At 35.8% G+C, this 72,089-nt stretch overlaps 3 protein-coding genes across 4 annotated transcripts; 2 read left to right on the top strand and 1 right to left on the bottom strand.

Annotated features, from left to right (window-relative positions):
• The first annotated feature begins 18,620 nt into the window (after positions 1–18,620).
• LOC129277980 (protein Dr1-like) lies at positions 18,621–27,317 on the top strand. Its single transcript, XM_054914172.2, has 4 exons — positions 18,621–18,874; positions 21,366–21,603; positions 21,922–22,085; positions 24,573–27,317. Exons 2-4 carry the CDS (start codon positions 21,375–21,377, stop codon positions 24,837–24,839), a joined length of 660 nt encoding a protein of 219 aa, XP_054770147.1. The 5' UTR covers positions 18,621–18,874; positions 21,366–21,374; the 3' UTR covers positions 24,840–27,317.
• A 2,778-nt stretch (positions 27,318–30,095) lies between these two features.
• Positions 30,096–41,477, bottom strand: LOC129277979 (heme-binding protein 2-like). Of its 2 annotated transcripts, XM_064110679.1 has the most exons (6): positions 41,162–41,477; positions 37,569–37,682; positions 36,085–36,235; positions 33,990–34,170; positions 32,511–32,891; positions 30,096–32,220 (listed from the first exon to the last, which is right to left on the bottom strand). In XM_064110679.1, exons 2-5 carry the CDS (start codon positions 37,644–37,646, stop codon positions 32,516–32,518), a joined length of 786 nt encoding a protein of 261 aa, XP_063966749.1. In that variant the 5' UTR covers positions 37,647–37,682; positions 41,162–41,477; the 3' UTR covers positions 30,096–32,220; positions 32,511–32,515. The 2 variants fall into 2 exon arrangements, with proteins under 2 accessions (XP_063966749.1, XP_054770146.2); XM_054914171.2 differs by having other exon boundaries at positions 30,096–32,891.
• Positions 41,478–49,417: 7,940 nt separating this feature from the next.
• On the top strand, positions 49,418–66,100 carry LOC129277499 (uncharacterized). Its single transcript, XM_064110263.1, has 7 exons — positions 49,418–49,607; positions 55,072–55,243; positions 58,584–58,702; positions 60,266–60,367; positions 61,514–61,724; positions 62,715–62,827; positions 63,577–66,100. Exons 1-7 carry the CDS (start codon positions 49,541–49,543, stop codon positions 63,744–63,746), a joined length of 954 nt encoding a protein of 317 aa, XP_063966333.1. The 5' UTR covers positions 49,418–49,540; the 3' UTR covers positions 63,747–66,100.
• The last annotated feature ends 5,989 nt before the right edge of the window (positions 66,101–72,089 follow it).

Genomic DNA, 72,089 nt, shown 5'->3' with positions numbered 1-72,089 from the left:
AATCAGTAATCTGAGAATCTATAATATATGATCATAAAAATTTCCCGCCGATTTTGCGATTATTTTGGTGGAAAAACTGTTTATCATGTGAGATTGTTTGCACCATTGAGAATCTGCTCCGATCCTACATGCATAGAGCCTCCTGCCACACACAGGCAGGAAGCCAGCTCGTTTGCAATGTAGGCCTATTGGGTTAGGATAAAAATCACCCGCAAAACTTTGCAAAAGTTTAGTTATCGATTTATTGTTGTCTCTGCTTCGTCATCTGTTAAGTTATTTGATGAAAATTCGTCACTTTTAAATGTATCAACTACATTTTGTTCAATATTCTAAAAATACGGGACAGATAGGTGTCCCGGGAAGGGTTTGTCGGGACGCCGGGACAAAGGAGCAAAATACGGGACGTCTGGTCACCCTGGAAATATTTGACAAGAGGTAGTGGTCTTTTTGTGCAATTTTTGATATGTGGAATATTTCATATATACTGACCAGGATATGCATATAATTATTTGGTATGTGAAAATGAGCGAAATTTAGTGCCACCACTTTTTCAAATGGAATTACCATTGCTATGCTTTTCTGATCTGTGCTCTAATTAGTAAACTTGTTAGAGTTGAATTTGTTTATCCATCACCCCTTCCTTTATGTAAAGGTGTATTGATGTATAAGCACATGTCGTGCAACATCCATGCTCTTCCAAATTAAATTTCATAAGAATTCAAATTATATTGTGCCCATTTTTATATACACTGTACTTAGTAGATATTTCATGGCTGAGCACACGAAGGTCCAACTTTGAAGGCTCATTAAAAGTAACAACCTTCTTGTCCTTAAACTTCTATCCAATTTTTCACCCTGAATGTGTGATTGAACAGTATGAGAGGGAGGGAAGGGAATATTTACTCAAAATTTATATAGAGAAAGTTGAAATGAGAAAGGCAAAATGGTAAAGATGCAGCCGGAGAGAAAACAAGAAACAGACGATCAACGAGAAGAGATGGAAAGTAGAGGAAGATCAAAGAGAGAGAGAGAGAGGGAGAGAAAGAGGGAAATGACGAGGAATGAGAAAAAGGTGAGGAGAGAAAGGCGAGACGAGAGGGAGATAAGAGGGCTTGATATAAGGGAGATGGGGGAAATAAAAGAGAGATATAAGGGGGATATATAGAAAGGGAAGGTAAGAGAGGGAGAGATGAGAAAGAAGAGGAAAATCAGAGAGAAAGAAGCCAAAGAGAAAGGAAAAATAATAAAGAGGGAGATCGCGATGATATAAAGGGGAGAAATAAGAGAGAGAGGGGCATGAAAGTAGAAATGGAAGAAATAGAAGGGGATGGAGAAAAGGGAGGATAAGAGAGATGGACAGAAGAGGAAAATCAGAGAAAATGAGATGAGATGAATAGTTGAATGAGAAGGGAGGTTTAAAAAAAAAGCTAGAGAAAAGGGACATGATTTCTAATCGTTAAAATATTTTTTTTTAATGCAACCAGCTTGTAGGCCTTTATTGTTCAGACAAATTGTAGGCCTACTCATAAAGCAAATTTGTTGTTGGGACTTTCTTTGTCATAGTGTGCGCGTGAAAAAGGTCGAGTTTTTATGATTTCATGTCTGTATGTTTACTCCCCTTTAAATATTTTTTAATACAAAAATGTGACTAAATTAACATTTTCAGTTATGAAAGTATTCAATAACATATAGTTCATGATGTAACAAAGCAAACTAAAACTTTAAACAGCACAAGGAACACTTTCTTTGCGTTCCTTTCTCCCATCTGCCTTCACGCAGCATTTGTCGACTAGCCAGTATTGACCTAGCAAAATGGCGGCGCGCTCAGTCGAGCGTGAAGTCCGATGCTCTTCGTTGCCGCACGGCTTTGTGTACGTTGGGAATAGGGACACGTATTCCACGTATCTCTAGTTCAGTGGGTTCGCGATACTGAGTTTTCCACCACGCTGAAATCAATGCCAATCAGCGTAATATGTACAGAGTATAATACTTTTTATTACATTTGGTCAGTTTTGATTCCATTTGAATTATAAATAAAAATAAAAAATATATTTCACGTGAGAATAATTTTTATTCATGTTTTTATTTGGTTATAAAAAAATCAAACAAATAATGAATATCTTAAAATTTTGCATTTAGCGACCGGCCTGACATCACGATCGTATTCACTAGACACTAAATATATTCAGCATTCATTTCGTTCAATTTTTCGTCGACCACAAAATTGATAAAAATCAGTTTCGGAACTTAAAAAAATCTTAACTGACAGATGAATACCGTGCAATGGAAAGCGTCAGGCAGAATTAGTGACTTTAGCAGAAAAGGCTGTAAAACTGTTAGTGAAAGAGAGGGTTGTGATCACGAACTTTCCGAGCGAAAGCTACGTTGTGTTGTTGTGCATGACGGCACTGTTGATCTAAATGGCAAAACAGTGCGTTGGACTTCGAACAGGAAGTTGTAATACCGAAAAAGCTATCCCATAATGCAATGCACGTTACAGGGATTTTCCCGGATCTCGGCGAAATCGCTATTTGGGGTAGCGAGAATTACCCCAACATGGCCTAAGTTTATTGACCTTAACTGACCTTTGACTTGGTTTTGTGACCTGAAACTCACAGGGGATGTTCAGTGATGCTTGATTACTCTTATATCCCAAGTTTTATGAACTAGATCCATAAACTTTCAGAGTTAGGATGGTAATTCAACAAACACCCCCAACACGGCCAAAGTTCATTGACCTTTAATGACCTTTGACCATGGTCATGTGACCTGAAACTCGTACAGGATGTTCAGTGGTACTTGATTAACCTAATGTCCAAGTTTCATGAACTAGATCCATAGATTTTCAAAGTTATGATAGTAATTCAACAAATACCCCCAACTTGACCAAAGTTCATTGACCCTAAATGACCTTTGACCTTGGTCACGTGACCTGAAACTCGAGCAGGATGTTCACTAATACTTGATTAACCTTATGCCCAAGTTTCATGAACTAGGTCCATATACTTCCTAAGTTATGAAGTCATTTAAAAAACTTAACCCTCGGTTAAGATTTTGAAAATAATTTTCCCAACATGGTCTAAGTTCATTGACCCTAAATGACCTTTGACCTTGGTCATGTGACCTGAAACTCAGGCAGGATGTTCAGTAATACTTGACTAACCTTCTGTCCAAGTTTCATGAACTAGGTCCATATACTTTCTAAGTTATGATGTCATTTCAAAAACTTAACCTTAGGTTAAGATTTGATGTTGACGCCGCCGCCGCCGCCGTCGGAAAAGCGGCGCCTATAGTCTCGCTCTGCTATGCAGGCGAGACAAAACCTGTTAATATAAAGACTAAATACCAGTTGTGGTAATGATCTCTAAATAAGTTCTAACAGAATCCAATTAAATGACAACCCAAGTGTTTGTATGTATGAAAAATATATGCCAAATGGCTGTGGAAGAAAATGTGTAATTGCTGAGAAATGAGCAAAATAAGCACAGAATTCCATCAAATGTAAGGTATTTTTCTAAGTAATATTAATACACTGTCCCACATATTTCTGTGTTTAATAGTGATCATCAGAATCATCGATTTGAGCTAAGATTTCAAGATTTCACAAAGATAAGTTTACATTAATGTTCCAGATCTAGATATATGATCAATAATATTGTGACAATCAACATTGATTTAGAAGGCTTTTTCATGAAATAACTGTTTGCTGCAACTACATTCTTTTAACTTTAACCAAGTTGACTTGTATGATGTAGCCTACTCAGCTCTTTTCTCTTGGTACACTGTATGTGTCCTGAAAATGAGTAATGGTTTTATATACCCATTTTAATCTTAATAGACCTACTAGTGTCTGTGTATGAAAATATTGCATTATTTTGTTTTGCAATTTTTATGATAAATTTGAATTCTACAGGATTTCAACATTCTTTGTTAATGTCATGTACGGTAGTTGACCAAATATTTGATGGTTGGTTGGTCAGGTTTTTAGTAAATCTGTCAATTTTGGTTGTCTTTTCTCTTTTTAAAAGCGGCTTTTGTTTTCTTAAGTTACGTAAAACAATTTTCTTGTTTTTTCATTACTTACTCATCCATTAACAAATAAAAAGTTTATAAAATATGTCCTTTGCTTTGACCCTTTTATATTTTTCTTGAATTTGAGCAAAAAATAGAAGAGCAAGATTGTGTCAGATTGCCAATCCATGTCCTTTTAAATGCACTAAGAAAGACTTCAATATGTCCCTTCCACTAATTAAAAAAAAATCATACGACAAAACCCCTACATTTGTTTATCTTGTTCTCCTTTTTTCCCCACTGACTTCCGGTTGGCCTGAGATTCGAACCTCTGGTTGTAGATAATGGGGCATCTCCGATCCGTCATCTTACTCACTGAGCTAGTAGGAATTGCTGTAAGCCCTTGGTTTCACAGTGACTATAAGCCGATATTACTACTAGTCTAGACTCCAAGAGTATAGGGAATTTATTTTCCTGACTAAATAATCTGATGCCATTGGGAATTGCACACACTCAATAATTTGATGTAATAAAGCCATTTTTTGGTTTGGTATGTATCCAGCTTTTCCTTCCTTAAATAGGCATGAGAATAGGCACTAGACGTGCTCTCGCGGATGTGAACATCAGTTCGCTTGTCAATGCGTTGATGCTGATATCGCAGCGTATCGCTAAAGTTAAAGTCTATGGCAGGGCGAAAAAGAATACTCCATTTCCCCCTCTGTCTGTGACTATACTAGTGTCAGGGATTCTTGAGGTCGGACATCCGGGGATTTTCACTCGCGAAAGTAACTACCGCGTAGCAACCGATCCCGAAGGTGCAAACAAAGCCGGTAGACTCGCCGTACAAGCCGGGCGCACATAGGTATTCTGTAAACACCTAATTTTCATTACCCTTTCTACACGTTTTTTATTACTTTTCGAATAATTTTTCAAAATTTTTGACCAAAGAGAGCACTACAACATCAGGAGTACAGCACTGAATGCAGTTAGAGAAGAAAAGGATTTAGGGATCACCATTGACGACGATCTAAAATTCCACAAGCAAGTGTCAAATGCTGTCAATAAAGCAAACAAGGTACTGATCAGCATCAGACGTATTTTCCAGTGTCCTGATTCGACCACTATCCCCAAACTATTTAAAGGGTTAGTGCGGCCACTCCTGGAATATGGAAATGTCATCTGGTCACCACAGTACATTGCTGATGCTAAGGCTGTCGAGAGAGTTCAGAAGAGAGCAACAAAAGTAATGATTGGAACTCTCTCCCAGCTGGGGTATAGGGACAATGATTTTCCGTGATCGCGTAAAACGGACGGAATTCACGGAAAGGGCCTTTTGAAATGGAAAGTGGAATTTCAAATGGAAAATCACAGAAAACATATTTTTCCTCAAAAAACAAAGAACAGCAACAGAAATTACTCAAAAATCTCAACAAAATAAGAATATCAAATGGCCACAAAACCCCAGAAAACACCATCTTACTTCGCTACAATCATGACAATTCACACATCGTGACTGCACTCGACTTCATCACACTTGATCGTACCGTACACTGAGGCTGCCTTGGCCGGGCGGAGTTGAGCTTATTGAAAACATTCACATGCACACATCGTTTGACTTCAACAACGAGGTCATGTGTTGCTGCCCTCTACGTTCGAAAGATGTAACAGCACTAGGCCTGACTTAAACGGATATTTCAATATTCGGATACCCGACACTGAAAACCGGACGGCGGACGGGTATTCGAAATTTTACCCTGAAATGTAAAAAATAATATCCATTTGCACTTATTTGAGTTATATTTAAGATTTTCAGTTATATTTGAGTTTTGAACCTATCCGATGATGGCGAGAGTCAGCGTGCGCTAATTAAAATATTTCTGAAAACCACGAAATTACGAGAAGTTGAATATTTTGGGTTGAATCTGTTTTACAATCGGAATTGACTAATGTGAGTTAGCGTGAGGCTACTCAGGCTACGGCTACAAATGTAGATCGTATGACTGTGTATTAAAGCTATTAATAAATGACTAATATTTGAGTTATACAAGTCGGGCCTAGTTACGATCCCATTTAATGGTTGCGAGAGTATGTGTGTTTATTTTTTAGTTCCGATCGAATGAAATAAGATGCAATGAATTTGACCGAGGCGAGTGTAAGTGCGAGTCTACTATTACTAAAAGTCTAAAACCAGACAGGCCTACATCATTCAGCTCACGCACGTGCTGTCCTGTCTGGACGTGTCTGGAGTGAATCTTCTGATATATATTTGGTCACATTACACTCGCTAAACCTTCAAATGGGATCGTACTTGGGATATTTTCATTTTCATGTCGGGTTTCTCCCCATTCCCCAAATTATAGCCAAGCTTCTCATTTCTCAACTTCTGAAACATAATCACACGTTACAAAGATTTAATCACAGTAACAGTAACTAATCACTTACATTCATCACCAGTAAGCTTTACTGCAAAACACATCGATTCACAACCGACCACGTACTTGGCGGGCAAACAACATGACACACTCAATCAACATTTATTCGACGTTTTCAACTTTTCATAGTTTCAAAAATAATCATCTTCATTTGTAACTGTGAAAAAAAGTAGAATTCATTTTGCATTTGATGAATAAATTACAAGAAACAACATGACACACGCAATCAACATTCATTCGACGTTTTCAACTTTTCATAGTTTAAAAATAATCATCTTCATTGGTAACCAAAGTTGCTGTGAGAAAAAGTAGAATTAATTTTGCATTAGATGAATAAATTACAAGAAACAACATGACACACCCGACTAACCCGATCAGCATTTATTTGACGCTTAAATGGTTTCAAATTATCTTCATTCTTCACTCGCATTGAAAGTCGAGGTAAGAAAATATACGATGAGTTACGCATTTGAAATCATCAAAACATAAGACGGGGAAGAAAAACGATCTTAAGCGACACCATAGTAAAATCGCCATCGTTGTCAGAACGGAACTTTACTCCATTCACGGACGGTCATGCTCCAAAACTGATATAAGGTCATGTTTCAAAACTGATATAAAAACGATGGTTTTCGGCGGGAATATATTACCGAAGAAGATTAATTGATATTGGTGATTATATTGGCGACTAAAACTTATAAATTTTGTTGGTGAGTCTTACTAAATTTAATGAGTTTTTGTGACAGGGAAGTGGTGAATCAGTGTCCACGGATACCTGAACCCGAAAAATGAAAACCGTTATCCGTCCACGCGGACGGAAACCGTTCGGATATCCGTTTGGTGGCAGCACTAAACAGCACGATAAAGAGGTCTTGAAATCCAAAATGCGGATAGGCGAAAATCGTTGACTGCTGAAACAATGTCCAAAAAAAAAAAAATTATCGATAGAATTTCATTTAACTGTAAAATAATGCTAATAATGTGAAAGGTGAGGATGTATTCATGTTAAATGTGTTTTTCAAAAATATTTTGTGTACCCGCATAGATCTGATTAGAACGGATTCTACTGCGTTGTTGGTACAGTGGCAGATACAAATTTTGACCAGCGCGAGCGTTGTAATATTGCTCTTCAATGAGCGAACAGAATAGTCACTTTTTCTTGTACACAAAGTCTATGGAAAAACAAAATTTCCGTTTTCAGACATGCTGAAACGGAATTAAAGATTTTCTGAAACGGAAAAGGCAATTTTTTTAAACGGAAAATCACTGTCCCTAGAGGTAGTTGAAGCTCCCACAGTAGACACCTTCAAAATCAGGCTAGACCGACACTGGAAAGATAAGCATTATGATTCCCACTACTCTTAATTAGATATGAGAAGTCAATTTTCACCAACTTGCCCCACACTGCCTCCTTAAACTTATTGAAGCATAAAGGAAGCTGACAAGAAGATAGACCGGGAAGCTCGACTGCTGATTCAGCATTCTTCCAGTATTTGCGGTAAGGTAAGGTAAAAGGTAAAAGAAATATAGTTTTTATTAATCAAATATGGCATACGATTATTCTGATGGCCTACCTGGTGATTCATTGCGGAGATATAACCAGAAATTAGCAGTGATCGGACTGGATTCATTGAATTGCCCTTACAAGCACCCAGCTGACTCTTGGCAGAACAACCCATCCGACTGGCCAGACGTTGAGTACCCAGACGTGTATAATTATCTTACCAGGTAAATAAATTAACATTAAAAAATATGATGATGATGATAATGATGATGCGCCCGGCTAATCGCGGTCAACCAGGCTTAGCGTCTTGCTGGCTCTGTGACTCGGCTGGGGCAGCATGTAAAAGGATAAAGCTGGCCATCTTGCCTTGTTCTTGCTTATCTTGGAACACCCGTACTCACAACATAATTTCACCATTGTCCACTGGTTCACTGCAACCATCCTGCCTGTGGGGGAATCTACAGGTAGGACTATGGTATGCCAATGCTGTACATAGCACACACTTTAAAAATATCACTTTTGTTACCAAAATTACTAATTTCCATACAGTTGCAATTTATTTTTCATTAGTAACTTGGGAATAATTTTTGTATTCACCAGAGCGCTCAAAAACTTGAATTTTTGGCATATTTTTGTGTACGCCCTCTATTGGTGGAAAGTAATATGGCAAGAAAATTTTCGTTTTTCAATCTCTATTTTTAATTAAGAAAATATAATTTGAAGAATTAAATTTACATGAGAGCCAAGTTATATGATGAATATCTGTAATGAAAACTGACAGTGTAAGAAAATCAAGCATTTGTCCCATAGAAAAAAAGCCAAAGCCAAACATTGCCACCCTTATTTTGCCACACATGGTCATGGCATGCATGGAGATGTAACTGAGAACCTTGTTCATTGAATGAGTGCCATTGTCCAGCAATTAAAATAAAAATGAAGTACAAAACGTGATGAAAATATAATGGAGAAACAGTTCAAATCAACAAGTTCCAAAAAAACGTCAAGGAAACTGCACAGCCAACACGTACACTCGCACCCTTTGTTTGCACCTTTGCCAAAATGGCAGATCGCGTTGTTTTGTTAGGGAAATCATGTGACTGTGTCTGTGACGTCACGACCTCGCGAATATGCTCCGCTGAGACTTTGTCAGGGGCCTGTTGCATGACGAGATGAGCGATACGTAGGAACGTCCTAGGACCATTCTTCCGAGATAGGAAGATTGGCGACAAATCAGCGCTTTCCGTTTCACGAAGGCAATTTTGTCTTTAAAGTCCGCGACATCGTTTGATATCGATAGTATCGGAAAAATATTTAGTCTTCATCGTCACCTGAACCTTTTATTTCGGAATGACGACTTTTCATAAAATCAAATATTTCAATAAAAGGGGATCAAATAATGTTTTATTTATTACTGATTGTAGAATTGATGTATGGAGCGTACTTTATGAGGTAAAAAGAGAAAAAACTTTCAAGATTCACAAACATTACTGGATAAAATCAAAATTTTCATTATTTCCCTTATTTAGAACACGGTGTCCTTTTAGAGCCACCTTTCATTGATATTTCAAAGAAAGAGACCCTTGTCCGACATAAAAATTGATTTTACTAAACTAAGTAATTTCGACATTTTATTAGTTCAATATACTGATTTTTTATGAAATACATATATAGAATGATGATTTTGCAAATTATGCGTTAATATGTTATCTGTTGAGGTAAAAATAGGGTTTGAATGGAGTAAACAAAATCAACAGTGTCTGATTGTATGAGACTAAAAAGGAAAATATGAGAGGCTGCCTGTGAAAAATCTAATTTATTTATTTTATTTGTCAGATATAACGCAAGAAATACAAATGTGAGTGTTTAGAGTATAAACATACATCAGTAACCGAAGACAAGGAAAATATGAAAATTGCTGCAAACATGTCCAAGTGGAGAAAGTAGTGCTTTGCAATAACAATTAAAACATAGAAAAAGGTGTGTTATCCGCAATGGAAAAAATACTATTTACAGAAATAATGCTAAATATTACAATGATCATAAACGTTGGTCATCTTTAAAGTTGATCACTTAATTTATGAAAGCTTCAACATTTCAAAGTTGAGGAGTAGAGACTACATTATTGCTTTAACATTACATAGGGGCCGAAAGGGGCCTACCCTACGATTTAAAATGCACCTCTTCGTATGGACTTTCCATAATCTTTTCTTTATAATGAACTAGCTTATCTTCATTTGTAATAATTGTGATGGATTCGTAAGCTATAGGCCTAATCTGTATCTTAAATTCAATTAGCTATTTTGTTACTGCAGATTTGTTTTGCTTTGTTTCACTGTTTCACATCTCAAGTTAGCCCAAATCCGACAATTAATTTTGTGAAATAATGAAAATGAAATATAAATGAAAGATTTACCATGTTTAACATTTTAGTTTTGTATCTTTTTTTTTTGCTGAACGTTATAAACACGTTTTTTACCTTACATAATTTATTTTAAAGAAATTTGTTTTCATGTTGTTTAATTATCTATAATGCAGGGGCGTCGATCCATTTTTCAGATTGGGGGGGCATAATCATGAATCAACGTTCCAAAGGCGCTCGATCACACAAAACAAACAAACCCACACACACACACACAGGTATATATATATATTATATGTGACTCATGAGAAAGAGACACATATCTCACCAACAAATTAATGCGAGCGCAAAGCGCGAGCTGAATTTTTTTAGTATTCTGTCCTGAAAACAGGAAAAAGGTACTTGTTTAGGACTGATTGTAGTAACTCATGAGGAGAATACGTATCTCACTACACAGATAATGCGAGTGCTGAGAGTGAGCTTAAATTTCTTTATATTCTGAAATGAAAGCTTGATATTTTAAGCATTTATGGTACCAATGATTAAGACAGGTATCTAAAAGAACAATAGATGCGAGCGCGAAGCACGAGCTGAAAATTTTGATATTTCGATCTTTAAAAAATGACAGTTTAATGGACGTTTTTAATAAAAGAACAAGATATATATCCAACAAAAGATTATTGCAAATCGAAGCATGAGTTCTTTTAAAGTTTAGAACTGAAAACGGGACATTCTATTCACCTATTTAATCATGAAAAGTATGGGTTTTAGCTCAAGATATCATGCGAACCGCGAGCTGAAAATTTTGATATTTCGATCTTAAAAAAATGACAGTTTAATGGACGTTTTTAATAAAAGAACAAGATATATATCCAACAAAAGATTATTGCAAATCGAAGCAGGAGTTCTTTTGAGGTTTAGAACTGAAAACGGGACATTCTATTCACCTATTTAATCATGAAAAGTATGGGTTTTTGCTCAAGATAGCATGCGAGCGCGAAGCGCGAGCTGAAAATTTTTACATTCCAATTGGAAAAACTGACATTTTGAGCACGCGATTTTAAATGAAGAACGAGTTGTGTATCTCAATCTCGCTTGCTGATTTCTGTGTAACATTACAATCTTATTTTAGTTTTGCACAAAGCATGAGGGGTCAGAGAGATAGTGCCGCCCATTTTTCGATATTTCAAAAAAAAAATGGAAATGGTGTGGGGATAGGACGGAGAATAAAAGAAAACATATTAAAAAAATATTTGGGCCTACATTACCCCCGGACATAATGCCCGGAGACAGGGTTGTGATAAAAAACGTTTTTTATTAAAGGACAAGTCCACCCCAACAAAAACTTGATTTGAATAAAAAGAGAAAAATTCAACAAGCATAACACTGAAAATTTCATCATAATCGGATGTAAAATAAGAAAGTTATGACATTTTAAAGTTTCGCTTCATTTCACAAAACAGTTATATGCACATCTCGGTGGGTATGCAAATGAGGGAACTGATGACATCACTCACTCACTATTTCTTTTGTATTTTATTATATGATATATGAAATATTTTGATTTTCTCGTCATTGTCATGTGAAATGAAGTTTCATTCCTCCCTGAACACGTGGAATTCCATTATTTTAACATTTTGTGCTTCAGGCAAGGAGTTTCTAATCATCAAATTCGTAAAAATTGAAATATTGTATAGTTCAAACAATAAACAAGGCTCCACATTAACTTTTTTTGGTGGTGGCCCGTTCGGGCCACCAAAACCATCAAATAATTTTTTTGGGTGGCCCGATATTAAAGTTTGGTGGCCCGAAAAATATAAAGAAAAACATTAAAAATGAATAAAACAAACTTCCGAAATATTAATTCTGCAGCCACTACCAGTACCACTATGTTACTTTTACTTTATACATCTTGTATGTAAACCTTGTTCGCTGTTATTTTACTTTGCTAATTGATAAATGTTTCTATCATGGTAAACATGAAATGATTGAAAGAGAATAAATGAATTGTATTGTTCGCAGGTTGTGTGGACTTTTTTTTAAATCTTTGTATAGAGATAATGGTAAAGTAAATAAATAGTGCATAGCAAATTCAGATAGATACATGTACAAAACAATGGTTTTTCCTTCCTTCCTCTTTGAATCCTAAAACCTAGATTATGCATGCCCCAAATCCAGTTTATTTCTGTTTTCTCTTTTGCAGCATATTATAGAAGGAGAAAATCACAGAAAAATATGCTGCAAAATTAGAACAATGCATAAAAGGGGGAAACAAACGAAAATAATTTTCAAAAAGTATATTACAAAAAGAAAAAAAAATAATAAAAGAAATTAGTGAAATAAAATAAAAGAAAGAAAATGAAGAAAGAAAAAAACAAAGAACAGGGAAAAAAAGAAAAATAGAAAAGAAAAAAATTAGAGAGAAAAAAGAAAAGAAAATGAAAGAAAAATTAATAAAACAAACTTAATAAAAAAATGGGGAAAAGGGGAAAATTAAGAAGCCATTACATATATTTTTAAACAGCTGTGGCAACAGTCTATTCTGACTGGAATATAATTATTTAAAGCCAAGCAAATAATTTTCACTTACTTTTTGGGAATGGCACATTTTTATTTTTATATCCTTTAGTTTGTATTATTTCATTTTCAGTAGAAACATATTTTTTAATCAGGCATATTCAATGGGAAGGGGTATAAATGGTTTAACCACTGTCAAAAAAAAATGAAAGGAAAAAAAATATGAAAACGGCAAAAATTATATCTGGTGATTTTGGATAAAAAGTGTGAGAAAAGTCCTTCCCTATATTTGCCAAAATGTTGGGAAAAAAATCACATTTCATATCAATGAAATGCCTTCCCAAAGTATTTACTTTCTCAAGAGTGGTTTAAGAAGTCATTTATAAACAAGAAAGAAAGAAACTGTCTGTTTGTTTTTGGCTAGAAAATACACAGCTTCGAAAGAAACCAAGTATCAACATACATACAAATGCACACGTGGGACTGTGATGTACTTGCCTATGTGTTTTTATGTGTATTAATTCATGTGGAAATCGGTCTTTTTGAGTCAAAAGAGAGGTCATAATTCCTCTTCTTAATACTTGCAAATAATCAGGGTCCACCAGATTTTCGTAATATAGACTGTAGAATTGCATTTCATTGGTGTAAAATGTGACTTTGACTGAGATTTTCAAAGTTCTGTGGAAGATTTCTCAGCAAATTGCTCAAAAATGTGATTCCGTGTTGAAAGTCTATATGCAAATTATGCAAGGCTCCACATTAACTTTTTTTGGTGGTGGCCCGTTCGGGCCACCAAAACCATCAAATATTTTTTTTTGGTGGCCCGATATTAAAGTTTGGTGGCCCGAAAAATATAAAGAAAAACATTAAAAATGAATAAAACAAACTTCTGAAATATTAATTCTGCAGCCACTACCACTAAGTTCCTTTCACTTTATACATCTTGCATGTAAACCTTGTTTGCTGTTATTTTACTTTGCTAATTGATAATTGTTTCTATCGTTGTAAAAATGAAATGATTGAAAGTGAATAAATGAATTGTATTGTTCGCAGGTTGTGTGGACTTTTTTTAAAATCTCTGTATAGAGATAATGGTAAAGTAAATAAATAGTGCATAGCAAACCCAGATAGATGTACAAAACAATGGTTTTTCCTTCCTTCCTCTTTGAATCCTAAAACCTAGATTATGCATGCCCCAAATCCAGTTTATTTCTGTTTTCTCTTATGCAGCATATTATAGAAGGAGAAAATCACAGAAAAATATGCTGCAAAATTAGAACAATGCATAAAAGGGAGAAACAAACGAAAATAATTTTCAAAAAGTATATAACAAAAAGAAAACAAAAATAATAAAAGAAATTAGTGAAATAACACAAAAGAAAGAAAATGAAGAAAGAAAAAAACAAAGAACAGGGAAAAAAAGAAAAAAAGAAAAGAAAAAAATTTGAGAGAAAAAAGAAAAGAGAATGAAAGAAAAATTAATAAAACAAAGTTAATATAAAAATGGAGAAAAGGGGAAAATTAAGAAGCCATTACATATATTTTTAACAGCTGTGGCAAGTCTATTCTGACTGGAATATAATAAAAAGCCAAGCATATAATTTTCACTTACCTTTTGGGAATGGCACATTTCTATTTTTATATCCTTTAGATTGTATTATTTTATTTTCAGTAGAAACATATTTTTTAATCAGGCATATTCAATGGGAAGGGGTATAAATGGTTTAACCACTGTCAAAAAAAAATGAAAGAAAAAAAAAGAAAACGGCAAAAACTATATCTGGAAAAAAAGTGTGAGAAAAGTCCTTCCCTACATTTGCCAAAATGTTGGGGAAAAAATCTCATTTCATATCAATGAAATGCCTTCCCAAAGTATTTACTTTCTCAAGAGTGGTTTAAGAAGTCATTTATAAACAAGAAAGAAAGAAACTGTCTGTTTGTTTAAGGCTAGAAAATACACAGCTTCGAAAGAAACCAAGTATCAACATACATACAAATGCACACGTGGGACTGTGATGTACTTGCCTATGTGTTTTTATGTGTATTAATTCATGTGGAAATCGGTCTTTTTGAGTCAAAAGAGAGGTCATAATTCCTCTTCTTAATACTTGCAAATAATCAGGGTACACCAGATTTTCGTAATATAGACTGTAGAATTGCATTTCATTGGTGTAAAAGGTGACTTTGACTTAGATTTTCAAAGTTCTGTGGAAGATTTCTCAGCAGCAACATTTTTTATCGCAGCTCCCTGAGTCTGAATAGGCTGAGCTAGATCTAGAGCATGCACAGTACAGCTGTATGCAGTGGATTCATGCAAAGCTCACGCCAGCCGGCCGGCGCGGCTGGCTGGATAATAGCTACTGTATGCTATAGCTGTAGGCCTAATATGCAAACTGTGTGTGTGTGTATTTGTGTGTAGATCAACAAAAAAGGCGCATGACGAACTGGCTTGCAATTTGAGCTGTAGAAAGTTGATAAATGCGTGCAAAATTGGGAGAAAAATTGCGCTACTTTGAAAATTATTGGTTGCCCGATTCGGGCCACCAAAACTTAACATTTTATCAATAATGGTTGCCCGAGGTGAATTTTTGGTGGCCCCGGGCCACCGGGCCACCACTAATGTCGAGCCTTGAATTATGTTTTTCAACTAAAAATCATAAATGTATGATTATTTTTACTTTTGGTTTAAATGGATTTATTTCATGCTATTTATGATTGCAAAAGGGTCCCCGACTAAGTTCATTTGAAAAAACAATAAAAACAAAAGTTTCAAAAACAAAGAAATACATAAGAGTTAAAAAAAAATTTAAAAAATTGATACTGCCACCAGAAATTAGCATTCTACTAGCTACGTAAATTGAGTTAAAGGCAAATACATACACAAAAAAACTAATTTAGGCAAAATTTCATACCCTTATTTGCATAAATAAAAAAATATAAATTATCAATTTTTGGGAAAATTTTATTATGCAGTCTTGAAGTTTACATCCGGCTCTACGCGCGTGCAAATTTTTGCGGTTATTGTGCAATCAGTATATTCCGGTCTGAAATAGCCCAGTTAAGATAGGGTTAAGGTCCCCTTGGATTGTTAGGGTTAAGGTTTGCTAGCTGACTATCTTATTCTGTTTAAATTACTTTTCTTCATCTATACAAAGCGCAAAGTTTCACCTGCTTTCGTGTGTACTTCAAGAGTACAATGTCAGTTTTACAGTCTACATTGTATTTGTTTACAGTATATAGGCTTGTGCAACACTTCCATTTCATTGAAGTACTACGATTACATGTAGTATACATGTATTTGAGCTTATTTCAAATAGTGTTTCTTTCCCTGTCCAAAAAGTGAGCACAACACTCAGATATAGACTCTATTAATATGGAATGATGTGCACAATTGAACAGGGAGGAAAGAAACATGATAAAGTAATGGAGAAAGGGAGAATAAAGGGGGAAAGAGAAAGAGAGTTGGGAGAAAGAGTTTTTATTAGTTATAACTTAAAAGAAAATAGTACACCACTTCAGAAATAAAAGTATTTAAAAAATTAATCTAAAATCACATCCATGCAAATTTACAACACACAAGCCTATGCGGTGTTTTAAAACACGTTTTTTTGTAAAAAAAACGGGTGTTTTAAAACGCGTTTTAAAACATGTTTTAAAACACACCGTTTAAAACGTGCCAACCCTGCCCGGAGAAGTTAAAATGACATCTGTTTTTTGGTCGTCTTGCCGTGCAAAAAGACGACCTGAAATTGATGACAACTAGCCCCCATATTATAACAAATAACTTGGCGCCATCCAAGATAAAATGCATCAGTGTGCAACCCCAAAAATGTTTAGAGGTGATATGTCAGTGTGGCTTGCCGTAAACGCATTTTCTCTCAATGCCGACGGTGGCGGGCAGTGTGCAAAGAAGATCATGCCTACGTAGGACATGTCTGGAGGTGTCTTTCCAAGGACCATTCTTCGTATCGCCCAAATCGGCTTTGTGAAAAAGTTGGGCGATATCTCGTTCTTATCTTACGTAGAATCAGTAGAGGCGCTGGTCAGAAAATTGGGATCGTTCCAGTTTACAGGGACTGTCTCAGTTTATAAGGATTTCTTCACACAAGAAATCTAGGAAAGTTCATTCACCTGTCAAGTGCCGACACCAATCAAGTGTGCTAGTCAATGTAAACATTATCAGGTTTCAAAACATGATTATTGGAAGACGGTAAGTCATGAAAAATAGACGGTGAACTGGGGGGAATTGAGGTCACTGAATCTATTTTTAGCACTCACAATTCCCGTAATTGCTGTCTTTGTCCCGTAGGGGGAAGTGAAAAAAAAACGTCCCCATAAACAAGGACAGTCTCAATTTATCAAGACATGATTTGTCTTGGTTTATGAGGATATCCTTGTTTTCTGGGACAATCCCAATTTTTGGACCAGCGCCTCTACTGAGAATGGTTCTACGAAAGACCCTTCCATGCAACAGGCCCCTGACTCCACGGTATTCCCTCCATCAATGGACCGATGACGGCCACTGGGCCCGTAATGGTGGAGCAAACAACGACGACATGATGCAAGACTCAGCGCAGCCTGCACTTTGCAGGCGTAGGCCGTAGCCGCCTACTACGCCGCACCGCCGGAGCCGTGTACCGGTTAGCCTCTTGTCGAGGCCCTGGCGGCTGCTTCCCCAGCGAAGCGAGGGCTTTCCTAATTCGCGAAGCGAATTAGGCCTGGCGCGAGCCAGGGCCTCTTGACATCTGAACTGAATTATATATTCATGAGGAACGTCTTCCTAATGAATATACATGAGTCATGATATTACCGGTCACCGAGTAAACCAATGAAATGTCAGAGCTGTTTCGTCTTGGGTTCGGAATACTATATAGTAGTCCACTATTCTGCAGGGGATTCATTTAATTGCGGGACAATAAAGGGGATATAACCAGCAAAATGCTACAAGTAGTGGTACTACTATTACTACTACTATTACTACTGGCCGTAACAGACCCATCACCGCCCCGAAACTTCCCGGGAGATACTGCTCAGCCGCTGGTCAGACTCGAGTCAACTCCCAGCAACTCCCCCCAGCTTCCCTCACTGCACTGCACAGCGGAGATCGATAATCGACGCCCCGGATCGACCGGTGGAATCGCATGAAATATTACATTTTTTCCATATCCTGTGGGTAGATTTACAAAGACATCTCGTCCTTTCAGTGCAGAGTTAATTTCATCGACTTGCAAATCCTTAAATCGGTCAATATTCAGCGTTTTAGAGGCGTATTCAGTGCTCTTTGATATTTCGTCGTCACTCTTCGCCAAGAATCCAAGGGTCGCCATTCAAGAGGAGCTCATGAATATTTAATATGACGTCATAGCAGCTCGCGCTCCTCATTGGATGATTTTCACCGACCAGTTTTTGGTCGGTGAATTGGTAAAAACAATAAAAAACAAAAGAAAGTCGGTGAAATTCGGTACAGATGTCCAGAGGCCCTGTCTCGCGGCGCTCTGCTTCGCTCTCTCCCGTGCTTTGCCATGTTCGCTCGGAAAGAAGCCGACAGGGCCTCGACAAGAGGCTATGTACCGGTAGGATAGGCCCCATGGCCTATTCTGCTGCATGCGCATGCCCGGCCCGTCGCGGTACGAATCATGTCTCATTAAACTGTCTCAAATTTGCTCATAAACTCTTGCACTCACTAAAAACACAAACTAACGGTCAGGAAAAGAGATGGAAATTAAAAAGCTATCTCGATCACTCACCAAAACTAAAGCAGCCCTTTGAGGAATTAACCTCTTCTTGCCTTGAACGGCTCGGACCGTCGCTCTTCCAAGTGCAGCCATAACACATATGACGTAATATAGGTCTCGGGGACAACGGGTGCCGCAGCCGGACCGACTGGTCTGGCTGGCCGCGCCGCGCCTAGCCTGGGCATAGAGACCGACGCATCATCGATTGGTCCGCCGGCCTTGACTTTATCTCGCTCTCGTTCGATTGTTTCTGCAGCTTTAACTCGGGTTTCAGGACAGGCACGTTTTCATAGCAAGGTGTCGTCAGCTTAGCAAGGTCAAGTTGGTTCGATTCAAATTGCATGCCTTAAAAACTATTTTGTTTTATTTATTTCTTCATTTTTTTTTGCCGAGTGGGTTGAGCCAGCTCAGCCTCAGAGTCAGACTCAGAGGCTCAGGCCTCAGCCTCTGCAGCCGGACCACCATGGCATTTCTATTGCTGGCGTGTGCAATTTCTTGTGCACACATTTCCAATGGGGATATCACAATTCTGTGACTGCGCACCTATAATTTTATAAATGATTTTATTATTATTTTTATTTCACAAAAAAAATCAGTCGATAGTGTTCCTTATATTCTCATGAGTTAGCATGGTTAGTGTGCCAAAAATCCTCATAAAATCAAAAATTTGAGAGAAATAATAGGCCTAACGTTAGGGCTAGGCGATACAAAGTCAAAGTCAAAGATAGATCTTAATTAGTTACTCTAGACTTAGTCTAACATTACAAGTTAGACTTAAGTTTAAAGACTTTATATTGAACTAAATTTGAAGTAAAAAGTATTCTTTCTTGACTCTACTCTAGTCTTGTTATAAACAGTGGATGTGTAAACTCCTGTAAATGTACAGGGGCCGCGGAACCGGGGGAGCTGGGGGGGCTTCAGCCCCCCCACTTTTTTCCAAAGCCGTGTACAAAAACGAAAAAATGACCATATGATTGTGATTTTTAGCATGATCAGCCCCCCCCCACTTTTGGCTCAGCCCCCCCACTTTGAAAACCGATCCGCGGCCCCTGATGTATACTATTACTATAGTGATGCATATGATAAACAATATATGTTTGGTTACTTTGGTTTGAAATGAATTAATTCAATTCAGTTCAATTTTTTTTCCTTCATTTTATACGCCTGTCCTAGACGGGACGTATGGTATCACGCTCGGTGTCCGTTGGTCCTTCCGTCTGTCAGTTAACTTTTCCTTGTAAACACGATAACTTCAGTTTTACTTAACCTAGGCTCATATAATTTGGTGTGTATGAGTAGCATGGATCCCAGGAAGCCTAATGATTTTGAGGTCAAAAGGTCAAGGTCACACTGACATGTTTTCATCTTGCCCTTCTGTCGTCCTTGTATATGTGATAACTTTACTTTAACTTTAGTTTAACTTAACCTAGGATCATATAATTTGGTGTGTATAACATGGATCCCTGGAAGCCTATTGATTTTGAGGTCAAAAGGTCAAGGTCACACTCACATGTTTTCATCTTATCCTTCTGAAGTCCTTGAAACATGATAACTTTAGTTTAACTTAACCTAGCCTAGGCTCATATAAATTGGTGTGTATGAACTAGCATGGATCCCAGGAATCCTATTTATTTTGAGGTCAAAAAGTCAAAGGTCAAGATCACAGTGACATGTTTTCATCTTACCCTTCTGAAGTCCTTGTTAATGCGCTAACTTAAGTTGAACTTAACCTAGGCTCATAAAATTTGTTGTGTATGAACTAGCATAGATCCCAGTAATTACCAGTACTTCTATTGATTTTGAGGTCAGAAGGTCAAAGGTGAAGTCGCTACCTTCCACTTTTCTTGCTTGACCATAACTCCATTTTCCGCGTTACAGGCGGGCGTATTATGTGCTCGCCTTAGCGACACTCTTGTTGTCTTTGATAGATAGATAAATGGTTTATTGATAAAAATCATGACATCATCGTGGCTAAGGCCGAATTGCAATGTATTACAAGGTAATAATGACACAAAAATATATTCAAACAGTAACACAGATAATTACAAAATAAATAATATGGCCTTTGTTCCCTGAGATAATCCAGTGCATGTGTCCTATTGAAAAGAACATTTTACTGTTGATACCCTGTTTTAATGGCCTTGGATGCCCTCTGAAGTGAGCACTGCCTTCCTTCCCTTTGCATTGCCCCAATGAATTCTTAATTTGAGCCCTGTAGTCAGTCAAGAAGCCTTTGGGCGATTCCATGCTAGAAAAATCAGCTATTTTCGCAACATTTTTCAACCTATTGTCCAAACAAACAAAGAACTTAAATTTGTTTTGTGGTAATAATAGAGTACTACTGGGTAGACATATGAAAAATGACAACCAACAAATATATGCTGTCCATGGGTGAATTAGAGATGAAACTGTTGCGTGTCGTACGGGACATTTCTGAGTCCCGTACGGGTCGACACACAACTTGTTTGCCCTTAATTCAGCCATAATCAAATATTTTTTGTCGGTAATCAGGTTTTCACATGACTATCCGCTATAACTTTATTATTGACCAAAAATAATTTTTTTATTGCTCAAGCAATCAGCTAAGAGACTAGAAATTGTTGACAAAATGTCCCGTACGACACGTATGGAATCGCCCCATTACATATACTTGTAGAAAAAAAGTTATGGTATTCCTTCCTTATATATCAAGGAGTGTTTGAAATAATTCCAATTATTTGGGTAATAGTAATTGCAATGTAAAGCGCTTAGAAATACCATATATTACAGTATATAAATGTAACTCTATTGATTACCGTATTTTGCAGGTAGTAACGATGGCAGATTCACAATCTTCTCAACTTCCAGAGGATGAGCTAACTGTCCCTCGTGCCCCTCTTAACAAGATGATCAAGGAATTACTACCCAATGTCAGAGTTGCTAATGATGCGAGAGAACTCATTTTAAATTGCTGTACTGAGTTTATTCAGTTGGTTTCATCAGAAGCAAATGATATTTGCAATAAGCAGGCCAAGAAGACGATATCGCCAGAACATGCGCTTCAAGGTAAATGGTTTCAGAGTAGGGGATGGGTCATAAAGCTGTTCATAAGTTAGGAGTAATTTACAACAACTGGTTACCTGGGATGAGAAACTAAAGGAATACCTATGAGAATCTAATGTCGTTACAAGCCGTTCGTAAACTCACTCGTAACTTATGAAAAGCTTTATCCACCAGAGGCACTAACAGGTTACATTGTTAATGCATTTGACCAGAATGAAAATGTGTAGAATTTGACTGGCATCGTGCAATGCATGCATTCATTGTCAAAATTTATGCTCACAATTTTAGGTTTTCTCTTGTTTGTTTTTAAATGATTTGCAGCATTGGACAGCCTAGGGTTTGGAGATTACCTGCAAGAGTGCAAGTCAGTTCTAGAGGAATGTAAGACGGTGGCAGCAAAGAAGAGGAAAGCAAGCACTCGTCTTGAGAATCTTGGTATACCTGAAGAAGAACTCCTTAGACAACAGCAGGAGCTCTTTGAAAAGGTACTTTCAACAGCTTTGCACTTCAAAGGCTACTATAAACTCAACAAAAGGGAAGAACATACATAAAGTTTGCCATTTGGAGCCTAATTAGGGGGGGAGGTAATAGTGTAACATAAAGAGTTACACTTAATAATAATATCCACAATTTATAGTGAATTTTTTTTTATGGTCTGCCATAGATTAATACAGATATGCTTTAGTAATTGAACAATTGTATCTTTTCTTTAATAGAGCCCATTAATATGTAATGGAGAAGCATTTGAATATTTGATATTAGTATTCAAGATTCAAGATTGTTTTATTGGTCCATGAATGCTAGGCATACAGAGAAATTTAGTTTCCAATGGCTTTAAACTCATAACATACACACAAAAATGCAAAATAAAATATATCATAGCAATCTAACTCTACATAAAAAAACAATACAACTTTAGTGAAAACATTTCTACAATAGGTTGATAACCCTTAGAATTCATGATTCGAAATTCATAAATTATAAGAAATAGGTGATGAGATGTCTGCATGCTGCTAACCCCACCCCCCCCCCCCCATCCTAGTATGCGGTATATAATCATCATAAATTGACACTTACAAAACACCCATTCATAAGAGAGTGATAGATATGTAGGAAAATATGAAAGGAAGCTGGAGGGAAAGGTAAAGTGTAGAAGAAGAAGAGAAAGAAAGGGAAAAGAAAGAACAAGAAAGGAGAGAAAAGGGGAAAAAGAAGAAGAACTGAGTAGGAGGAGAAGAAGAAGAAGATATCTCATCATGTTACTTTTGAGTTATACACATGTATAGAATCAGGAATAAAGGAGTACCGGTAGCGGGAAAGGCGTGTGCGGGGGGGGGGGGGGGGGGGGGGGGACACAGCCGTATTCCTGAACCATTAAACCGGAACCAATTATTGAGGAGGTGGGTCTTGTCTGCCATTATGGTATGTACTTTGGCAAGTATGCGTTCTTCGTAAATTGCTTGGACAGGGGACAAATCCATGCCTATCGTCCTTTGTGCAATTTGTCGAATCTGGTCTATTCTTTGTTTTTGCTCGTTTGACATATTTCCGAAAGTACATACCAGGTTGCAAGTTATTACACTTTTGATGATTGATTGATAGAACAGTTTCAGTATAGTTTTATCGATGTGAAAACTTCTAAGTTTTCGCAAGAAAAGCATCCTTTGATTTGTTTTCTTTTGTACTGATAGACAATTTTGCTTCCATGAGAGCTTGTCATCAATGATTGTTCCGAGGTATTTGTACTCATGTACCTGCTCAATGACATCTCCGTGAACACGGAGTGGTTCATGAATTTTATCACCCTTCCGAAAATCAATGATAATTTCTTTGGTTTTACTGGTATTCAATATCAGGTAATGATCGTCACACCAACTGACAAAATCATTTATCTGTGAGATATATTCATTAGGATCATTGAACAGGTAGCCTGTTATCACGGTATCGTTGGCATACTTGATTACACTGCGGGATGTCTTCGTACCTATGTAATTACTCGTGTACAACGAGAAAAGAACGGGAGATAATACGCAACCTTGGGGGGCTCCAATTTGCGTCACCAACTCTCTTGACTGACAATTCCCAGCTTTAACTGATTGAATTCTCGAGCAAAGGAAATTTTGGATACATTAAATAAGTCTGGGGTTTACATTCATATCTATCAACATTTGTACAAGGCAATGAGGTGCGATCGTATTGAATGCACTCGACAAGTCAAGAAATAGTGATCGCGTGTACGACTTTGCACGATCGAGATGCTCATATATCTTATGGAGGAAAACAAGGGTAGCATCTTCTACACTTCTCTTTGACCGATAGGCAAATTGACATGGGTCTATTTGACACTGTGATTCTTTTAACAATTGGACAAGAAAGAGCCTCTCGAAACATTTCATATTATTTGATGTTAGTGCTACCGGCCGGAAATCGTTTGGTTCACGGGCTTTGTTTATCTTAGGGATTGGTATAATTGTGGAGGTTTTCCACAATTTCGGGATAACCCCTGTATCCAAACACAGTTGAAAAATATGACATAGAATTGGAGATAACTGTTGGTTACATAATCAGCTCCTACATGTGCACACTGACCTTGGTGCCGTTTCATAAAGCTGTTTGTAAGTTAAGAGCGACTTTAAGAACGACTGATGATCCTTTCTTATGTGCCAAACCATCGCCTGTGAATATACTGTTTACCACAAGAAAGGATCACCAGTCGTTCTTAAAGTCGCTCTTAACTTACGGACAGCTTTATGAAACACCCACCAGGATGTGAATTAAATTGTATTTGAAATAAAGAGGGATATTTAAAATTATCTAACTTAACCTTTTACATCAGATTTTGATGACATTTTCTGCATGTCTGTGTGATTTTTCTGTATGTGTTCAAATCAACTTGTTCTTGAGATGGACTTGGCCTTGAAAGTTGTTGATTTGTGTTAACTTCATACATGTATGTGATTGAATTCTTACAGGCAAGACAAGAGCAAGCAGCAATAGAACACCAAGAGTGGTTGCAGTTGCAGGCAGCACAGGCAGCTCAGGCTCAGCAACAAGGTCTCCAACCAGGGATGCAACCAGGAATGCAACCTGTTGCTGCAACAGGGGGAAACTTGCAATCTTATCAAGTTGCTGAGGGCATACCCCAGCATGGAGCTGTGCCTTCTCTGAATCTTCCCAGCAGTGGGGCAGGGCAACTACCCACAGAGTCCGCCAGCAACCAACAGATCCCGCCCTCATGACGTTCCTAATCTAGGAGGGGGCACTCAATTCTGATTTAATCAGAGGATTTTTAATGCAGAGACATTAAGTGTTGCATCTGTGGAGAAGAAATCTGGCACCTTCTCAACTGATAAGGTTCCTTCCCCATTCATCACGGTCACCTGGGGTAGGTTTCGTAAACACGGATATATTCAGAACAAGTTGTTATGATAACAAGTTTGCAATAACAGTTTAAAGCTACTGAAATTGTTTAATCTGATTAGCTAATATTTTGTAAAATTGATGTAGATATTGTGCATTTGTTGTTATAACAAATCTTTATGAAATGGGACCCTGAAGTAGATTGCTCAGATGAAGGTAATATTGTTCTTACTTCAGAGATTTGAATTGTATTGGTTACTTCTCTAAGTTCCAAGTACTCACCTAAAATCATATGGGGATAGAGTTGTGGATCCAACCTCCTTATTCTTAGAGTATAACCTTGAAGTCTTCAAACCTGAATTAAAGATCCATCTTTTCCAGCGACTTTGTGTATAATGTGTGTCATAATGTGGGAGTTGGCACCTTTGAATTTTTTTCACATGTAATCGGTGCCAGACAAATGCTGTTCATCATCATCATGGTCAGAAGTACAAGTACTCTGCAGGCAAGACCTTTGGTTTTTGAAGGTCGCACAGTGTGTAATGCAGAGTCTAAAGTAGTGAGACTAGATTCACCATGTACATTGGCTGCCTCTCAGACAGAGAGTTTGGCATCTAGTCTTCACTCTAGACATGGTATAATTGGTTAAAGTATCAAATTTGAGTCTGTTCTTGCAGACTAGGTCAGAAGATTGAGAGCAATGATATTAGAAATACATTTCAAATAGAAATATTAAACAAATCTCAAGGATTAATAAACACTTTGTTTTTTATTTAAAAAGACATTAATCCAATGCCCGACTTCTAAGGCTTGATGTGTCATGTCATGATAAAGCCATGGGCCCTAGTAGAGTCCATGATAAAGCTCAGCATTAAAGCACAGCAACATTTTATGTAGACCAAAAGCTTCGGTCTCTGTTATGTTGGTTGTTCCGCTGAACTCCGTTGGCTCCACTTACCAAATACAGAGACCGAAGTTCTAACTCGATCTGTACAGGGACTCAATGGCCATATGTTTATGTATTAAATTCGGATAAAACAGGGGAGTGAAGTTGCACGACGGCCGAAGAACGTCACTGTTTTTTCCCCTTTTAAGTTAATTTTTCCCTGTTTTGGTGCGTTTTATGCCAAAACGGAATAATCTTTATTTTGGTCCAGTTCTTTTTATATATTTTTATGAAATAAAGACAAAAATCGATGAGCCCCGTCAGGGGGATTTTGCATTGTTTAACCCTAATGGTGGCTGCACGATAGCGAGCCATCTGTGTACGAGGAGAAATAAAAATTAAAAAAATGTTTTAAAAATCCTCGAAACAGACGGCTGCCAGCTGTCTACATTTTATGTACAAAGTGAATGGGGCATGGGGCAAGATCATGAAAATGCAACAAAATTTTCTACATGTACTATTTTATAGTGAAGCATCAATTTACTCTAAAATAGAAAAAGAAACAGGAACTTCAATAAGAGGCTTGCAAAGCTACAGATAGCTTGACATTTTATGGAAGTATGCCTAAGTGCTAGAATGTAAGCCAATATTTTTTTAATGACTTTTTGATAGAGTATGGTTGTATTTGGTTTACTTAAAGTTAAATATTGATAAATAATATCCAACAGTAACAAAAAATATGACCATCTTATTCAACTAAGGCAATTTTAAATACAACTCTTTTGTCAATTTAAGAATTCATATCATAATTTGGCTTGCTGTATTTCACCCACTATGGATGCAAATTTCCTAATAAATCATTTTAATATGAACAGCTTTCTGGATACTGACTTGAATTTTCTGGCATCCTCTTTGATCCATACTAAAAGATAGCATTATTTGGGGGATATGATTTAAACATTAAAGATGTGTATTTTGATTTTGTTTTTTGTTTTCAAGAACATGAATGTAGTCTTTCGGAGGAGACTCTAAGCCGTCGGTCCCGTGTAAAGGAGAGCCACACCATTTGCACGTTAAAAAACCTACTCCTCTTTTCGTAAAGAGTAGGGAAGTTATCCCGGGGAAGTAGTTAACGTATTAATTTATTACTGATAATTACTAATTTATAATCCTGTTCCTTTGTAAAGTTGCATTAGGGTAATTTGTACTGTATTATAGTAACCTTTCCAGATTAACTGTCCGACACTTATATGACACGCATGTGTTGATAGTGTCGTTAATTTTTTATCAATCAATCAATCAATCAAGAACATGAATGATTACCCGAGGGCATGAGTTGTTCACAGTTTGATGTTATGGAGATATTAGTAGTATCCCCAGAAAATTGATATCAATATCACTTTTGTTACTAACAGGGTACGTTTGATGAAATGTGTTATAATAACAGTAAAAAGCTACTGAAATCCTTAAATCTGATTGGCTGATAATAAATTTGTTGTAGAAGTTGTGCATTTTTTTTCCAAGTTTTTGTGAAATGAGAACCTGGTTTGTAGGTAGATTGGGATGCTGTTTCCTAAGGCTGCTTCCTCATGTGATTTGTGGCAAATACTATTAATTGCAATAACAGTTGATGATAACGGTATACATATTACTCATCATGTTTGAACATCAGCTGTAAAATAGTGATTGAGATGCCCAAATTGCTTGTCATGTTGGTTTCAGCTGTTGTAAAGTCTTGCTTAAATTAAAGTGTGTTTTGAGTTATGGTAGAACACACCAAAGTCAATGTCACTACTCCAATTCATTAATTGAATATATGAATGTGTGCGCTCTAGAATTATTATGATGTGAAAAATACAAAATAAAAACGTGTTTTATTGAATGAATGTACAGATTTCACATCAGAATATTTTTATCAAAATAAAATATCTGCAAATTTCTTGCTGAAGGAAATGACGTCATGGCTTGGATTCAAACTCCCAACCTTCTGTTTCAAAGGTGAGAGTCAGACCAATCAGGCCAAAATGCTCCACTTCGTAAATTGAACTAATCTTGACGTCCACAGTAAAGAGAAACTATGTAGTCTTTTTTAAGGCTTTATGATTAAGGACTCGGAGGAAAATGAGAACTTTAACTCTGCAAAATCAACCATTATTGACATTTTTTGTACAAGGTAAATTAAGGATTACATGAAATACACGAATGGCTACCATATTGATACGACTCATTTATGTTCTTCCTAGGATGTAGCAACCAGTGTGACTATGACTGAATGGGAGAGAGAGGAGAGAGGGGGAGTGGAGATTAGAGGGAGAGAGAGAGAGAGAGATAGAAGGATAGAGAGGAAGAAGAGGGAGGACAAAGATAAAGAGAAAGGAGAAATGGTGAAAGAAAAGAGGGGAACAGAACAAAAGGGATAACAATGGAAAGTCAAATAGACGAAGGAGAGAGGGAGTGAGGTACTGCACTTGTACAAAATTAACTGTAATAATTTTTGTTTCACAATCCAGTTCAACTGCTTATTGAGACGTCACTCCTGGCATTGTCAATTACTATGGTAAAGTGGTAATGCCGAGAGATTAGTCAATAGCAGTACTTAGTGTTTCTCTCTTCTTACTTTATTAAGTAAATACAAACCTCAACTGTAACACTTTTGTAGGATCTCACTACTATTTCGACTGATTAATCCTTGCCTGTATTCTTCCCTTTCTTGGGATTTATTATTCAGTAAAAATATTTCTGTAATTTTTCATTCTCAGTTGAGGCACATGCTATCTCAGCAAAAGACTGGACTTGCCACCATCCCACAGATACCTTCTAGGACCATGCATCTTTGAACATAATTATTCTAATGAAAAAAAGTAGTGCACAATAGCAGGTGGTTTACTTCCAACTAAATTTACATAATAGGTGTTGGCCTACTAACTATTTGCTTTATAGACAGGGTTCCCAACTGTTCAAGAAAACAAAACTCCCTGATGAAGTTAAAAATTCCCTGATAACTATTCAAACCCATTCCCAGTTTCGCATGTTTTCTAAGTTGTTGCAGTGAATTACATGTATTTTCAGTATAAAAACAATGACGTAAAACTGATTGGTACCACCATAACCAGTCATTCAGTGGATGTTTTGATATGCAACAAAATATAGCAGAGTCTGACTACCGTGCTTTTGTCATTTGGGCTGATCAAAATTCCCTGATTTTCCCAGATTTGAGGATTTTTTTCCTGATTTGAGGGATTTTTAAAATCAAATTCCCTGATTTTTCCGACTGGACAAAAGAAAGATAATTTTCCCTGATGGGCTGGGAACCCTGATAGATGTTACTCTGAAAAAAAAAGGTACTTTTATCCATTTGAGTTGAATTTTCTCTATATGATCAAAGCAGGAGGTTCTTAAATAAGAATGGTACGACTCAGGAAACAATTTTTGTTTTCCATTTGTATTATGTTTAGGAAATAAGATATCAGTGAAGTACGGTACTAGAAACCTAGAAACACCATCAAGGTTATATTTAAATGTTATGAGGGGTACTCCTGGCTGAAAACAATTATATCTAAATAAATAGAATGAAATTCACCAAGCAAAATGCTGAAAATTTCATCAAAATCTGATAACAAAGTTGAGTTTCAAAGTTTAGCAATATTTTGTGAAAACAGTTAAATGCACATTGGCATGAATAGTAGATAGGCTTATGACATCACATCCCCACTTTCCTTTTTTACATGAAATCATAATCATTTCATACATGTGTGCAGGATATATCTCCCTTATAATAAAGTAAGTTGCAGCAATGAATATGTAATTGTATTAGTTCAGTTGTTAATCAATTTTGTTGGTTCATGGATGACAAAATTTGAATAAACAGTTTCATGTAATAACATACAAAAGAACAAGTGGGGATATGACATCAGTTTGCTTATTGAATATTCATGAAGACATGCCTATAGAACTGTTTCAATGGAATAATGCAAAGCTTAAAACTAACATAGCTTTGTTAATCCTTGTCTGATTTTAATGATATTTTTATTGTTTTGTTTAACAGTCTCATCTATCTTTATCTGTTCAAATCGTATTATTTTCAGCCAGAAGTACCCCTTTAATAACATGCACTTTTCAGAAATTTGACTTAAACTGTTACTTGTTTCATATCATTCTCTGAGCTAAAATGAAAGTTAGGTTTTCTTTCTGATAAACCAATACATATATGTACACAAGTCTTGTGAAAGAAAAAAATAAAAATTGAATATTTCTTGAAAAATTATAACATCTTTTAATCAAAGCAATTAGTACACAAACATGATATCAGTCATAAATATAATCATATAAATGATTCAAAATATACATATTATTATTAACACTTGAATTTAGAAAAAAAAAATCATCAAATGTAAAATTTCACATCTTTCTTTCTGAACCTAACACATTTTGATTGAAAATATATGAAAGATAATGTTAATAATGTATCATCATTAGTATAACCAACAAGCTTTTACAGGTGTAGTAATTGTGTTTGAGTCCCCAGTTTTCTACAATTGAGAATAAAAAATCAAATTCAAAATGAAATATAATATACATAACATCATAGATCACAGAAATTACATATTCAATAATGTAAAACTGGGGTCTCTAAATCCATTGACCCATGATGGAAATTCTTCACTTAATTAAGGGGAAGTTCACTGTGAAGAAAAATTTGTTGGAAAAATAGCAGAAAAAAATAATTAAAAATATTGAAGGTTTGAAGAAAATCCATTAAAGATTAAGTTATTAGAATCTTAAATTTTGGATTTATGATGTCATATACGAGCAGCTGCCCCATTTTATGTAATAAGCAATCCATAAATTTCAATTTGTTAATGGTTTGTGATGACTTATAAAATTTTTTTTAGGAACGGGTGTGAAATGATTTGTCTATTGATATACTGAATGTATAACAAACCATTTTCGATTTTCTGAGAAAATGACATTTCATTGATTTTTTACAATATGATATGAAGGAAATCTGCTCTCATATGACGTCACAAATCAAATACCAGTAATTAGAACTAATCACTTTTATTCTTCAACAGATTTTCCTCAAATATCTGGCAATATTTTTTTGTTACTTTTTCTATTTTTACAATAAACTTTTGTCTGGGTGAACTTCCCCTTTAAAGAATATTAACATTACATTTTCTTGGTATTATCTCCTGTGATCGCTGTCAATTAGGCGATGAGTTGAAAAGTAGCAGTTTGTGATTAGACATGTATATAGCACAAACTGTATACATGGCACATAGCTTGTGCACTTTAACAATAATCATAAATTTTACCACCTATACCTTTTTTACATTTGGTAATTAGCTTAAATATCCATATTCGGTTCTACAAGGGATCTTCTGTTCAATTAAACCTATTTTCAAGGTATACCTATCTTTAAAATCTTGGATATTTACATGATCTCTAAAATGTCTAATATATATATATACTTTTAAATACTTCTTGGCGATAGTTGGCAGTATATGAGACCCTGTGTATCCGAACATTTAAAGTAAAGACATTCATGAATTCCACCATAAGCAAACCAGGGATTTTGTTCTTTCTCAGTTGCTGACATCTTGTTTCAATATACAATTAATATACAATTAATACTGCATTGTCAGTTATCCTTTAAGTAGAATGCCAAAGCATAAGAATTTTTTCATATCATACTGTGCAAAGCATGCCTCCCAAAGAGCCATAGTCATTACAACGTGAATGTCATGATTGTAAACATAAGCATGTAAAAAAATAAAAGTAGTTTTTCACAGCTGATGTATGTGCCAAGTGAAAACGGTAACAAAATTGCAAAAATCTGAAGAAAAAATGTATATACATGTACTTTCGACAACCTGATTAAAGTGTTTAATATTCATGTTATCTGGAAAAAAAAGATTATTCGAAAAATTCTTTAGGTTGAGAAAAACACGACAAAATTCTCAATTCTTGTTTTGGGTACTCCGAGGCTCTTGATACACATGCGCCAGGTTTGTAGCTTGCTCTACTGCCAGCTTTGGAGCCTCCTTCACACCTGCAATTTAAAGCAGCCACAAGATCATTATACCTCCTGATACGTGTAGTCCAGGAAATGCAATTGTGTGTCAACACTTAAGCTTCATGTTGCCAATTTACCTGACACAGGAGACCTGACTTTTCATTTAAATTTTCATTGCTTTTGCACAGTTCATTTTATACCTATAATTATTGTTCATTATTTCCAGTTCAGTGGTCAAGCTGGCTTGAGTCCACTTAGGGGTGATACACATACGAATTGCAGGACTGAAGCTGGCATGATGCTGGCTTCAAACCACTTCCAGAGGTGGACTCTGTCTGAGCTGGCGTCAGTTCGGCTTCTGAAAAAAAAGGGGGGTGTTACACATAAGTCAAGCCAACTCTGACACCAGACTGTCCACTTTCGACGTATGTTTAGAACCACCCCAAGACTGAAGGATAATTACTTGGTACAAGTTCAGTTTTAAAGTCATGTACTAGCATGATGTCCATCCTGTAAGGACCATGCTACTCGCATATTAAACTACGGTAAATCTCTGAAGGATGAGTTGTGTCAGTCTTTTATTCAAGTATAACTTCATAAATTAGGATGATTAATGGGTCTCCTTCAAAAACAGTCAGATCTACTTGCTTTCATTAGTCCATGCCTATTTCATTGGAATTCTCATTAAAGGTCTGATCTTCAGAGGCAGTTCCTGCTGCCTCAGCTCCACCTACTGCTCCAGCTGGATTCTCTAGGTAAGATTGTTCCTCCCCTCCACTTGGCTCAAGCTTTTCAGATGGGTCTCCATCTGATGAAGCATTAGGGACGACTTGATGTGATAGCTGACCGTCCTCGCAGTCTTTGACCAGCCAGACCTCATTCCTACGATTTAACAGCTTGAAAGGACTGTCATATCCAGCAAAGTAGTACACATCATCCTTGACCTGATGGCCATCTTCTTCCAGGATTGAAACAAACCTTTTCATCTCCTCAAGGTACTTATCGTCATCGGCAAACCCACTAAACTTCCTTTAATGAGAATATCAGAGAACAGCATATTTGTGAGGTGTCATGTGACAACCAGGGGGCATTTCATGAAAGTTGTCAGCACTGACGAGTTGTCTAATTTAATAAGCAAAATCCTTGATTTTGATTGGCTGAGAGGTACTAGCCTCTGACTGTCACTATAACTGTCAGAGAAAGTCAATTCGTCAGTGCTGACAACTTTCATGGAACAATCCTTTGATAATTGGTGAGAGACAATAAATACATAATAATTGACATAAACAGAGACAATGATTCCTCCAACTTGCAATCAAGATGTCAACCTAGATAAATCAGATTCTACACATCCTGCTATTACCCATAAGAACAATTTAACTGGTATTGCATTGCAATTCGCTACATATTTGCATTTGACTACAACACAAAAGTTGATGTGTGAAGCAGGTTTTTTTTTTTACACAGGAATGAAGAGGACTTTGATACAAATTTTCTTAAATAGAACTCTTAATAGTAAACTTATTTCTTGAAATAAACAGAAAAATGTTCCGTCCACTGTTGTGGAAAGCATGTACACAAACATGTAGCTTCATAGCTTTAAATTCAACTTGTCCAATTTTGCATGTCCAAAAAGAAGCAATTTGACCCAGAAACTACCCAGAACTACTGATGTAAAACTCTGAAATGTGCAAATTCTTCATAATAATAATAATAATAGGCATTTATATAGCCCAAATGACAGGAGGCAAAAAAGTTGGTTTGCATTAAATGCCTACTTTTAAGGTATACTTTCCAAAAACTAATGTAATTTCATTCATCCTCCAGTTTGATGGTATTCTTCAAACAATTAAATGAAAATGTATCAAGTAAATATGCTTCTTAGCAAGAAAATGGAATCAAGTGAATACTGTATGATCAGAACAAACGCTATTATCATTGTACAGGGGCCCTGTGCAGTAAAGGTTGAGTTTGAAAGAACTCAAAAAGGCAAGCACAAGTCCCTAATATGCAAATTTCATTGATTGAAGGTCAAAGTTGAATTGATTTTTGGTGTTGCATTTGATTGCTACTCTTTCTGTACTCCAGGAAATGAATAAAGTAACTAAATTATAAAGCAAATCTTACTTGACAAAGACAGTCATTTGTGGTAGGTTGGTGATAGATACATCAGGAGCTTTTGGTTTAGGTGTATTCTCTGTAAACTCTCTTGGAACAAAGAATGACATTGTGTATTTAGTCTCACACGCTGGTCCTTGTCCTGGAATGTACTGTCTTGCTACTGGGGCTGTCATCTCTATCTTCTGACCTGTGAAATGATGTCAAACAAAAACTGAATTCACTCAACATACAATGTAAAGGAAAGACGATGTTTAGCATTTGTAATGTTGATGTTGGACATGCAGACTGGGAAAAATATCTCTAAAGGCGACCGCACACCTTATGATTGGTCTGCGACTCAATTTTGGAATAAAACGCAGTAGAATTTGATGCTAATATCGAGACTTGGAATATCTTACTGTGTAATGTTCGAAATCGTCGTACGAATACCTATGATCAAATCTGTGACTATGATATCATCCTTAGAATAAAAGCAAATTTAATATCTAGTTGTAATGACGTCATAGCAGTCGTAAGATTGGCTATGATTTTAAACTAATTTGGCCTTTACTCGAAAATAAAGGCTTGCAATCTTTCAAAATAGTTATATTAGTATTCTTTCAATTAATTTTAACCTCAAATAAAATGATATGTTCCATTAAAAAAAGAGCAAAATGTGATTTGTTCCAAAATCGGATCGCGAACAGTCGTAAGGTGTGCGGTGGCGTAAGTTATTGAAATTTCAATTTATTTGATTCATGACTGATACCATTCCCATCTGGTTTCAACTCTTAAAAGACAAAACTATTCTGACAAAGTAAACAAACTAAATTAATACAAAAGAAAACAAAATGTATTTCATTCCTACACAAATTCACATTTTTTTTGCAATTTGGGTCTGACATGCAATTAAAAAATTTTGCAATAATATTGGAGCCACATACCCAGGGTCGCAAATTTGGTGTTCAAAGTTGAGAATAATGTTGCGCCAGCTTATCACATTATAAATTGTGAAAAAGGTTGAGGGGGTTGAATCAGCCCCCATCCCTTTCTTATTAAGGTTCAAATAAAAAAAGAAAATAAAGATTTTATGTTCTTCTTGGGACAGTTTTTGTTTTTGTTTGTTTTGTTAATATGTTGCAGTGCTGAGCTGTTGGCTATTTAAGTACTATAGAAGTAGCTTGGCAGTGCAAAAAGGCATACATTTGTGTGCCAACCATCAACATCATTATTCATCCATAATATTAAACATGATTAGAAAAATTACATTCACATGCAGTCATGCACACCCTAATATTACTAAAAAGTGGTACTGAGTGGTTCTGTGAAAAGGTATTCATTATTTCTAACATCTTCCCAGAGTTACAGGCCCGTATTCTGAAGTCAGGTTTAACTTAGACCATGGTCTAACTCTGTGCTAAAATTATGGGAAGCCAAAAGTGTCAAAATTTTTATTAATTTGTATGTTTCTTATATTTACTGTGCCCTTTTCTGATTCTTCAATGGTGAAGACAATCATATATTTATACTTCCTAGACAATTATGAATGATTAAAGAGCCAAAGGGCTGAAATATGATATCTCTACTGTGTTACTGATTTATGTAACAATTGGCTATCCATACTTAAACCACAACTTTAAACCTGAGTTTAAGTTAAACCCGACTTCAGAATACGGGCCACAGTCTTAGAAAGACTTACTTTATAGAAAAGGGTTCCATGATATACATTTAGTATCAGGAGAAAAATTGAAGAAAAAAAAAAACTTTCCAGAGTTACCTTATGGCCTTACCTTTTATAAATCTCCCTAGCCAAATTTATTGCACTGTATTACAATTTGAATTAGATGGTATGTGAATTTGTTGGGCTCTCTCTCTTTTCCCCCCTTTTTTTTAAATCTTAGAGCTCTTTCGGGCATTTCGGGGGTGCCATTCACCCTGTGTCCTCATGTAATTACTATTCCCTCGTTAGTAGGTTTATTCTGACATCATAACTCATAATGTGCTGTTAGCTATACCAAAAATCCTTTTACTCTCTTAATTGTTGGCTCATTTGGTCCATGATTTGATGTTTAAATTTCACTGGAAAAAACATATAAACTGATGTGATGATGTGATTACTTACTGCCTTCATTTTCTCCTGAAATGTAATTGAAAAGCTTGAAAAATGATTCACGTCTTTCCTTCTTAGAGATCGTTGCTTCCTCTGATGTCATAAGGTCCAGGGAGGTTGATACCCAACGGGATGGCTCATACCTCCGCTCTTCATACCCTTTCTACAACAAATAGTACACAAATTTATATGGTCAAAAAGTAAAAACTCAATCCTGCAATATACTTGATAAATTCAATCAAGTGTGTATTAAAATGGCAAAGATATTCTCAAAGAATATGAGTTGATAATTTATTCTTTAAGCAGATTAAGTTTCAAAACAAATCGCAATCTACTATGGTCATCAAGGAAATTCGTGATCACTCTCGCAAAAAGTGTTCACTAGCTTACAAGTTCACGAGCTTTCGAGTGCCGCTGCAACTCTTTATCAAGTGACGAAAATTATCTGATAACGTAGTCTATTTATACCAATCCCCTGGACCGTACGCACGAACGTGGGAACAATAGGTGGGCACTGATCCGTTGTGTGATTGGTCGGGCGTTTCACCAATCAGCGCATCCAGAAATCGGGGATGTCGATCCCGCTGTCTCTGTTGAAGTTGTTAGGACAAAGACGTATACTAATAGCCTCCTTAATCCTGCGTGTTTACCAATGTCTCTCTGTGGCAACGCAATGTACACCCTCCCAATCTGGGTGGTGTTGCTTCTCCCAAGTATGTTCTGCCACCGCGAATGTGTCGGTTCGCTGTAACCGAACATCGCGCTTGTGTTCAGAAATACGTTCAACTATCGGTCGGGCTGTTTTACTGATGTAAGACCCGTCACATCCCTGGCAAGGAATGTTGTATACTACGCCATCACATCTGTGATCAGGGATGGGGTCTTTGGGGTGTACAAGCTGTTTGTGTAGGGTGGTGTCCGAGCGGAAAACCGTTCGGATACCGTGACCTTCTAATCGGCGTTTGAGTTGTGTTGAAAGACCATCTATGTATGGCAAGACTGTGCAAGTCTTGAAAACCTTCTGATCCCTTGGCGTTCGTGCGTACGGTCCTGGGGATTGGTATAAATAGACTACGTTATCAGATAATTTTCGTCACTTGATAAAGAGTTGCAACGGCACTCGAAAGCTCGTGAACTTGTAAGCTAGTGAACACTTTTTGCGAGAGTGATCACGAATTTCCTTGTTGACCATAGTAGATTGCGAGACAAATTAATACCCTCTAGCGATTATTTCAGTCCGCAATAATGAACCTATTTAGTAAATCAAGAGTTGTCTACAAATTCAGACAATTTAAAGCATATTTGCCAATTGGAGGATCCCCACAGAAAAACAGGCCCTTTCAAACTTTCATAACTCTCTGAATTCTAGTAAACCGATTACTTATTTCAAATTGCTCCAGTCATTTTATTCTTTCAGATAAGATCGATTCTCACCTTGAGTTTTGGTTTTTAGTTTAAGAGCTTTAGAATGCATGTATGCATGAAGCCCTACTTACTTCATATGTTTTGACTGGCTCATACTCCGGCATCTGGAGATGGCTACTGGTAAACACGCTTTTGACAGCAGTCATCATCTTGGACACGTGTTGGGAACTACTCCTTCAGGAAACCTGTAGAAAAGTATCAAGCAGCTGATGATTATGATCTACTATAGAATGGGTATCATGCATAAGTGATTACCAACGTCTGGCCAGCCATGCATCCGGTAATTACTTATGCATGGCTGGCCATGCATCGGTTATTACGTATGCATTGTTGTAAAAAATTGATTTTTCGCCAAAAATTTCACCATTCTATAATACACAGGTTTGTTTGTGCATCGGTAGGACTAGCGAGTATGCGGTAACTACGGAAACTAGTCTAAACCCACGAGGTGCATTAATAGTTCCATAGTTACCTTATGCTCACAGACCTACCGATGCACTCAAATCTGTGCATCATTTGTATACTGTAAGAATGTATTCATTGTACTACCGGTATTCATTTCATTGGACATCAACATTTTATGAAACAATCATGCTTTTTAAGCCTGGTTATAGGTCCGGGCAGCACTTCCATTACAAGGTGGAGGAACAATGCTCATTTACAAAAGTTGGAAAGTGTTGTTTTCCATGAATTGGAAAATAATTCTCTCCTCATTTTCATAAATTAACGTAGGGAAAATCTATTATTGTTCATATTTTTGTTATTTTCTGAGGAGTTGCACAATACAAACAGTGAATGTTATGTGTAATATGATACGCATTTCGCACTCTGTGAGAGGAAACACTATTGATTCAACTCGGCGACGCCTCTTTGAATAGAGCATCTTTCTGTCACCTCATGTGAAATCTCACATCATGCCTAGTAATACTTAGTATGCCTAATCCCTATTTGTATAAAATTCAATATAATATTTATAAATCATTTCCAGTGTAGGGTCTAATTACAATTAATTTGTGGTGCAGTGTATAAAAACCATCACCTGAGCTATTTCTAGCAATAGGCCAAACCCATGGCCCGGGCCCCTGTAACCCAGGGGAATTAGCATTAATAGGATCTGGATCTGGATAATTTGTGTACAAACGCCTGGTGTAACACGGGCCGGAGCTCCCTGGGTTAACTTACACCAGGAGTCGTCCGTGCAATACTTGTCAAACATATACTCTCCAAAATGGGGTAGAATGGGGTCAGAATTGCACTTCAAATAAAAGGGGAAAAATAAATTATGCTCCCTGGGTTAACTTACACCAGGAGTCGTCCGTGTAATACTTGTCAAACATATACTCTCCAAAATGGGGTAGAATGGGGTCAGAATTGCACTTCAAATAAAAGGGGAAAAATAAATTATGCACTTACATGTACCTCGATTATATGGATGAAGGTCTATCATGACACAGCTATCCTGACATAAAGGCACAAACTGGACCCTCAAAAAAAGGAAAAATTCTGTCTCGTTCGTTTTCCTTCTGTCAGATTTAAAAACAAAATGGTAGATCGATACCAAAACGAACGCGACATAGACGTCTAACTTTTCCTTTTTTTGAGGGTCCAGTTTGTGTCCCGATGTCCGGACAGCTGTGTCACGATAGACCTTCATCCATATAATCGAGGTAAGTGCATAATTCATTTTTTCCCCTTTTATTTGAAGTGCTATTCCGACCCCATTTTGGAGAGTATATGTTTGACAAGTATTACATGGACGACTCCTAGGCTCCGCGGGCCGGAGCTCCCTGGGTTAGGTGTAAGTTAGCTATCTGACCTAAGCCCTGGCCTGGGGGCCATTTCATACAGCTATCCTAAGTGAAGCTTGACGAGCGACTTTAACTTAAGAATATAATAACTGGTGATCCTTTCTTGTGGTTGGATATTAACCATTAATATATAAATGTTCATTGGTGATTATTTAGAGCGTAACTAAGGAAGGCTCACCAGTCGTTCTTTAAATCAAGTCGCTTACAAACATGAAACAGCTTTATATGAAACACCCATCTGGCCTGGGCCTGGATGTCACACACTGGAAGGCGATATAAATGATCATGCAGTGATGCACATACATATATGCACATTTATTTATGCAAGTCAGTAAACCACATAGGACCCGGGGGGGGGGGGGGGCACTTACATTGACAAGTGGATACCATGCGCAACCAAAAAAACATGTTAAAAGGATGTCTTTTTCAAGATAGGGCACATTACATACGTAACGTAATAAGGGTGTCAAAAACACTAAAATAATGAAAAAAGGGTATCTGTTTTCGCTAGGAAAGCTACGTGTTTAGGGTCAAATTTCGTGGGTGTAAAAAATCAAGATTAAAATGTTTTATTAAGGATGCACTTTCTGCCCCAAGAGTCAACACTACGTGTTTTAGAGTACGATTTGCGCTAGATGTGGGGCTGTACTAAATCCAATGATGTTGGAAGGTAAAACCGACGTCCGTGTCATATTACAATAAAATATCGCTGTACTTGTTTAGGGGGTCAATTCAGGGAATACTTGGCAAGAGTATCGTTTTGTTTTCAATACATGTTAAGGGTAGGGTTTCATATGCCAATACTTGCATGATAAGGGATGCATTTTCAGAATATGGAAAATACGTGTTTAGGCCCTTGGGGTGCTTTTCGAGACCCCATGGTCGCGCATGGTATCCATTCGTCAATGGAAGTGGCCCCCGGCCTCCAGGCATAGGACTAGACCTCTATCAGTTATTAATTAGCCGGGCCTATCACTGATCATTCACATAGGCCTGCTCACTCAAGGGTTCATTACATGCCGCTGCGCACAGAAAAATCAAGCCATAGAAGTCGTGTGTTGTGGACACCAGAAGTGGGATCGCAGCACGCGCGACCCACTAGTTAGAAATCCACTGCCAAACGTGGTTCATGGTGCGAGGTTTAGTATACTACTACTAACTCTCGCAATACGTGTGAGTGAGGCCTGCTATAATAAATCTGCACACAGTGTCCAACTCAGTCTCAGATCTCGGTATATTATCATGGACCGTTGTTGGTAATTGGCTCATATTCATATACGCAACGTTATGCGTTTTTAGCACTTCGCACTGACATGTCGATGGCCCGGGGGGGGGGGGCAGTCAAATATATTGCTGTACACACGCGTGACCAAGGAATTTCCCTAAACAAGTTTTTCTCTGTGTGCAAAACAACCCCTTAACAAGTTTTTTGCGGGCTTTATTTACACATTTTGGCCCCTAAACAAGTTGTTGCCGAAATATGACCTCGGCCTCGGGGGAAAAAGCTTGGAAAAAAAAATACCCTAAACGGGTTTGGCTATTCTCTAAAAAAAAAGCTTTGGGGAAAAAAACATACCCTAAATACGTTTGACCCCGCGATTGACCATCGGATTGACCAGTCTTTCAAAACACCCTTTTTCATGAAAATCTGCGTTTTTGATACCCTTATTGAGTCCACGCGCGGACCGCGTCCAAAACTGAAAAAACACCCCATTAATTTTGGTCTCGCATGTGTACAGCAATATATTTGACTGCCCCCCCTCCCCCCCCCCCCCCCCGGGTCGATGGACGTGTGGCCAAGCCCAACCAATACAAGCACTTCGTCTTCACTGTTCAGTTCAGCTCCCTTCACTTACCGGTATCCGGCGCGGCGGTATCTGACTTGGCTAGCTTGGGAGTGCTTGGGACCTGCTGAGCTACGGCTATGGCCTATGGCTATGCTAGCTGCTCCCGGCTGTTTTTTCTCTCGGCTATTCCTTTCTTTTTGGTTTTATACTATAGTACAACCTGGCCACCTTAAGGGCTAACATCAATTGAATTGCTGATTAGGGGAAATCATTCCTTTTGCGACAGCCACTTAAATGGAACACAACGCCCTACAACTAGTACAAGATTTGTTAATTATTGACAAGACTTACGTACATAACATCACACATGTACACATACACATGTGCATACAAGATTGCCCCGCCCGCCCCCAAATTATTGTGTAACTACATGACTGCTTGATTGTGATTGGTCGAAAGACCGAAATGTAGGCCTTTTAATTACCGTCACGTGGTTATCGTGCCACACCCACTTCGATTCCTTTAAAGAGTTTGCATTTAATTTTAAACATTTTATTCTTGAAATAATATAAATTAGAGCGAGGTGAGATTCTCGCCATGCACACCATGCATAGTTTGCACAAGTTAGGCCTAAATATTATTGATTCGTGTTCTTTTATTTATGTTGATTATGTTCTATTTGTGGAGGCTCCGTTGTAAAGCATTCTTTTTTCTTTTTTTTAACTGAACCGGTCTACCCTCCAACTTTTTTTCTTTTTACATGCACTTTTACATTTTAATTAATGAAACATAGTTGAATAAATAAATAAATGAATAAATGAATAGATAAATAAATAACTTAATGAATAAATAAATAAATAGACTTAGTTAGCTTGTAGTATGGATATATGATTTCTATTATGTTCTCTTCAGGCATTAATTGTAATTGCTAAATTTTCATGGGATCCGTTTTTATGAATAAATTTCAACTATGACAACTTTGCCATTTGATTGTAACTACCATGGAAACTGCTAGGGCGCTTAATTCACCCCCACTTTTTTTCCACAAGAATCTTAAAAATTACCATCTGATTGTGGTTTTCTGCATGTTGAGCCCCCTCCCCTTTTTTTCAAGATAAATTGTTCCGCGGCCCCTGCGAAGGACCAACTTATAAATTGGATAGAGATATAAAGTGAGAAGGATAGAAGAGAAAGTGGAGGGTTTGAAATTATTCTTCTATGAGATGAGTCCTTAAAAGAACTGTAAACCAGAAAAGGTCAGAGGCTAAAGTATAGATGGAGAGATCAGAGAAAACTGACATGAGTCGGTGATTGGAGTTGTGATACCATAAAACGCGTGAATTACTGTGATATTGAACAATAGGCCTATAACTAAGCATTAAGACTATACTTTAAAAATTTAAAATTTGGAATACCTTCACATTGACGCAATCTTACATCAATCAAACGTGTCGAATGGGATTCTTTGTTTGTGGACATATAGAAACCCCCTCCTATACAACAAAATTAATTTATCAGAAGATCGACGCCCCATAACGAAGCCGCATTTTCGATTAAGTATGCGTTGATGCTGACAACCCGTTCACACCAGCTAGGCATTTCAGAAAGAATCCAGTGTCAACCGAGCTCTTCATCGACGCAAAGTTGCGCTTACTACCCGGCATCACTACCTTCTTGTTTATCTAATAGAATCCACACCGACGCAGTGCAATGGTCTCATGTCACCTGGCATTCCAATTAGACATATTTTTACTTTAAAAAAAGGGAACATATTTTTAACATATTTTTAAAACATGATTTTAATGATTTTATGAGAGAGTAAAGGGATCCTCCTGCGTAGCCCCAAATAAGACTGATCGTTCATGCCATGGCCATTCGAGCACTCAACCGACTTGAACGGGTTCTACATCATAATGTCTCTTTATTCAAATCAATCAGATAAACACAGAACAAAAAAGGGTTTGTAAGAAACCAGGTTCCTTAACACAATGAAGTATAAAAAAAAGAAGCTCTGATGTAATTATTTGCAAGGCGTATGAGCAAGGGCACTATGAAATATATCAACATTGTCGGAAATCAATGAATAAAGGTATGAATTTATAACGATTCAACAGAGCCAATGGCATCAAAAATGATTATTGTTCATGTTGCACCAAAGCTTCTGTATTCTAGTATGAGAATATAATGTACAATAGTTTGGCTGACAATAGACAATGTATATTTTTAATATACAATCAATTTAACAGGCAATTGAGCAACATAGAGTCAATAGTTTTCAAGTGTATATATCTCAATATTTTTCATCAAAATCTTCGCATGGAACGCTTCTTCTTATATGAATAGGCCATTCTAATTGCACGCATAAATCAAAGAAAATGTTTTGAAACGTGCAAAACCATAAGTGTTACGAACTTTATATTCTGACCTGAAAGCTGGATATTCTAAGCATTGTTGGTACCAATGACTAAGATGGGTATCTAAAAGAACATTATATGCGAGCGCGAAGCGCGCGAGCTGAAAATTTTGATATTTCGATCTGAAAAAAATTGACAGTTTAATGGACGTTTTTAATAAAGAACAACATATATACCCAATACAAGATTATCATTGCAAATCAGAGCGGGAGTTCTTTTGAGGTTTAGAACTGAAAACGGGACATTCTATTAACCTATTTAATCATGAAAAGTATGGGTTTTTGCTAAAGAAATGAAGCTCCAATTATACTCCAATCTGTATGAGTGGACATTTTGAGCACGATTTTAAATAAAGAACGAGTTGTGTATCTCAATCTCGCATGCCGATTTCTGTGTAACATTACGATTTTATTTTATTTGTGCACATCCGGAATTATTGGGGGGGCAAAACAATATATTTGCCCCCAATATTTTCATTGGTGGGGCGATCGCCCCCCCCCCCCCGATCAATGTTTTAGGCCCAAGAGCACACGTCGGATGTAATGAGCTTGAAAAGTCAGGATTACTCCATCTATAGATCAAAGATCCCAAACAATTAGTATTGCACCACGTGCATATGATATTCTATTCGGATACATTACACTGTTAGAAAAATTATCCTTAAAATAAAAGAAGTTCCTGCAGCAGAGTCTCGTGAACACCTGTAATCTTACCAGATTGCGTAATCTTACATTATATCATGTAAAATTACAGGAAATTGGTAATTGGTGTATGGAACCTTACAAATTTCCTTAAATAAAACACCATTTTCCCCTTTTTAAACAGACCTGTTCTGTTTAATTGTAGAAAAATTCCTGTTTAAGGAATTTACAGAATGATTCTGTTATTGCTTTCTGCAATTTTTTTTTTTTTCTGTAAAATCAGGTAGATCAACAGTGTAGATCATTACATAGCAAATAATTTCACCCGTGTATCAAGTATCCATAGGTACGATACTAGAAATAGTAATTTAAATTTTTTTATTACCAAAACATAGGGAACACCTTTTATTTCAATCGAATCCAAATTTGGAATGCTCTTCGAATAAGGTTAAAGCTGTTAAAAAATGTCCTCACTTTAAAAGTGCATTAAAGAAGCACCTAAAACTGGAATCTACTCGAGAACAGTATTACCAGTAATAAACACACATGTTGTACACTTGGTTTCTAGTATTGTAAATAATGTAGGGTATGTTAAAATATAATCTTGTTTCATGTCAGGTAGATTATTGTAGCTTCAGGATTTTGTAAATTATTCGATTGATGGAATTGTTTTTTTTTTAAACCATGTTCCAGTATGTGGTAAGTTGTCGTATTATATTACGATATATTAATGTTACTATATCACTATAGGAACCCATTGGAAATAAGCCTTTCGGCTTTCATGGGTTATCCTGTTAAGGTATTCTTAAAATGATTGTGATATTCTTGACCAATAAAATCAATCAATCAATCAATCATGTAACACAATGAAAACATGATGTCATGACCTTTAGTATCAAAATCGAAGAAATCGGGAATTTTCCCATTTTGGGTACAGGAAAAGGCAAATAAAAAAGGTTATTGTATGTGCATCTTAGATGACTGATCGGTTCAAGGAAATCAATCATTGCGGTGGTATAAAAACAATGACAATGTAACTTTTCATCACGTTCACCAGTCCTTGTCATAGATATTTCTTTTGTCCTTACACCAACCCGGATAAGAAATGCTCAATGATATTCGGCCAAAATAAAAGAAATGACGTGTGAATATATTACTTTTCGCGGAACCGGCCGGGGGATGAGGGGGGGTTCAGTCCCCATTTTTTAAGTAAACATGCGCTAGAACGTAAAAACTACCATCCAATTGTTGGGAGGAGGGGGGGGGGGTGTTCTGCCTCCCTTCTAAAACGATGACCGGGACGACTGGGACTATGACAGACTGCTTATGCCTTCGAACGCCTTGCTATTGTTATGTTTGTCCCTGAGGTGAAAACGATTGTTAAATGATTTAGTAATTGTAGCTTTATATATTTTGTTTGCCACCAGAAGTGTGCTTTTGATATTGACATTCCCACTTTGCAAACATAATGCTTTGTATATGCAGATATTGGCGTGGATGCATGTATGTTTTCCTGACTATATTTACCAGTAGTTCGTATATAATTTCTAATTTACTTTTGTTTATATATTTCATATTTTTACATTGTAAAGCGCTTTGATATGGATGTCATGAAAAGCGCTTAAGACAAGTTATTATTATTATTATATTAAAGTTGTGGAAAAAACATCATTGAATAATTTAATCATTGAAGTAATTATTTTGCATTAGTTGATAATCAATATTTTGACAGCCTCGAAACAAAACATGTACAACACAACTGGTGGAAAATACAAAGAATACACGAAATAAAGATATAATACATAAGTAATGACTGTGATAATATAGGGCCGTACAATCATTCATAATGACACGAATGCTATATTAAAAAAAAACTGTTTGAGCTGAATTCATAAAATTATAGCATAATAGGCCTATTGCAATATATACAGGAATTTGCATAATTAATAAATCATAAATAGAAATAACCGATTTTCACGAATAGTGCAGAATTTATGTATGCAAGATTTTATAATAATCCTGATGATAATAATAATAACGATATATTTATCCAGTGTAACCACTTTAGTTCCGAAATCTGTTCTCCAAGCGGGCCCTGCTATCATTATTACCACAGCTTTAGCTCGGCTACCTATATACATGACCTGTAGGCGCTTTAGCATTCAAGGAATTTCTTCTTACCGGGTACACATTCACCTCACCTGGGTTGAGTGCAGCACAATGGGGGTAAATTTCTTGCTGAAGCACCGGCTCACAGTGGGCCAGAATGAACCCAAAGTGCGCCAAAACCCATTATTCACAAATTTGTACGATTAAATTTGGTACGTAGGGGTAATTTCACCCGTAGAATTCAATAAAAGTACTTTCAAATATTGATGACGTCGTTAAAATACTGTTTTCTGATTGGCTGTTAACATTTGAGAAGAAATTACATGTTTCTAATTCTACAATAGGTTTCAAATTTTCAGAAACTAGTTTTAGAAAAATTTCAGCAATAATTAAAAATATTAGCAAACAGCAAACACACAAACAGGCAAACAAACAAGAAAAGTCTGTGCTCGGGGTACAAAATTAATAATTCAATTGGTGACTTGAGTATCGCTTAAAGAGGGCGCCCTACCATGAATCCGGAATTGTAAAATTCAAAGTGAAATTGTAAAAAAAATGAAAAGGAGTATTTTCATTCCCTGGGTACAGTGATTAACCACACCTACATAAATTAAAATGGATTGATACCAGAAGTGGACAGTGAAATCTTTAAAATAATGATTCCAGTGATAAATAATAGAGGCCGGGTCCTCTGCAGGTTAATTAGTACAAGGCCCTATTACACCAAGAACGGCGTATACAAAGTTATTCCGAATCAGAATCTCTCTCTCTATCTCACCAACTATTATGTATTTGGTAAGAGGATCTTTTAGCATACTTTGAACATCAGGGGGAAGAGGCTGTGATTGTTGTACTCTTAAAAACTTGCTACTAATCACAATGTCACCTGTTACCATTAGTCTGTGGAAAACATATAAAGTCAATGAGAGTCATAAACCAAACAATCCTTGAAATGATAATATACACTTCCTTCCTGATCGATACTAACGATTATAGCAAATTTAGAATGAGCCAAGAGATAAACGAATTCATACGTGTGTGTGAAGTTACAAACCCTTTTGGGGGGATAAATACTAATAATGATAATGCAACTTATACATGTAATAGAGCCCACGTATATCCCATCTCTGTCCTATACACATTTCATATTTTGTCAGAAAACTGCGTGAGACCTATCACATCCCTAGTCATGTGTGTTATAGCGATATAGAGTAGCCCCTACTTGGTTTATGAACAACAAAACAAATATATATAATCTACCCGGGAATCTTACCTTAAGAATTAATCTTCTCAGGATGACAGCATATCAGATATGGAACACGGGATGGAACAGTTTGGCATAAAAATGAAGTTGTGTTACATGTATTATCATACAGTTAGTGGAATTGGAAATGAAAGCTTGCCTTTACGGATGTTTAACGAAAATATTTCAAAGGCAGACACCAGTCACAAGAGCCAGACACTTGAGCCAGACACCCCCCCCCCCCTATCTCTCTCTCCCAGCACGCGACGGGGAGTTTGTTTAGTCACCCGCAACGTTCGGCACGCGCATAATGGGACACTAACTTGGAACGATTTTTGTGATAAATACGGCGAACATGTGGTTGAAAAATTGGTTATATCTCCAGAAAATGCACGTATATGCAGCTAAATTTGGTATCAGTGTAAAGCATAAACTATAACAGAGACCATCATGGTATTTACAGCGCAGCAATCGGCAGCAATTTGTAAAAGAAATGCTCATGAAAAAAAAAGTTGCTAAAACCCCCCATTGTGAAATGGTTTCGTCCAAAATTGCCTCTGAAGGGATTATCATTTTATCTTGAAAATCTTTGATCACTTAAAACAATCATTCATCAAAGAGCACCGTGAATTAGAAATAAATTAAGCAATCCGTTTTGTTAAAACAGTGAAATATCTAAAACGTGTCATTTACACATGCGGTAGCCGTAAAGAGTCATTTCCCGGTAATATTGAATAAAAATGGGCAACTAAAAATCAATTTAATGGAGAAATATTGTATGGAGGCATTCTACAGGTTCTTATCTTTGCTTAGAACATGAAAAAAACAAAATTTGTTCCATGACCAAAAATTAGTTTTGGCGCACTTTTGCTCTCTCCTGGCCCACTGTGCGGCTGAAGCCAGACATGCAATGGCTATAGGAATCGAACCCACGCCCCTAAGATTGAGATACGAGAGTCATAACCACTAGACCACGCCGCCCCCAAGATTTTGTATTATCCATGTCTAAGAAAGCGAAAATTATGAAAGAATATTATAGAAACAAAATAATGGTCAATTTGGCAGCGATTTCGATTATGTAAATAAAATGGTCAAAACATGAGAAATCGGCCTGGGAACGGGTCTTATCGTATTCAGCACATTGACATTGTGTGAAACAGACCGGTTCCCAACTTTTACCCCAAAATGCTCCACCCCCCCCTCGATAAGTTTTGTCTATTATATTTGCATATGGATTACCATGAAACTTCACATTGATTGATAAATATTAATATCATTGGACAAAAATTTGAGAGTATCAATCAATAAACTCTAGTTGCACTAAGAGGTATAAATTACTTCTTCCATAAACCAATGAGACCTTTCAATTCATCCTCAGATAATGTCCAGTTCGTTTCCAAGTCATCATGTTAGTTTCACTAGACCAACATTGGCAAACACACGTAAAAATTACAATCGTCATATTGATATATCGCTGACATCATAACAAGCACAAAAAATGAAAGATGGTAAGAATAACTCCATCTAAATAGTTTGTTAATGTTTGTCGGAAATGAATGTGGTTTTGTGTGAAATCATGTGACGCTCTCTAAGCCTCTTGATTGGTCGATTAACAAACCCTGCCTAGGTGACAACATAAACAGAGGCGGTGCTACGGGGAAGGCTCAAACGATCACCCATTGTGATTTTAAACGATAAAAACTAATAAAAAGGAAGAAGAAAGAAAAAACAAACAAATTATCGAAAAGTGTGATGAGTCATGCATGGAACTATATTATAATATTCTGAAAATACCCATTTTCAGTATAAGAAATATAGATCAAGTCACATTCGCATTACAAATGCACACCCCTCCTTATAAAAAACCCTGACTCCGCCCTGAATAGGACACTATAAATCCTGCATCACTTAAGGAAGTGAAACAGTAAATAAATTGCACAAGAAGGGTGCGTGACATAAAACGGTCTAGTAATTACTAAGCTTCTGTTCTCAGTTTGCTATTGATTTCTGCTGTTACTTCTCCAGTCTCAAGTTGATCAGAATGTCTTTAATGAAATGTATTTCAGTGATTTGTATTGTCGGTATTCTTTCCAATGAATGCCTAGGCGGTGAGTGTCAGATTATTTAATCAATATATTTGCATTTTCATAATTAGCAGATCTTTGCATTTTGCAATTTACAATTCCTTAAAATCATACCATCACTAACTTACTTTTCTCTTGATCCTGTTCATTGTATTACGGGGGAGGGGGGGGGGTGGGGATTCTCTTATTACATTACGTGCTACACAAGCGCGTCCATACCCCCCCAAAAAAGGGTCTTATTTTAGCCTGAAAGCGGCGTCGATGTTTTCTTTAAAGAAAAGGGAAAAAAGGAGGGGTGTTTTTCATCTTCGTTCGACGTTACGGTATTAAATTGTACCCAGTTTTCGACATTAGGGGATCATAACATCTCAGTGTTTTGGTATATCTAATGCAGATTTTGATCATCATTCCAATTTTAATTGGTTCCTTAGATACGACATTTGGGGCAAAAATTTGACCAAGTAGTATCACACGATTGACACAAACATCTTTTGGGTCCATTGTTTAAAGTTTGTACACCATTAGAGGTTAAAAAATTGACTTTGTGGAATCGCGTGGAATATTAGTGTGTGGCGCGGTGTGACTCCCGACTCCCCACCTCCTGGACTGTATATCACAATTATGTCATACCTCTCGAACCTTGTCCGATCTTCAAAGTCTGATAACCTACCCATAGTATATCTTCATTAGCATTTTAAGAAGAAGAAGATATCATAGGCATGTGTACATATTCTAGCATGCATTCACTTAATCCAGCATTATCATTAAACCAAAAATTATTAGGGCCATAAATTTTTTTTTTTAAGGCCGATATGGTTTTTATCATGTATATTGGCGTATTGTATTACCAGACACTATCATGATTCCGGACGCTCATATTACTGCGTACGAAAACAATTTCCAATTCGTACCGTAAGACTTCCACAATTCAATTTCACAGAAAGAGCGAAATGATATTCCATTGATTTACAATGCTATGTATGTTTAAATTGTCACTTCCCACTCTATATTTTGGTGTTAATTGTTTCTGATGTTAGATATTTTGTATTTTTGATGTTGTTTGTTGTTGTTGTTGTTGTTCATAGTTATCTTGACGTGTGTTTTAAACTGCAGGGCGCCTTTGTAAAGCAGTTTTAAGAACTGAACAGGCCTACCCTGCAGTATAAAATAAATAAAAGAAAATAAATAAATAATAATAAATAAATAATAGAACAGGATTGCAAAAACAAGGCGAAAAAATCCAACCTTTACCTTATTTATCTCTAAAATGACAGAAAATGCTTAAAATATCAAATAACATAGTTTTGCATTAACAATTGATATATTTTCTAACGGAAATATGGGTCTGATCTGCCGAAAAGTTTCAATCTCGTCCACTCCTTCGATCGAATGATGAGGTGTGGTGTATTGTGGTTGATCGTCGACGGCTAGTTCTCAAGGTACCCTTGCGCGAGGTTTACCGTGAGTATAGAGCCGTCGACGATCGGCAGCGCATCGATAGAACTTGATGAGCGTCACGATACGAACGAGCATAATATTGGAAAGTTCCATGAAACATGCAGCTAACAAGAAAAAATAAAATAAGTTATCAAACACGAATTTATTACCGACATCTGCTCAGAATCGATATAAAAACAGCAAACAAAAACTTAGAATTTACTCATGATATGTTATAAGAATAAAAATCACACAAATTTGTTCTAACATCATTATAATCAAGAATATCTTTACCCGTCCGGCGCGCGTCCGGAATCATGATGTAATTTGTCACGCACGAAAATAACTGTTTTTCGTGGAGGGGTATGCGGCAAGTGCGATGCAAAGAAAATGGTTGGTAAATATAAAATAATTTTACCATATTCATAATTTTCATAATATTTGGAATAGCCAGTGCGACTTTTTCTTGATTGTATTTCCTCTAGTTGTCGTTTTTAAAGCACTGAAATAAAGGTGTCCGGCAATAGGATACACTGCCATAAATCCTTTGTAAATATTGCGATTTTATATTTCAGTAAAAACGCAAATATAAAGAAGAATATAGGGCCTGTATAGGAACTATATGATCATTTAGATGGTAATTAGGGCGTTGCATCAAGACATGAGAAACTATATTCAATTGAAATCAAATCGCTGTAAAACTTTCAAAAAATGGTGGTGGGCATTTAAAATTTTCTATGGATTCTTTCACAAAACTGTAGTCGGAAACCAACAGGAAGTTAAGGAGATTCTCTTTCAGGATATCAAGCTCGTAATTACTAGTAACAACTTATCACATTTCACTTTCATGGGTTGGGATGTCCTGTAGATGTTTATAAAACATGCACTTCGCTCTTACATTTGGGTTTATATCTTCAATTCAATTCAATTCAATTTATTTTCATTCTTCAACATAATACAAATAATTACATGATAAATCAATTCAATTCAAATAAAAGCATGAACAAAATTCAACATTGAATAAATAATATACATATTCAATAAGTGATTCAAATATAAATTAACATGCATGTCAAATTTAAATCAATATAATCAATATAATTAAATATAATTAAATCAATATAATCATATATCATGAGAAGAATGGAGGGGTCCACTGAAAAGCAAAGCTTGTAAAATGTGAACCCCTCAAAAAGTTAGGATAGAAAAAATATACGTAAAGGAATACATGAAGATAACGAAAGGGGCAAAAAAAAATCTTATATACAGGATTGTGAAATTCAGAGACAAAAGACAATACACGCGTTAAGGAATTTTAGAAATATTGTACTGTGTATATACACGCAGCCTTGGGGTGACACACTGTTTGCTGGTTTTGAACACATGTATCAGAAATAAAATCTTATTATGATAAAGAAAAGTTAATGCAAACAAATCTAAAAGAACAAAAATTCACGGGAAGTGTAATTTCTTACTTTACTGCATTGAGTGATTCTGTTTTTTTAAGGAATCAATTATTCGCATAGAAAAAAATGTTACACTTAGACAAATTTTCATTTTTCATAATTGATATGGATTATTGTTTATGTATTAGTTTTGTGACAAAAATTGTGTTGATATCCGATTATACTTAAATACGGTTGTTAAAATAACCAGCAGATTTTAGATCCGCAATTTAAGGCCGACTCACCCACTTTTAAGTGCCATGGTCAAAATGAAAGCAAAACTAATTATTTGATTCTCTCCTTTGTTTTGCTATTAATGTTTATTTTCCGCATGGCAACCGATAATATGCAATGCCAGAGTATTGTTTTGATCACAATCATGAATCAGTCCTTGCGGTCGAAAAACGTTTAAATATGATTATTGTGTATGTGGTTAAAAACAAAATTGCCATTCAACTGATATCCTTAAAAAATGCCCTATTGTCAGTGGCGTACCGTGGGTCACGGCATGGGTCACTTAGTGGGCGCGCGAAGCGCGCTCAATTTTTATACTGACCTAATAGAGACATTCTAAGGATTGTGCCATTAAACGGATATGTATCTCACTGATCAAATAATGGGAGCGCGAAGGGCGAGCTGAAAATTTTTATATTCAGACCTAAAAAAGGGACATTATAAGCAAATATTTACGTACCTGTCTCACTAAATAAACAGTGCTAGCGCGAAGCGCGAGCTCATTTTTTAAAATATATATTGAACCCAAAACAGGGACATTTTAAGGACTATTTTAGGGGGGGGGCAATTCATGAAGAGCATACATAGGCCTATTTCACCATAGTCATCTCATGATTTTTTGTTAGAATTACACCGAAACACCTGAAGCACTTTTGTAGTCATTGTAATCATGACCATGATACGTATCTTACTAATCAAATATTGTGACGCGAAGCGCGAGCTGAAAATTTTTGAAATTCAGACCTAAATAGGGGAATTCTAAGGCTTGTTTGTAAAAATTCACTAAGTCCATACGTATTTCATTAACCAAATTATGTGTGCGCGAAGCGCGAGCTGAAAAGTTTTGATATTCAGACCAGAAAAGGGACATTTTAAGGACGGTTTTTAGGAATTCATGAAGAGCAGACATAAGTCACCGATCCACTAATGCGTTCGTAAGCACGGGCTGGAAGTGTTATATATTTGAGACCCTAAAAAGGGGGCAATCACTTTAAAAAGAAGCATATGTCACTGCATTAAACAGTAATACAGTAACTCGAACTGCGAGCACCAGGGATGATGAACACATAGGCCCTAAGCAAATTATGTTTCATTAAGGTATGAACACAGTTTGATATAATATAATATAATATTATAATATAATATAATATAATATAATACAATATAATATAATATAATATAATATAATATAATATAATATAATATAATATAATATAATATAATACAATATAATATAATATAATATAATATAATATAATATAATATAATATAATATAATATAATATAATATAATATAATATAATATAATATAATATAATATAATATAATATAATTTAGTATAGTATGATATAATATAATATAATATAATATAATATAATATAATATAATATAATATAATATAATATAATATAATATAATATAATATAATATAATATAATATAATATAATATAATATAATATAATATAATATAATATAATATAACATAATAATAATATAATACAATACAATATAATATATCATAATATGATATAATATAACATAATATAATATAGCATAATAATGATATAATTTCTTCTTCCCACACTACGTTTCTCTGTCTTTCTCCTTTTCTTTCTCATTTCCTCCGGGGTTTTTTTTGCCAGCCGATGGGGGGGGGGGGGGGCACCCACTATTGTAAATGGGGGAAAACTGACGGTACAGAGCCAACAAACGTATTATTCTGCCCCTCCCCCATTGTACTTGTTTGCTGTTTTGCTATCTTCTCCCCTGGTAACTGTCCGGGTGTTTTAGTTGTCTTTCCTTTGTAAGGACTACCGAAACCCGTTTCTTTTCATGTTATTGCTTTCATTTCTTTGTTGCTTATTATTTTTAATATTTTTATCAATTAACTCTTATTGGTACTGATCAAATAATAATTAATTGTATTATATGAATGCTCTTTTTATTATTTATATCATATTCATTATTATCAATTTTTATTATCAGAGAAAGAGAATCGGTTTATAGGCTGCATCTACATACATAACATTGTGTGTATGCCTTCCAACCGGTCATGTTGGCTCGGTGGTAGAGCGTCCGCCTCATGAACGGGAGGTCGTGGGTTCGATCCCTGGCCGAGTCATACCAAAGACTTATAAAAATTGGACCTCCCGCCTTCTTGCTTTGCGCTCAGCATTTAGACTGGAGAAGGGTAATAATAACATATCATGTAATGCAGGGCCCGCTGGAAGAGCAGTCTTATGATTGAAGTGGCTACCCTGGGTAAATAAAACGTTATTATTATGAAAGATCGGTTGTTTTATACGTTCTGTTTTTTTTTTTTTTTTTACTTTTCACGTTTAATTGTCAAGTTTATTTCTGGAATTTTCAGAAGAGTGCGCCGCCCTTCCTGACGGTGAGGTTGCTCAGATAACCAACTTTATCTCTGTGGATAACAGCGTCAATGAATCTACTATCTGCATGATGCAATACCAGGTGCCAGATGGGGCAAACCTCTGGCAAGGCATGCTTGCAGCTAATCAACAACAAGGGGATAACTTCACGTAAGCCAAACCAGAATTAAATCAAATATGTTATGCGGATGGGAATGAGAGATATAGATGAAAGGGGAGAAGCAGGGGGGGGGGGAGGGGTAACGATATTATATAGTGTGATATGGATTATTCCTTAAGGCCACTGCACACCTTACGACTGGTCCACGATCCCATTTGGAACAAATCACATTTTGCTCATTTTCTGAAAATTTGAATGAAAAGTATCTTTTTATTTTAGGTTCAAAATAGCTGAAATAATACTAATATAACAGTTTGGGATGATTGCAAGCCTTTATTTTGGAGTAAAGGTCAAATTAAGTTTCAAATTGTAGCTAATCGTAGGATTGTAATGACCATGGGTGTCGATCGGTATTCTTGGTTGGGGGGGATGATTGACACAAATATTCTTGTGGATGTGGATCTTTCAATATTACCCCCACTAAAATCACAAAATTCAATTTGTGTTACAAGTAAGCCCAGTGGCGTACCGTGGGTCATGGCATTGGGGGGCACCAGCAAAAATTTTGAGTCACTTAGTGAGCACGCGAAGCGCGATCAGTTGCCAGGTATACTGACCTAATAGACACACTTTAAGGACAGTGCCATATATTAAACAGATATGTATCTCACTGATGAAATAATGCGAGCACGAAGCGCGAGCTTAACATTTTTGATATTCGGACGTAAAAAGGGACATTATAATCAACTTTTTGTAATCATGATACTTACCTGTCTCGCTAAACAATACGAGCGCGAAGCGCGAGCTGAAATTTTTGTATATATTGACCCCAAACGGAGATTTTAAGGACTATATTTAAGGAATCCACTACATATCTCACCACAGTCATCTAATGCGAGTGCTAAGCGCTTGCTGATTTTGTTAGAATTACACATGAAGCACTTGAAGTCATTGTAATCATGATTATTAACATACGCATCTCAATAATCAAATATTGCAAGCGCGAAGCGCGAGCTGAAAATTTAGGAAATTCAGACCTGAAAAGGGGCATTCTAAAGCTTGTTTGTAGGAATTCACTAAGACCATACGTATTTCATTAACCAAATGATGCGAGCGCGAAGCGCGATCTGAAAAGTTTTGATATTGAGATCAGAAAAAGGGACATTTTAAGGACTGATTCTAGGAATTCATGGAGAGCAGACATATCTCACTAATGCGAACATAAGCACGGACAAGAAATGTTTTATATTAAGACCTTAAAATGTGGCAATCACTTTGAGTAGTCATGAAAAGAAGCATACTATTGCATATAAAATAATAATTCGAAGTGCGAGGAAGTATATTGAAAACAGGAGGTTTTTGTGCCACAGGATTATATATCTCGTTAAAGTTAAACAGACAATGTGAGCACCAGGAACAATGAAGACATGGGCCCTAATAAAATTATGTTTCATAAAGTTATGAAAAATGCGTCTTATGTAATATAACAGAATTATAGTATAATCTAACATCATAATGAACAATAATTTCTTCTTTCCCATTACATTCCCTTCCTCTCTCCCTCATTTTCTCCTTTTCCTCGTTTTTTTTTTGTCAGCCGATTGGATGGGCATTGTAAAAATATGATCATATTATATTGAGCTCACTGAACCTCAATATTTTCATGAGAGGTATCTGATGGGGTCACATGATAAAATGTTTAATATTCAAAAGGGTTGTAGATTAAATGGGACAAACATCATGCACTTGGATGTGGGGAGGGGTAAATCTGAGAAAAGTTTTTTGTACTTTTTCAAGATCTACCCCTCTAGGATTTACGTCCATGGAGGTTTCCCTGTTTATCTTGCCACCATTTTCCACCCGTTTTTTTTTCCACCCTTTTGAATTTATTGATTTCTTAAAATTAATTTATTCACCACTGGTGGGATGGAACACCCAATCAACAAAAGTTTTTTTTCGTCGGGGTCCTTTTAAGTCATGTGTTTAAAAAATATCATATACCGGTACATAAACATTTCATTCTTTTTCATCTTGAACCTCCACCCATCTGTTTAAAAGCCCTGGAAAAGAATGTTTTTATTTAATAACAATATTGCGAGGGAAACAAACTGATTGATGGCATACTATAATCATCATTATCAAACTTTTCATTTTTTCATCATCATTATTACAATTTTTCTACCCTGAATTATTGGGGGGGATGATAATACAGGCCATCCCCCCCACTTGAAATATTGGGGGGGGGGATATATCCCCCCATCCCCCCCGTGATCGACACCCATGGTAATGACGTCATTACGACTAGATATTACATTCACTTTTTTATTATAAACATGGTAGCATATAGTCATATATTTGAAGGTATGTATTCGTACGATGATTTAGAAAATTACACAGTAAGATGTTCCATGTCTCAACATTAGCATCAAATTCTACTACGTTCTATTTAAAAGTTGGGTCGCAGACCAATCGTAAGATGCAGGGGCCGCGGAACGGTTTTCAAAGTGGGGGGGGGGGGCTGACCATGCAAAAAATCACAATCATAATCGTTTTTACGTTTTTGTATACGGTCTTTGAAAAAAGTGGGGGGCTGAAGCCCCCCCCCCCCGCGGCCCCTGAGGTGTGCGGTGGCCTTAACACTGGCCTTTTGGACCACAGATTAATGCATCACTGTTCCTCGCTCTTCCTTCATTTTCGTTTTAAATAAATAGAATACCCAAGTGTTGCGTAATAAAAACAGATTTTGCAGTTAGTCTTTTCAATATTATCACGGAGGGGCATGATGAAAAGCATTTAGCGGTTCAACTGGGCCCGACCCACTGACCAAACTGGCCAGGGTTTACTTTCAATTCGTCCAATTGCCAACTCGTCTACTATCATTTGGTCTACCATCAGTTCATCCACTATCTACATGGTCTAATTGCCAATGCGTCCACTCACCATTTCGTCTAATAACCAGTTGGTCCAATAACCATTAAGTCCATATACCATTTGGTCTCATTGGACTAAGTGTTTATTGTGCAAAATGAATGAAAACGAAATTGATATTAGACCAACTGATTATGAGACGAAATGGTCATATACGAAATGGTAATTAGATGAAGTGATGATTTTGACCAAGTGGTTATTGTACGAAATGGCTGTTAGACGAAATGTTGATGGACGGAGTGGCATTAGACTAAATGAAAGTAGACCATGTGGTGAGTGGACGAGTTGGCAGTACACGAATTGGCAATTTTCCACTGGCCAGTGTACATTGACTTCAATAATTAATGGGCTAATTAGGCATCCATGCGGTCATAATCTTATATTTGTAATAGATAAATTGAAAATGTGACGTCATCACTTAGGAATTCTATATCTGATTCTCATTTTCATTACTATATATAGTTTCGAGGCGTCTTTGAATCCTATGTACGGTCACTTCATTACGACCATTAATGGCGTTGCAGGCAATGCAGACTATTTCTGGGCAATCTTCGACGGGGAAGGAATAGCGACACCTACAGGTGAGAAACCGCAATGTCAATACAATAAGGGTTAAGTCCACAATAGAAAAACAGTTGAATAAAATAAAAAGAGAAAAATTAAACAAGCATAACACTGAAAATTTCATCACAATCGGATGAAAAATAAGAAAGTTATGACAATTTAAAGTTTCGCTCATAAAAAAAAAACAGTTCTATGCACAACTCAGTAATATGCAAATGACAGAGTCGATGATGTCCCTCATTCACTATTTATTTAGTTTTTATTGTTTGAATCATACAATATTTCAATTTTTAAAGATTCAACAATAAGGACCCTCTTGTTTGAACCACAAAATGTTAAAACAATGATATATACATATGTTCAGGAAGGACTAAAACTTTGTTTCACATGACAATGAGGGGAAATTATAATATTTCATTTCCATGTAATGAAATACAAAAGAAATAGTGAGTGGATGATGTCATCAGTCTCCTCATTTGCATACCAATATGGATCTGCATAAACTGTTTTGTGAAATTGAGCGAAATTAGATTTTGATGAAATTTTCAGTGTTATGCTTCTTTAATATTTCTCTTTTTTATCCAAACTAACTTTTTGTTGGGGTGGACTTTTCCTTTAATATACAAATCAGTGACAACCGCGGATCTGTTCATATATAAATCAGGGTGTACAAAAATGCTCTTTCAGAAACAACAAATCTAATTAACAAGTATATGCCAATTATAACGCGACTTATATATATTTAAAGGACAAATTCACCCCAACAAAAAGTTAAATAGAGAAAACTCCAACACTGACAATTTCATCAAAATCGGATCAAAACTAAGAAAGTTATGACATCAAAACAGATATTATGCACTAGTCGGTATGCAAATGAGGAGACTGATGACGTCACCCACTCACTATTTCTTTTTTTATTATATGAAATATAAAATATTCTAGTTTTTTCCTCATTGTTATGAGAAACAAAAATTCTTCCCTCGACATGTGGAATTACCAATGTTTTAAAATGATATGGTTCAGTCAAGTTGGTCCTTATTCTTTAATCTGCCAAAATCTAAATATTGTATAATTCAAGCAATAAAAAACAAAAGAAATAGTGAATGAAGGACATCATCGACTGTCTCATGTTTGTCACCGATTTGTGCAAAAATTGTTTTGTGAAAAATAAGCAAAACTTTGAATTTTCATAACTTTCTTATTTTACACCCGATTTTGATGGAATTTTCAGCGTTATGCTTGTTTGATTTTATTATTTTTATTCTAATCATTTTTTTTTGTGGGGTGGACTTGACCTTTAACTGGGCGTTGTATCGTGCGTGCACCTGTAATCCAAGCTACGTGGGAAAGTTACAAAATCATATAGAGCTTTGAGGTTCGAGCCCTATAGGCCCCGTTGCATAAGAGTTATCTTATGGTAACTTTGTCATCCAATGGTAACTACCATGGTAACGATGCTCAACAGCCAATAAAAATCAAGGATTCCATGCAAGTTACCATTGCAAGGTAAAGCTATGGTAACTTTTATGCATCAGGATAATCCTAATTATCTTCCCTTTTCCCTTTCTTCTATTTTACAGGTGTTGATGGAATCGAACTTGAAGATGGAGACTCATACATCTTTAATTACATGTCAACTGCTACATCCAATTCAAGCGATCACACTATCGCCAACTATACAGGTATAATTTATACTCTGTTAAAAAAAACCGGATTTTACAGAAAAAAAAGAGAAGATTTTGCAGAAAGCAATAACAGAATCATTCTGTAAATTCATAAAACAGGAATTTTTCTGCAATTTAACAGAACAGATAATTATGTTTAAAAAGGGGAAAAGGGTGTTTTATTAAACGAAATTTGTAAGGTTCCATACACCAAATACCAATTTCCTGTAATTTTACATGATAATAATGTAAGATTACGCAATCTGGTAAGATTACAAGTGTTTTCGAGACACTGCTGCAGGAACTTCTTTTATTTTAAGGATAAATTTTCTAACAGTGTACAACGACTGCAATACATTGAAACTGAAAAAGAGAATTGATTATTTTCTTGATTGGGATGGTGGCAGATAATGGCTCGAACATATATAGTGCTTTTTAAACCACTGAAATGAGCATGAATATGTTATTTTGAATTATATTTGTTATCCCATTTAAAGAATAACAGCAAAATGTTCAGCCATGTATTCCTCCTTTGCAACGGGTCAGATGATAGCCAATCAAAGATTCCCCAATTTTAAAATAACGCAACCTACATTCAATTTCAATTCAGTTAAACATTCATTCTCTTTTGATTGACATTTGATTGTAAACAAACTTCAAACCATATATATATATACATGTATATAAATAAATATATATATATATATATATATATATATATAAATATATATATATATATATATTTATGAGAGTTAATATGGTACTTTGGTATACCGGAAAGCTTTATACATAAAATCTTCTTTAAATTGAAAGAGGAAAGGTCACGAGCGATGTTGTTTGAGAACTCTATAGGCCTAATTCCGAAATGGCATTCTTGTGTACGAAGTGCCAAAGGTAGACTAACGGTGTTATTTGAAAGATATTCATATTTGAATAATAATAATAATAATAATAATATAGGTATATTTACCAAGGGAAGCCACCGTCAGTTCTGAAAACTGTTCTCCCAGCGTGCCCTGCTATTATTTACTTCGGCTTTAGCTGGGCTGCCTAGGCGCTCAAGCATTCAAGGAATTTCTTCCTACCGCGGGTACCCATTCACCTCACCTGGGTTGAGAGAGAGAGAGATATATGATCATCGTTTATAATACTCCTAATGTTCAGGGCTATGTTTGAGTGCACCCAACATCCCAGCTAACGTGCCCCTGATGTTACTCAGTACATTCATCACCATCTCAGATGAGAACACGGAGGATGTGAGTGAGGGAACCAATTTCAAACCCGTATGCAATCAACTGGTCCTCTATGACCAACCACAGTCAACATTGTATGACGTCATGCAGATGGTCAACGATCAGGTCCCATTGGACATCCGGTAATCATCCTTTTATGTAAATGTGGCGAGTATGAATATAGGCCCTCGTGTGACAATTTTGGTAAAATGACCTTTCAATTTTTTCATTATGATAGACAGATTTCAAAGCAAGATATTACGTAAGCATGCCCTACATAGCAGTATGAAAAATTGAATAGACCAGGTGACTAGAATAGCACACAAATGAAGACTCTGTGAAGGTATTGTTACATTTCTCCTTTGAATGCATGTTATAGCATGTTGTACAATGACTTGGCAAACTGTGAAATACCAGTCGTTCGTGGACGCATTGTTGTTGTTTTTTGTGGATAAAAATGACAAACACAATGCAAAAGAATATATGAATAATCAAGACATCTAAGTTGGTGCTTATCTCATTAAATTTTAAACCACCATGTCACTTTAGTACCAATGACCTTCCTCTGATCATGCGCAGAGTGGAACTACAAACTGGCTTATCATGACAACCGTGGTAGACGCTGGCATACAGATGGGAGGGGGGCAAGAAAAAAAAAGGAATAGAAAGAAAAAGAAAGAAAAGGAAAGGGAGAGGGGAATACCATTCTCTGAATATTATTACAAAATCTATTCAAAAATGAGATTTTTGTATCAAAAGGTCCCAAGTTTTGTTCGCTCGCTCCGCTCGCTCATATCTTTTTAGTACTTTTGCTGCATCTGCCATATCTTGCACCCTCACTATTTTTAGCAGACATCGAGGTTGCATCCCCCCTGATTTCTCTAAGTTATCTCTTTAATGTCGGACAAGCACGGAGACAACCAGGCATGGACATTCAAATCGTAAAACGCAATTTTTTCACCCATTAAATGAAACTTAAAAAAGGAATAAACTGAAATTGAACGGTATAGACAAGAACAAAGCTTGACATGCATAAATAGTGTTTTTGTTTTGATTAGTTTGAAAGATTGGGGTGAAATTATTGAATCTTGCACGCCAAACAATAATTTCTTTTCTTTTCTTTGATGTCAAAGTGTTGTATTAGATTCTTCTACCATGAGCGTGATGACATTAAACAATTTAACCAATGAAGATGGATACGAATGGACACCGTTCAATGTTAGGACCAACATGACACTCCCAAGGGGTGAGAAACACATTCTTTTAACGCTTACACTTCTTCTGGATTATCAGAATATTCAAATCATATCTCCTTGCATTTTGGATCATGTTTTCATACTACAAATTCTCTATTGGCATTTTATGAGAACATGTCACATTCATTGATGAACCCGTTTAATGTCCAATTCTGATCAATCGTCATTTATAAGATGATGATTTTTGAGAGCACGGTTCTGCCGGGGGCAAGTGGTTTACACTTATGCTCCTTACAGACAAATAAGGTATTCATTATTTTTAAAGATGAGCATCATCCTCATTACAACCACAACCACCACCACCATCTTCATCGTCGTCATCATCATCATCACCACCACCACCACCTTCATCATCACCATCATCACTACCACCACCATCATCATCATCATCATCATCACCACCACTACCACCACCATCATCACTACCACTATCAACATCATCATCATCATCATTATCATCGTCATCATCATCACTGCCACCACCACCATCATCATCATTATCGCCACCACAACCACCACCATCATCATCATCGCCACCACAACCACTATCATCATCATCGTCATCATCATCATCATCTTCTTCTTCTTCTTTCTTCTCATCATCTTCTTCTTCTTCTTCTTCTCATTCTTCTTGTTCCACTTCTTCTTCTTCTTCTTCTTCTTCTTCATCATCACCATCATCACTAACCGTCACCATTAATCATTAATAATGTGTAAAACAACTTGATACATTCCTCAGATCTCTCGATGATCCAACTTTCTGACGGTGATCAGATTCGTTTTTACTTCGCCGAAGTCGGTGGTGACCAGAGTGGTGTTGACGACAATAACGATGGCTCATCTGGAGTTAAGACCACAATGTCTGTCATCTTGTTCCTCTCATCAATCTTTCTATCTTTCTACATGTAGAGAATGTATGGGCAGCGAATTTCACAGACTCTATAAAAGAAAAATTATTTCAAAATAACCGTCGATTAAAAATTAGTTTAGATTAAGGTTCAGTAAAATATGGTATAGTGCCATTTTCCAAATATTTGAATTGATATGAAGAACAAGAGGTGGTTTGCTTCTCGTTTTGATCATTTATATTTGGTCACATAATATTTCCGCAAACCTGTTTCTGTAATAGCCATTTGGTCTAATTAGATTATTTCCTATCATCATGTCTTCTATTTTCAGTCACGCAGTTACCTTTCATTACAGTTGACTCCCTTTTGAACAATAAAAATCTTTATCATTTTAAGTTAGAATATTTGCTTATACCTCTTTATCAGGAAGCTCCAAACGCACTAAGACAGTAAAATCAGTATAATTTACCTGGCTTTAGGCGAGCTACTGTTTAAATCATGACAGATAGTGAAAAGATTACTCAAACACTCATTTTTGAAAATTCGTGTAAATGAAATGCAAAAGAATTAATGAGTGAGTAACATCGTCGATTCCTTCATTTGCATACCGTCCTGTGTTGTGCCGATTTCGATAAGATTCTTTGACATTTCGCTTGCTTTATTTTTCTGTTCTTCTTATTAAAATCAACTGGCTCCTAGGGTGGACTTGGCCTTTAACTGTACTATTATTCTGAAATGACAACTTCTAAATATAAAGCGACAAGAAAATGAACTGAGAATTTGACATATCAGATGATACGCGCAAAGGAATTGAAATGTTGCAATTAGACAAAGTTTTAATTAAAATGATTTATTAATATAGCAACGTGTAAATAATTTTATTATTATTAAAATTTAAAGATTTTTAAATGAACCATAGGCTTTGATTCGATTATCATATGTTTTATGATTTACTGGTAATGTATGAACCAGATCGATGAATAAGCATAATTCCTTTATAACACTTTCTTACGTCAAGTTGTACGTCTTTAAAACAAGTAACTGTTGCAAGAAAATGTTCCAGATTCAAGTAAAGATTATTTATCCATTCATACAAAGTGAAAATCTAGAGTAGCCGGCGTTTAAATAGGGGTGAATACCGTACTTTGTTTGATAGTTTCTCGGTGATTTTCACCTCATTTTACTGTCATGCTATATGTTCATTTATGTTCATCGTTGTAGTTCTATGTATTATTGTTTTTTTATGTTCTTATTTCAGTTGATACAGGGCCCCTTGGTCGATCAGTTTTAATAACTGAAAGGGATGCCCTGTTGAAATAAAACGACAAATACAAACATGGGATATCACCTTTTCTCTCAGTTAAATTATGTTTACTATCTAGGTATACGGCTGTACAGGCATCTTTTTTTGATAATCTTTCTAAAGTGAGATGAACGAAGGATGGAATTTAACATTCTTTTTTTTTTGCATGTCGAGGGGTGGGGGGGGGGGGCTACATATGGTTAAGACCTTTTTAATGAGATTTCTTCTTCCTATTACACTAATTCCATCCTGACATCGATCCTAAAAAATATCCAAATGAAATATATTGGGTGAAATTCTCATGCATGTCATGGTTTAATTATAGCACTAGAATCCTTCTACCAAAGAGATAACCCCAAAAAGTGTGTTGTGTAATTAGAATATGATAATGCGAGAATACAATTAGTTTTAATCTTTTTTATGTTGTATCTAAATCAGTAATATTGATAAAAAGAGATAGAATAAGCCTTCCATAAAAGAAAAGACTATTTAAAGAATTCTTGTCTAACCGTACAACCGTATGATCACTTCCTTCCTATCTAAGTACTATATCATCGAATTATTTACCCCTATTTATACAACACATTTTTTCAGGGAAAAAGGGAAAATATGTCATTGGGCTTGTGAATCACGTTCCCTTTGCACTTTTGACAATAAAGTGAAGGGAACTATTTCAAAATATGAATATCAAGCATTTTCTTTATTTCAAATATATAGCTAGCTCCATTTAATATTTTTATTGGAGACCGTAATATTACATTAAGTAGAGCTGCCCCAATAACCCATATTATACATCATAAAAAAGTCCACGTAACAGGCTACCAGTTTGTTTGTAAAATGTATAGTAGTTCTATAAAGGATCATACCAGTTTGTAGTCTGATTATTTTTTTGTGTCCGATCTCCTTGATTACTAATTTCATAATTACTTTAAGGAACCTGCAGACATTACAAGCTCTGCTTTTTATGCAGGTTCCTTCATATTTCACTTTATTTACTGCTATTATACATGTTATATTTTGTATTTTGTATGTAATCAAATGTATTTCTCAATTTTATTATGTTATTATTTTGCTATCTTGTGAAGTATGAAAATAAATTCAATTCAATTCAATTCAATATATCCTGATCATAATTTTACACACACCGCGGACTATCGAACCCGCGGACTATCGGGAAGTCCCCGGTTCGGTTAGCACTAGAATCCGTCTGTATCCCCTAAAAGTGTGTTGTGAAATTAGAATAATATGATGATGCGAGAATACAACTAGTATTTAATATTTTTTTTGATATTTTATCTTAATCATTAATATTGATAAAGAGAGATGGAACCATGAATTAAAAAAAAAAGACTAGTAAAAGAATTCTTGTCTAACAGTCAAACCATAATGATCGCTTCCTTCCTAACTATCTAAGTATTATATATCATCGAATTATTTACCCCTATTTATATAACACATTTATGTTTTTTCCAGGAAAAAAGAGATAATATACCATTGAGCATGTGAATCTCGTTTCCTTTGCACTTTTGACAATAAAGTGATGTAACAAAAAAAGATCGACATTAAAGCACAGTGAAAGGAACTATTTCAAAATATGAATATAAAAAAATATGATATTCATATTTTGAAATAGTTCCTTTCACTGTACTTTTCAACAAAATATGATAAGCAATCTTTATGCCGAATATAGCCAGCCCCATTTATAATTTTGACTGGCGACCATTATACTACACTAAGTATAGCGGCCCTTGAACAATACTAGTAACCCGTATTATACATCTTAAAAAAAAGGTCCCCGTGAAAAGATACCAGTTTGTTTGTGAACTGTATATAGTTCTATTAAAGTTATTGGTTAACATTGGTTTGACTTTTTAAAAATCTGAGCTAGAAGGTCACACTTGTCACCTGTGTCTGTGATATGTTACAAAAATGAAGCCCAGAAAAAATTGCGTTCAAAAATAATTATTTAGTGCTTCAAAAATTGAAATATAAAGTGACCGAAAACACCATCTTAATTTCATCCCATACACTTATGTGTACTATTTAAGCGTCTATAAGACGCCTATTTACAAAATCGGGATTTGCCTTGTAGTTTTAGCTTTTCATTCTCAATAATGATTGTTTTCAGGGTTTATTAGTTCTATAATACATGCACTTGTACACATGTTTCATCTTGGTTTGAGAATTTTTTTAATCGGCTGCTCACAAAGTTAAACAATACCTTTAAGGATCATACAGGAAGCATTAGTCTTGAACGAAAAGGAGAAGTGCATCGCACTTCACAAGTCATGATTGTCATCATGCCCTATTTTACAGTCATCTTATTTATAGAAATATATAAAATATGATATTATTTTCTGAATATTATGTCATAATCTATCACACGATCGGAGTGTTGTAATAAACATGTCGAGATTTCGCTCGCTCGCTTAGCTCTCTTGTATTTGAACGTATGTGATTTGATTTAATTTATTTCATTTCAACACGGTACAATATCCCACGATCAGCCAATGGCTAGTTTGTAGAGAAGCGCTGCAAATTATATACAAACAATACAAATAATAATAAATCACAAAAAATTAAAACAAAAACCTACATGAAAATACAAAACCAAAAGAAAGGAGGGGGTGATTAAACAAGAACAGAATATACAGAAACAACAAAAAAGGTAATAAAAGGGATAATCAAAATACCGGATTTGAGCTCATTTATAGCTCTTAAAAGAAAAAAAATAATAAGTTCACTGTAAACATTTTGAAATCAACCGCTCTATGATATCCGGTGTTGATTTATTGAAATTCTCACAACTTTTTTCATCAGGAAATCCAGAATATACGACGATATGGTTGACAATGCGTTTAAGGCCCCCACCGCCCGGGCGCTTCGACGCCCCAGTTAGAATTGACCTCCTTTTGAGAGTATTGTGATCACCACAGGGGTAAACAGCAGGGAGATACCATCCCCCAACTTTCCGGTGGGGGGGGGGGGGAAGGCGGCCGCGGATGCCGTGTATATTTCTCAGGTTTCAAGTTGGAAAAATTGTAATGATAATCTTCATATGATTATAAACCGTTGTTATCATCATCCTCATTATTATTATTATTATTAGTGAGTGAGTGAGATAGAAGAAGGAGGCATGGGGGGGAAGGCATTGAATTAGGAAAGCAATGTTAATAACTGGTTGGGATTTTTTTAGAAGAAATACATTAACACGACCTCCTCCAGCATTGCCCAATGATTACTAACATATTACATTTGATTTGATTTCTGTATTCATATCAATATCATAATTTCACGAGTATACAATATACAAAGGTAATATATGTATTTAATCGATTTGAATTGAATAACTTTATTGTCCATAAAGGAATTTTTTTATAGTTTACACACAACCATGTAGATACAATGTTTATATTCACAGAACAAAACAAAAGATGATGACAACATGTCAGCATGAGGAAATAATTCTAACTCAGGTATACATCGTTTACGCAAAATTTACAATACACAAGTATTTGAAATACAAGTCAAAGTTAAAGTCAGGTTTAAGAATAAATTCATATTCTAGAATAATCATGTTTAGATATACATGTACTGTAGTTATCGGCAAGATAAGTAATGGATCAAGCTTATGCAAGTGCAATTGTAATGGAGAGTAAGGGAAGTGTAAGAGAGGTGTGTCTGATTCTAAGAAAATCTCTAATTAATATAATATATTAATTACTATTAATTAATTATGAGAAATGTCAAAGTTATCTATCGTGATCAATAGCAATCAATCAAAAGAGTAGGGCACTCATTAATTACGGGCGAGACACAGACCTTCGGATTTGAGCGTTAAAGTGATGAATAGCACTGGGGACAAAACAATAAATATATAACAAAACAATACGTTTTCAAAACGATGATAAACGAGAAGTTTGCAACTATCGTCCAATTTCACTTCTCACTTCCCTTTCAAAGTTACTAGAAAAGATAATGTACTCACGCTTAATCAAATTTTTAACCGACTGTCAGATATTATGTGATTCTCAGTTTGGTTTCAGGAAAAAACATTCTACTGTTCATGCTTTACTTTCTTTTATTGATAAGGTGGCATGTGCCGTCGATAAGTCACTACACACTGTTGGTATATTCCTGGACCTTTCCAAGGCCTTCGACACGATCAATCATGATATATTGTTATATAAATTATCACATTATGGTATTCGTGGGAAGGCCTTGGATTGGTTCAGGAGCTACCTCAGTTCTCGAAAACGATTTGTTTCTTATACAGGTATAAATTCTAGTTTGAAATCAATATCTTGCGGAGTACCCCAAGGATCACTCCTTGGTCCCTTACTTTTCATTCTTTACATTAATGATTTTAAAAATTCTTCCAATATTTTGTCATTTATTTTGTTTGCTGATGATTCTAATATTTTTCTGTCTCACCGTGACCCACATACACTACTTAATATTTTAAATACAGAACTTCAATCAGTTCAGTCTTGGATTAGAGCTAACAAGTTGTCACTTAGTGTTAAGAAAACCAATTTTATGATTTTTAGTAATTCTCTTAAAAGTTTACCTGGTCAAGTAGTCATGGATAATGTAAATTTATTACAGGTTGAATCGACCAAATTTCTTGGGCTCTATATCGATCATGATTTGTCTAGGAAGTGTCACATTAATTACTTGTGTAAATTGACTTCTAGAAGTATCGGTATTTTAAGCAAGCTAAAATTCTTTTTTCCTGATTATATACTATTAAACTTATATATGACTCTCATTTCATCACGACTAAATTATGGTATATTAGCTTGGGGTAATACAAACAAGACAGTACTAGAAATGTTATTTAAATTACAAAAGCGGGCTATTAGGTTGATTAACCAATCTGACTTTTATGCACACACAAATCCATTATTTATAAAAAATAAAATCCTGAAAATTCATGATCTTTACGAATTTCATTTGGGTACATTCATGTTTCAACTCTCAAAAGATGATCTACCGGAAATTTTCTCTTCCTTGTTTCAAAGAAACGACCTCATCCATTCTTATCCAACCCGCCAAAGGGACTCATTTCACCTTCCACGTACTCGAACGTTATTTGCTCAAAGAACAATTGTATTTGAAGGACCAAGGTTTTGGAATCATCTTCCAAACGAAATATCTAGCTGTTTATCCTTAAGTATGTTTAAATGTAAACTGAAATCATTTCTTTTGTCCAGTTATGGACCCCGTTAAGACGCACTGGCTGAATATATATAATGTATTTGATTTTTACCTTTTTAAAGGTATACTGCCTAGTTTGAACTTTTTCATTCTTCGCTCACCCCCCCCCCTTCTATTTCACATTTGTCCACTTTCCCTCTCATTCTTTACCCCGCGATTTTCCGCTAATCTTTGGCTTTTCCTTTGTAGTCTGATTATTTTTTTGTGTCCGATCTCCTTGATTACTAATTTCATAATTACTTTAAGGAACCTGCAGACATTACAAGCTCTGCTTTTTATGCAGGTTCCTTCATATTTCACTTTATTTACTGCTATTATACATGTTATATTTTGTATTTTGTATGTAATCAAATGTATTTCTCAATTTTATTATGTTATTATTTTGCTATCTTGTGAAGTATGAAAATAAATTCAATTCAATTCAATTCAACATATCCTGATCATAATTTTACACACACCGCGGACTATCGAACCCGCGGACTATCGGGAAGTCCCCGGTTCGGTTAGCACTAGAATTAGTCTGTATCCCCTAAAGTGTGTTGTGAAATTAGAATAATATGATGATGCGAGAATACAACTAGTTTTAATTTTTTTTTTTGATATTGATAAAGAGAGATGGAACCATGAATTAAAAAAAAAGACTAGTAAAAGAATTCTTGTCTAACAGTCAAACCATAATGATCGCTTCCTACCTAACTATCTAAGTATTATATATCATCGAATTATTTACCCCTATTTATGTAACACATTTATGTTTTTTCCAGGAAAAAGAGATAATATACCATTGAGCATGTGAATCTCGTTTCCTTTGCACTTTTGACAATAAAGTGATGTAACAAAAAAAAAAGATCGACATTAAAGCACAGTGAAAGGAACTATTTCAAAATATGAATATAAAAAAATATGATATTCATATGTTGAAATAGTTCCTTTCACTGTACTTTTCAACAAAATATGATAAGCAATCTTTATGCCGAATATAGCCAGCCCCATTTATTATTTTGACTGGCGACCATTATATTACATTAAGTATAGCGGCCCTTGAACAATAACCCGTATTATACATCTAAAAAAAAAGGTCCCCGTGAAAAGATACCAGTTTGTTTGTGAACTGCATGTATATAGTTCTATTAAAGGACAAGTCCACCCAAACAAAAACTTGATTTGAATAAAAAGAGAAAAATACAACAAGCATAACGCTGAAAATTTCATCAAAATCGGATGTAAAATGAGAAAGTTATGAAATTTTAAAGTTTCGCTTCATTTCACAAAACAGTTATATGCACATCTCGGTCGGTATGCAAATGAGGCAACTGATGACATCACTCACTCACTATTTCTTTTGTATTTTATTATATGAAATATGAAATATTTTGATTTTCTCGTCATTGTCATGTGAAATAAAGTTTTATTCCTCCCTGAACACGTGGAATTCCATTATTTGAACATTTTTGTGGTTCAGGCAAGGAGGTCCAAATTGTCAAATTCGTAAAAATTGAAATATTGTATAATTCAAACAATAAAAAACAAAAGAAATAGTGAGTGAGTGACATCATCGACTCTCTCATTTGAATGTAACTGACTCGTTCATATAACTATTTTGTGAAAAATAAGCGAAACTTTGAAATGTCATAACTTTCTTATTTTACATCCGATTTTGGTGAAATTTTCAGCATTGTGCTTGTCTGATTTTTCTCTATTGATTCTAATCAATATTTTTCTGAGGTGGACTTGACCTTTAAGGATCATACAGGAAGCATTAGTTTTGAACGAAAAGGAGAAGTGCATCGCACTTCACAAGTCATGATTGTCATCATGCCCTATTTTACAGTCATCTTATTTATAGAAATATATAACAAAAATAAATTATTTTCTGAATAT

This window comes from Lytechinus pictus, chromosome 15 (genome assembly GCF_037042905.1).
Source record: "Lytechinus pictus isolate F3 Inbred chromosome 15, Lp3.0, whole genome shotgun sequence".
Classification (NCBI taxonomy): Eukaryota; Metazoa; Echinodermata; class Echinoidea; order Temnopleuroida; family Toxopneustidae; genus Lytechinus; species Lytechinus pictus.
The sequence above is the reverse complement of the archived record's forward strand: the minus strand, read 5'-3'. Positions and strand labels throughout refer to the sequence as shown.

Coding starts and splice junctions, on each gene's coding strand:
- LOC129277980 (XM_054914172.2), top strand. CDS start 21,375: ATGGCAGATTCACAATCTTCTCAACTTCCAGAGGATGAGCTAACTGTC. Junction 21,604..21,921: donor GCCAGAACATGCGCTTCAAG/GTAAATGGTTTC, acceptor AATGATTTGCAG/CATTGGACAGCCTAGGGTTT. Junction 22,086..24,572: donor AGCAGGAGCTCTTTGAAAAG/GTACTTTCAACA, acceptor GAATTCTTACAG/GCAAGACAAGAGCAAGCAGC.
- LOC129277979 (XM_054914171.2), bottom strand. CDS start 37,646: ATGATGACTGCTGTCAAAAGCGTGTTTACCAGTAGCCATCTCCAGATG. Junction 36,236..37,568: donor AGCCAGTCAAAACATATGAA/GTAAGTAGGGCT, acceptor TATTTGTTGTAG/AAAGGGTATGAAGAGCGGAG. Junction 34,171..36,084: donor TTCAGGAGAAAATGAAGGCA/GTAAGTAATCAC, acceptor ATCATTTCACAG/GTCAGAAGATAGAGATGACA.
- LOC129277499 (XM_064110263.1), top strand. CDS start 49,541: ATGTCTTTAATGAAATGTATTTCAGTGATTTGTATTGTCGGTATTCTT. Junction 55,244..58,583: donor CAACAAGGGGATAACTTCAC/GTAAGCCAAACC, acceptor TACTATATATAG/TTTCGAGGCGTCTTTGAATC. Junction 61,725..62,714: donor CAGGTCCCATTGGACATCCG/GTAATCATCCTT, acceptor TTGATGTCAAAG/TGTTGTATTAGATTCTTCTA.